Source organism: Zalophus californianus, chromosome 1 (genome assembly GCF_009762305.2).
Source record: "Zalophus californianus isolate mZalCal1 chromosome 1, mZalCal1.pri.v2, whole genome shotgun sequence".
Lineage (NCBI taxonomy): Eukaryota > Metazoa > Chordata > Mammalia > Carnivora > Otariidae > Zalophus > Zalophus californianus.
Window position 1 is genome coordinate 128349265 of NC_045595.1, and position 72089 is coordinate 128421353.

A 72089-nucleotide genomic window follows, 5' to 3' on the forward strand; every position below is an offset into this window, starting at 1 on the left:
GGGTTAGAAACAAACAAAAAGGATATATGGAGTCGTGAGCAGAAAAATGAGTCACTAGATCTGTACCTGGGAAGACAGGGACTAGTTAGGGAAGCCCAACGAGAAGTCAGTCATGTTAAGTCAGTCATCACAGAGACCAGGAAAATTGAGAAATGTCCATTTGTTTATTTGCAGTAGCTAAAGAAAGCAACAGGTATGGACCTGATTTAAGGTGCCAGATAGAGTGGAGAGGTCATCTACACCCTTACTTCTCAGATCATTCCCTATTTAGAGAAGCATCAGGACTAGAAGGTAGAAACTCGAGTAGAGTGGTCAAAACGGAGCATTAGGAGGAGGGCACTTGTGATGAGCACCACCTGTGGTATGGAAGCGTGCATCACTATATTGCACACCTGAAACTAATATTACGCTGTATGTTAACTAACTGCAATTTAAATAAAACCTTAAAAAAGGGGGCAGTGTTAGGGGAAAATTGATGAGATTTAATAAGATCTGTAGGTACGGGTGCCTGGGTGGCTCAGTTGGTTAAGCGGCTGCCTTCGGCTCAGGTCATGATCCTGGGGTCCCGGGATTGAGTCCCGCATCGGGCTCCCTGCTCGGCGGGGAGTCTGCTTCGCCCTCTGACCCTCCCCCCTCTCATGTGCTCTCTCTCTCTCATTCTCTCTCTCTCAAATAAATAAATAAAATCTTTAAAAAAAATAAGATCTGTAGGTAATACTATTTAACCAAGGTTAAGTTCCTGATTGTGATCACTATGCTTGATTATGTAAACTATTAACATTAAGGAAAGTTAAGGATCTACAAGAAGGTTTCATTTGCAACTTTTCTGTTAAGTCTAGAAATATTTCCCAAAAAAGTTTAAAATGAAATTTTTGTTTTCATACTTACTGTTCGGTAATGGATGAGCCTAATTAGAGGTTATTCATTCTACCTCTCTGGGTGCATCTTAACTGAGACAACTATGTGAGAAAGTGTGATTTGGGAGGAAAGTGCCCTCTGCTTGGGTTGTCCTGACTCTGGAGAGCCGTCTAGCTACCCAACACTACAATACAGGAGAAGCCAAATGTGATGTCAAGGTAGACACAAGGTTCCTGATAAGCATATATGTGAGGGCAGTGAAGCACCAGAGCGAGACGGACAGGTGGAGAAAGCTTCCCCAAAGAGCTTAAAGAGCTAGGGACCTAGAAAGCAGAGATGACTGTCCTGGGCTGTTCCAAGCACGACATCATGAATTCAAATCCTGCAGGTTCCAGGCCAGGAATCTAAATGTAGGCCTATGAAAGACAATAGGAAATGAGGGGATCTGAGAAGTAGGTAACACACACCCACCTAAAGGTATTCAAATATGGTATTTCTTAAATTCCACGAACGAGTGAAATGCCATGTGATTTCACTCGTATGTGGAATTTAAGAAGCAAAACAAGGGGGGAAAAGTGAAAAAAAAATTTAAAAAAAGGAAAGAGGGAAGCAAACCAAGAAATGGACCCTTAACTATAGAGAACAATCTGATGGTTACCAGAGGGGAGGGAGGTGGGGGATGGGGGAAATAGGTGGTGGGATTAAGGAGAGCACTCGTGATGAGCACTGGATGTTGTATGGAGGTGTTAAATCACTACTGTGTACACCTGAAACTAGTATTACATGTATGATAACTAAATGGAATTTGAATAAAAACTTTAAAAAGTAAAAAATAAAATAAATAAAGGTATTCAAATCTGCATATATATATATATATATATATATATATATACTATTTTTTAATAGTGAAAGCACCTAGAATTGGTCTATTGGCCATAAGTTTTCAATCCAGGTAAATTCTAGAGTTTAAGGGAAAAGACTCAATAGGATTTTGTGGTGCCTGTCTAGCCCAGCAACAGATAAAAAGTAGACCAGAATTCAAGACAGAAGACTAGTTCAGTACTGAAAGAGCTGATGGTTGATGTACTTTGGAAATAAGACCACAGACCTGAAATATTTTCAAAAATGACTTACCCATTTAATTAGAAGTTTGCATGCAGACAGAAATGAAGGCAGCAACCACCAGACTTCTGACAAATGTCTCACCTCAAACCATAACACATCACTGTGTTTTATTTTATGTATAAGCCCATCCCACAATTCCCTCCTTTCCACAGCTTTCCAGGAATTGTTTTTGGATCCACAGGGAAGGGAGCCTGTTACACTTGAAAGTAAATAAGTGTCAAAAAGCTAAAATATTTGAGAAGTGATTTGAGTACACAGTTTGAAAATATTAAGAGTAACAATAAATGAGGTCAAATATATATCTCTATATCTATCTATAGACATATCTATAGATAGATAGATTTCTTAAAGATTTTATTCATTTTTTTGAGAGAGAGAGCACGCACAAGCTGAGGAGAGGGGCAGAGGGAGAGGGAGAAGCAAACTCACAGGACCCTAAGATCATGACCTGGGCTGAAGTTAGATGCTTAACGAATGGAGCCACCCAGCCCCCCCCCAAGGTCAAATATATTTTTGACAAGAGATTTGAATATGTACATTGAAAATAAAGGCATTAGTGCAAACAAAATAAAATATATATCTGAAGAGAGTTAGATAAGCATTGTAATGAAGGACAGTCACAGTATTCTATCAGTAAGACAAATAAAATTTGATATTGAGTATCTACAAAAGATTCCAGGGTTGTTCCAGAGCATAAAGCATTAAAGATTCTTCTGTTATTTAGAGTTTTAACCTAATTTGTGATGTGGGGACTCCTTTCTCTTCAGTCAGTCACTGTAATTTCTCTCTCAGGAATCTGACTCCTATAGCAAGAGCCAAAAAGAGGAACCCCAAAGACTCATAATTTCTCATAATAAAAGTATTTTGCAGAGAGAAAATTTTCTTTTTATATTAAAATACCACAAAAGGTTTCATAAACTCAAACACCAAAGGGTATAAGAGCTTAGAAATGGACCCATTATGTCAACCTGATTTCAGCAGCTTACTTGAACTGTTAAGTCTAACAGCATTCCCCCCTAAAAAAGAAATAAAGGAAAGAGGTCAGTTTCTAAACAGTGTAAATACATTGAAAATAATGACCCATTCTTTTGCAGGTCTTCTGTTCTCCCCTACTCATAAGAATTTGTATATTGTACTTTCATCATCTCTAAAGTAAGGTAATGAAAACAAGAGTCCATATCTGTGAAAAACCATTTCCTGACCACCTCACTCTGCTCTAACTTTTCTTTGTTTACTGCCCATGAAATATCATTTGAGCAAAATTAAACATCTCTGCAGAGGAAAACGTCAGGTTGCACAACCTATTATAAGGGATGCTTGTGTGTTATAAGAACTGGCATAATGACATCCTGCTTCATAATGACTATTCCCAGGTATAGAAATTACAGACATCTTTTAAAACCAGGCAGAATTCTGACCATCTTGGCTGCATCTATTTTCCGTCTTTCAAGCTTGATAGTTATTCCTTTCATAAGGATAATGAGTGTCACGCTGGATTATACAACCCCGCTACATCTGTTCTCCCTTGTTTTCTAGATATTACATTCATTGTATTTCACAGCATGAGCCTCCAATCAAGATCCTGAATATTGCTGCATGATAAATGTCACAGATGAAAAAAATGGTCCAGTGCCAAAGTCATTATCACAGCTCGGGCCCATCTTGAACAAAGCTTCTCATTGCTCACATTTTTCCTTGGACAACGGTACCATAGTTTTGCCTTTTCAAAACTTAGAAACTTTCTGCCCAATATTTGTATAAATATGCCAGTTGTGAATTGGCTGGCACATCTCTCCTGTGTATTTCGCTACGTGGATTCATTCTGTTATACTTCTCCTTCATAGCGCTCACCTTCCACAGCACTTCATCCTTTAGGATAAGAGAGCACATGATGGAGGGCCCATCACATGGGATGGCACTGTACTGCCCACAGCTCTCTGATAAAGCAAGATCTGGGAGGTTCAACGCCAGCCAGAAAAGAGATTTTTGAGGTAACCCAAAACCCCAATCCACCAGAATGCCCAGGTGATGGTGTATTCTAGAATCAGACCTCAAAGAAGCGTCAGGGACCTCAGAGTACATCTAATTTAGCCCCTTATATCAGAATACTGAGGCTCAGACAGGTAAAATAAGTTAGATAGCCACATAGCTGCTTGACTACAGAGCAAAGACTTGGAACCAGAACACTTAGCTTTCGGCATGCTCTCCAGGTTCCACACGGGCCTCTCTTATTGTAAATGGAAGTTTCTATTAAATCAGAATTTTTTCCGGTTATCTTAGACATTTTTGAATCTTATTTCTAAAAACATTTCTCCAAACAAGAATGCAGTTTTCTATCCTTATACATTAAATACATTGGCAATGACTGAACTTTCTTTGATGATTGACCTGCTGAGAAGTTATTTTGCAGCTGAGTGATCATAGTAGAGTAAGGTAGATGAAAATGTAAAAGTTGTAGGTGAATAGATGAAATTTATACTGACTTGAATTGAATTGCCACTTCAAATGCATAGTGATTATTTTCTTAAGAGTCTTCTTCTCTCCCCTAAGGTTAAGGAAAAAAATAATTTGGGTTAGTTAATAGTTTCATACAATGGAGGCTTTTCTGCATTTATCTTGGGATTTAAATTACAGGACAGTCCTGATATAATATAAAAGTTAGCCCAACTTTCCAACTCTAAACAATTTTTCTCCATTTATATCGTCAGAACCCCTATTTGATTTAATGTTGTCAGTTCTTGTGGTATGTTTTGGGAGAAGGGGAAGAGAGAAATCAAAATAATACAAGGAACAGTTCTGTATTCTTTCCTTTTCCCTCTACTGATAAAGAAGCTCTAAGTTGTACTTCTGGTTTTTAATCATTGCCCTTCAGTTTTAAAATAATATCATCTTCCTACCAAAACCTTACCGTGCTTCTGTACTGACCCCTTTCTCCTTTTTTTTAAACATTAACCTCTTTCCTTTTAGGTTAATTTCTTCTTCTGTGTTTCTTTCAACAGTGGTCCATGGGTAGCAAATAGTCTTTATAGGTCTGCAAGTATCTGTCTTTCTTTCTTTTGCATGATAGTACAGTTAGATATTGAATCCCAGAATGCATATTCCATTCCCTCAGATGTGTGAAAATATTACTCCATGGGCTTCTGCCATCTACTGTTGTAGCTGATTAACCTTTTTTTTTTTTTTTTAGGTAAACTGTTTTTCCCACTAGCAGCTCTTAAGATTTTCAATTTACCTCTATCTCCTGCTGTTTCATTACGAGGCACCTAGATATAGCTTTATTTTTATGTATTCTGCTTTGTTCTCAAGATGCACTTTTAGCAGAGGATGTAGACTTTTTTATAATCCTGGTAAATTCTCAGCTCTTTTATATTTTTCCTGCCCTTCCTTCTGGTCTCTTTTTCTAGAAAGTCTATTAAACATGTAATGAGCCTCTCACATGTACTTCCTTCCATATCCCTTAACAGCTGTCTTTTTTTTTTTTAATTTTTCTGTATCACTGGGCTATGTTCTGGAAGCACTCCTCAATACCAACTTCTAACTAGCTGATGATCTTTTCAACTTCATCCAATCTTGAGTTTCTAGTAATTGTTAATTTTTTTATTTTGATTAATTTCTTTCATTTCCACAATTGCATAGTGGGTCTTCTCCATATCTACATGGTCTTCTTCCCTTTACGCCAAGATGTGTTTCTCTCTCTCACTGTCTTTTGATGTTATTCTGTCTTCTATCTCTTTGGAGCTCCTAAATAAAAATTTTTTTCCAACAATACCATTCTTTTTAAACAAGTGGTGTGAATTCATCTGCTAATTGCTGATTTTCTTGGCTATCTTAGTTCTAGTTTTCTTTGAGTGATTTAAACTTTTGGTTTGGAGACTCATCTTGAATTTGGGGTATTTTTCCTCACACTCTATGCAGGCTCACATATGCCTGACTAGATGTTTTGCTACTGCTTCTATCAGTTTTTCAAGGGACCCTTAATTAGATCCCATAGGACTCTTGACCTACGAAGATAAGAAAAATATCACTGACAGAGACAATGTACTAGTAGGTGGCTTATCTAAAATCCTGGTTACTAGGCTGGTTCAGAGGTATTTCACTTCTCTAAACATACAGATTTATAGCCTTTTATGGATGTTTTTACCCCAATAGAATTGAACACCTGACTAGTTCTTGACTCTGACTCTGGAGTCTGGAACTATTCTCTGTGCAACATTCTTCATTTCTGTTCTATTCTGGGGCCAAGGCAATATTGATTTCAATATGACTACTGTAATAATAATTAGTTCCATTTATCAAATATTTCTACTCTTCCTTCTAGACAGTAGGATTTTCTCTTCCTTGGACATGGCCTTGGGATTTGATTTGGTAAATGAAAGATAAGTGGATAAGGCACATGTATGCTCTAGACAGATACTATAAAAAGCTACTGTATGACTCATCATGCTCTTTTTCACTCTGCCATAGCAACTAGCAAAGTCCTAAACCCATCTACCTGGATGTCAAGGTGAGGACACCATGGACTAAAGCCCCAAGTCAACTCACAATGAAAATGTAACATGAACAGGGGCAGCTGCGATGGCTCAAACCATTGAGCATCCAACTCTTGATTTAGGCTCAGGTCATGATCTCAGGGTCGTGAGATCTGGCTCCGCACTGCACATGGAGCCTGCTTTAAGAGTCTCTCTTTTCCCTTCCCCCTTCTCCCCATGCCTGCATGCCTGCCCACGTGTGCATACACGCTCTCTCTCTCTCTCTCTAAATAAAATAAAATTTTAAAAAATATATACAACATGAACAAGAAGTAAACTTTTCTGTTTTAAGCCACTAAGATTTTGGTGTTGTTTTCTACTACAGCCAAACCTGGACCATCTTGACAGATGTTATGTTAGTTCTTTTTAATTTTCATTTTAATTTTTACATGTTATTGTGTTTGGAGCAGAGAGAAGCTTCAAAGCATAAGTTCATAATGAAATCTTCTTGAAAGTCCAATCTGTATCTCTAAGGAACTTTAAATACTGTGATATAAACAAAATAGACATGCATGAAATACCAAATGAACTATACATGTATGTGTTTTTGTGCCAAAGTATGTGGCTTCACTAATAAGTATTGTAAAGAGCTAAATTGATCATACTCAAGTTCTTCCTCAATTCTTTCAATTCTGAATATATTTGTTATACATGGAGAGAGACTTTCAATCCTTTTTTTTCTCTGTAAAATACATTTGTAGTAAATTCATTTCTTTGCTATTACTCAATTTCACTGTATGTTTTTCAAAAAGTCTCTGGCCAGGAACTTCAGTAGCTAAAGCTGGGAATCGACAAATTTCCCTATATTTCTTTCTTTGTTTCTTTGTTTCCTGTCTTTGTTCTTTATCTGTAAAGAACCTATCTTCTTCCTTCAAAATCTCTGCCCTATGGCTCCCCACTTAATCAATTCCCACCCACTTAAAAAACTTTCTCTCAGCTCAAAATCATATGTCAATCATGTGTGTTATATAAGAATTAGCAAATGTTGGTGAGGATGTAGAGAAAAGGGAACCCTTGTACATTATTGGTAGGAATGTAAACTGGTACAACTACTGTGGAAAATAGTACAGAGGTTCCTCAAAAAATTAAAAATAATGATACAATCCAGTAATTCCACTGTTGGGTATTTCCCCAAAGAAAATGAAGACACTAATTTGAAAAAATATGTGTACCCCTATAGTTATTTCCACATTATTTAAAATAGCCAAGGTATGGAATCAACCTAAATGTTCATTGATAGATGAGTGGATAAAAATAGTGTGTATACACACACACACACACACACACAATGGAATACTACTCAGCCACAAAAAAAGAGATTTTTGCCATTTGTGACAATATGGATGGACCTACAGGGTATTATGCTAAGTGAAATAAGTCAGAAAGAGAAAGATAAATACATATGATTTCCCTTACATGTGGAATCTAAAAAACAAACTAAACAAAACAGAAATAGAACTATAAATACAGAGAAAAAAACTGGTGGTTGCCAAAAGGAAGGAAATTGGGGGAATAGGTGAAATAGGAGGATTAAGAGGTACAAACTTACAGTTACAAAATAAATAAGGCACAGGGTTGAAAATTATGTTGTAGGGTATATAGTCAATACTGTATGGTGACAGATTGTAACTATATTTATCAAGGTGAGCATAGCATAATGTACAGAATTGTCAAATCACCATGCTGTATACCTGAAACTAATATAACATTGTATGTCAATAAAACTTCAATTTTTAAAAATTGTGTGTGTCATAGTCTAATTAAGTATAAGTCAACTATTCTATCTACAGGGGTTAACTGCATTTTTAATTATTTATTCATTCTTTCAACAAATATTTATTAAGCATCTACTATAATAAACATTACTACATTAGAAACAAAAGATGAAAACTATATTGTTTTCTGATCTTAAAGAGTTAAAAATCTAGAAAAGGCAAGAACAAGTAATGACGCAAGTAATATAAACAGTAAAAAGGAACATTCTCTGTAAGTACAGAAAAGAAGCTTATTCATCTTGATTTAATTGCAGAATGAAAAGTTTTGTCACCTGAGAACTATTGTATTCTAGGAACCAAGAAGAGATTTTCTGAACCAGAAAACCTTTCTAGTGATACAGAAACCATGGTGAATGGGTGACAACATATTCTATTTCTTTGTAACATGAGTCCTGCCTATGATCCTTCAACCCAAATTAATAATTGTATAAAAGTGTTGCTCCACCCCTGGAGGGGAAAACTGGGTAGAATGTCTCAGTATTCAACTATTAAATGTTTTCCTATCAATTATTCTGGAAGATAGTTTCATTTCCAAAATAAGCAGACCAAAGTTTGCTTTAATCTTACTGTTGATTTCTCAAGGATATCTTTTCTAATAAGTATATAAACCACATGCCTAGTGATAATCAGGTAAGAGATTTAGAAAGCTCTTTCCTTCCACCCTGACTCTGGATTTATGAAACTGACATGCACATAGTGTATTACAGTTGTCAGAGTTCTGCACATATTATCCAATTTTTTCTTCAGAGCAACCTTGTGAAGGGTTCAGATCAGACTTGAATCTAGGGTCTGTGCTGTTTCATCTATACTCTGGAATGTACCAATGAAGTCCATTCTACTTCAAGTCTTGTTGGGTAGCAGCAAATTCCTACCAGAATTTGTTTCACCTTTGTTGTTTTGATATTTAGGAACTTTGTAAGGCCTGAAACAATGTATCAAGATTGTTTAAAAATCAATTGATTATAATGGGGGGAAAAATCTGTGTCTCTTTTTTTTTTAGCATGGCATTTATCAAATAATTTCTATGTTCAAAGGGTTGGAATAGGAAAGAGTCATTGGCTTATAATTGAAGGCAGAAGAGAAGGAAAGAGAAAATTCCTCATTTGGCCCTGAAGACAACTTTCTTTTCTTTCCTTCAAGTTTCTTTATTTCCAGTGGTGAAAACTAATAGATTTTACTTGGTTTTCATTCTGTGTGTGTGTGTGTGCGTGTGTGTGCATGTGTGTGTGTGTCTCCATTTTATAAACACTATTAGAGTAATAGCGGAAAGCTCAGGACCTAATCGAAGTACTAACTGTAGTACAACTAAATTGACAAGGGGGAGAAATGACAAAGAAATTGTACCAAGGTCACCCAGCAATTTTGCATGAAGTTCTATTTTTCCACTTCCAATGAGAAATATGGTTTTCCTTTCTTTACCAACTCTCTTTACCTCTTCTTCTCATGCAAGATTTATCTATTTTTTTAAGAAAAAAAATTATTTTTGTAAAAAACAAAAAACAAAGCTAGCATGTTCAATAGCATGGGATTGTGAGAGAACTTGCTATGTGTAGAGAATAATCAGCATTTCAGTACAGTGGAAGTATCACTGGCACAGAACAAGAGAGAGGTCAAGATCAGAGCCTGAGTACATCTATAGACCACACTAATATGTCTGGATCATTTTGATCGCAGGATTTCACCTACTATTACATTATTTCATATACCAGGCCACTTCATTAAAATTCTTCACAAGTACTACTTTAATGACGATACATTCCATCAAATCAACATATTATGATTTGTTTAAGGATAACCTGAATGTTGTGTATTCATGTGTTCTTTTCCACCATTACAAATATCACAACAGTAAACATCTTTATAAATCTTTGCTTGTTATATTTCATCTCTATTTCCTAAAAGAGGCACTTCTGAGGCACCTAGAAGAGGTAAGACTAGAAACATACTCAGTTCAAAGAAGCCAGACATAATTATGGCCCTATTCCAGGTTTGCATCTTTTCTGAGATTAGAAAAATGTCAGCATACAAATCTTTTTTAGACTGTACATGGAAGTGTGTTCTATGTATATGCATAGCTACATGACCTGATACACAGAAGTAAGATCGACAGAGGCATAACCAATTTTAAAAGCATATCCTAAACAATAATCCACACTGTTTTAATTAGAGTCACATTAAGTTTCATGAATTTAATGTTCCCTGGGAGGGAAGGGGGGAGAAAATAAGCTTTTCCCACTTAATCTCTCACTTAGACATTCCCATGAGTCTCCATGTTTTCATTCATTTCCCTGGAGAACAAGAGAGCAAGTCACATTTCACCCTCTGACTACTAGGAGAATCCCATTTTTCAAAAGGAATGAATCAGAAGATGGCTTTCCTGAAATGTATACCAGAAACGCCTTCTCTTAAATAACTTAATCATGGACTTTTTAGAGCAGCAAAGACCCCCCCAAATCACACGGCCCAATGTGAAGTGTGATCCACATTCTGTTAGTGGTACCAATTGCAGACTGCTTAAATGATGGAATCTGTCATCATGGAAACATTGTTCCTGGTACGATTTTCCCTGGGGTCCAGAAGTGTATTTCCTTTAAGCTAGCATTTATTTATTTTTTAGGATTATGTTTATTGCAAGTGATAGTACTTTTGTGTTTGTTATTTACTTTAAGTTTCTTTTTCAAATATATATTTTTTACAAGTGAGGTGAGTCAATGAAATATGGTAGGTACAAAAGCAGACAGTTGGATTTGTCAATGTGTAAAAGCCTTGAAGGGGGGCACATAAATGACCAAAGTTTGTGAAACAACTGTCCTAGGCTGACCTTCTCATTTGATGTATAAGAACCAGGGAAGTAAAGTAATTTACCCCAAATCTTTTGATCTAAGAGCAGCACCAGACCTCCTGCTCGTGGTCCTGTTCTTTGTTTGTATCTACCCAACTGTTTCTGTAATGTTCTCTTGCAACAGGAATATTCATTCACTCCTATGCTCAGAGTAGGATGAAGTCAAATCTTGTGAATGAGAAGTGTGGCAAAATTAAGTGAGCATATTCCAAGTCTCTTCTTTTTAAGAAGTAGCTGTCATTTTCATCAGAGGTAGGAAAATTAAGTTGCTGTCCTTCACACTCCCAAAGACGATCATTATGCCATTTCTTGCCAGTGCACTGGGCCAGAACTGCAGAGATAATAGGTTATTATAGGAAAATTTTGCTTTGACGTTTATAAGATAAATTTGCAGTCAATTAAATGAAAAATACTCCATTAGATAAAGTGAGTATACCAATTACTGTGAAGATGGCCTACTGCTAATAATATAATTGAAATTTAGAGAGAGGAAGGCTCAGCCCTCCAGAAACTCACTGCATCAGGGACAGTAATACAACTGTGTAAACATTTGTGCTCTCAGCCATTTTCAGTTGTTCTCAGAATTTTCCTAATCGGATGTCATTTTCGTGAATATATTAAAATCCTGTCCTGTAATTAGCTCCAAGATATTTCAGCTCTTTGCCATAAAATGTAAAAAATAACAAAACAGCTACACGTCGATCCATTATAATACATGTAGACATGTAGCATTGGTAAGATGCTATTTTTGAGATGAAAATACCAAGCCTTATCACTAGGTAAGTAATGATTGCCTTTCAGTTCATCCTGGAAGGGGGCTATTTTAGCCCCACCAACAGGGGGAGAAAGCACAACTCATCCCGCGTGAGCAGCTCTCCGGCTCCGTGAAGTAGCTGTCAGTGGCCCGCTGCCAAGGTGCCTCAATCTCAATTGAACAAAACGGGAACAGATGTGTTCTGAGAAACAATCCTGCAAAAGGATGGCCTAGTATTGAATTCTTTTTCATCTTCAATGATTTGGGGGCCCATATGAATTTAAAATGTAAAATGAAATATTTATCAACAATCAAAAAACAGACATGTCGGACTGCATTTTCGGAATCCAATACCTCTTTCATCTCAGAATAGAAGGCTGCTTCAGAGGAGCTGGTTCACCCTGCTGCAGCAAAGCCTCCTTTCAGGGGAGACGCTATGAAATGTTAACGCTGGCGGTTCAGAGGAGCTTTTCCAGGGAACGATACTTCAAATTCAAGTAACAATTAAATACAAGGTGCCTACCATCTTTATTCCAGAATTTTCAATTATTTTCCATTAGTGAAATATAATAACGGTTACCACTTTAAGCCCTATTGTGGGCCATTTGCTTTTTACTTATTTTATCTTTACAAAAGACTTGCAGAGTAGATGTTAATATTTGCCACTTTGTGAGAAAAATAAGCTTTAAATATGATAAATATGTTATTGGCTACTAATGGGAAGAAACTGCATTTGGACCAAGATCTGTTTGTCTCTTAAATACTGATGTCTTCTCACTACTATGAAGCCTTTCTTCTACAAAATTTCTTCTTTTCCTAATTCCCTACCTCTATAACTAAAAGGCCTCTCCTCATCACTCTCTGCACTGTTGGCAGGGTTCCATTTGCATCCTACTGGTCTTACCATCTTTTAATGGTCATAAAGTATCTCAACGTCCCTTGTCTCCTGTCGGATTCCCTCCCTATGCTGTCCCTTGCCATTTCTAGATTCCAATGTTTTGTATAGTACTTTAATACCATCTGCTGCCTGGATCTCCCAGCCATATCTGGGTCATTTCTAGAATGCCCAGGAGGACTCTCACAGATACCTGATCCCCAGGTAAAGTATCTAGAGACATCCTATTGATCTTTCTCCTTAACACTGAGTTTAGACTTACATACTCAAATAATCTGGTTAGGTTTTTCTTTTGCTCGATTAAACTGACTAGTAATTTAAATCAAATTAATGAAGTCAATTCGACCTAAAATTTAAAAGTCAACTGAAAATTACAGCTCTCCTCAAAGCCACCTACCAATGTTTAGGTATTCTTCATGACTGTCAGAGTCTATCTTATTCCATTTCTTTCAAAAGCTTCCCTAAAATCTGGAGGAAAAGGCCAGAGACATAAGTAATAGAGAAACTTGTTGATTTCCTAACATTCTGAGGTTGGCAGGGTCTCCAAACTTTTTTAACTGTCGTCCCCCATTTTCCTCCAGTAGAATCTTGCTGGATAGAGATGCACAGCACACTCATACAGACAGACACACACACACACACACACACACACACAGAGTCTAGGGTGAGGACAGCCTGGGTAGGAAAACTTCAGGCTGCCATGGCTGCAGTTTTCAAAATTGTTTTCCTACAGGTAATGAAAATATCCATTTTCAATCCACCATTTCTTTCATAGGGCATGTGTGAATGGGTGCATGGGTCACACTTCTTATTTCCACTAAACAAAGAGTTTTATGTTAAGTCTATAATTGTTTTTAACAGCTTCACTCAGTATTCCTATAAGGACCCTATTTAACAGAACCACAATAAGTGTTAAAAAAAATGTCCCCTGTCTTTGCCAGAGATATATTCTTTGCTGGGCATATTTTCTGGTTTAATCATCATGACCCCATGGAAAAAGTTGTTTTGTCCCCATTGTAAAGTAAGAAAAACAGAACACAGAATATCACAATCCAAGGCTATCTCTAAAGCCCATACTCTATTTTATCTCAATCTCCTGCTTCCTAATCCATTTATTCCTTTTGTGACACTGCCCTTTGGCTGGTATACTGTTTTGCCTAGGTGGTGGCTGAGGGGATTTTTTTTTCCTTAGTCACATCATTAATGAGCTAGGATAACTTGCCTTACATGTGTCACAGGCAGCTGCCATATAGAATTTCAATTTTTCCAACCAGGCAGAGCTATGTGTTCTTAAAACCCAAAGCAAATGCCATAGTGTGCACTGCCAGTGGGATCCTCTTTGTTAGCAACATAAAAAGAAGTCCATTTCACTGCAGAAATAGCAGCCTCTTCCCCTTTTTTCAACACAGCACACAAGACAGTAAAGTCTCTGTCACACTATTTATGGAAATCATTTATGATTGCACTTAGACCTTCAGGCATTTCTGCTCAGGCTCCGTTCACCACCTCCAGGAATCCTGCCAATATGATGCACTCACATCAGATGCATTAAGACTTTGTTTTTTATTGTCCTACTGGTATCCTATCACTATTGCTGTAATAAAGAGTTTTATTTCAGAACCAAACAATTATTTGCTAGGATATGTTGAAGCTAGAAAATTGTTTGTACCTCAAGGAGCAGTGAGAATGTAGGAAAATCTGCTCTCTTGCTGCTGCATTGATTCCTGGAGGTAGACAGGAATGGATAAGAATTAAAATGCCCTCCATCCAGAGAACTGTTCAAAAAGATTTTGATTAAGCATGCAGTCTTTTCAGAGGGAGTGCCAAAATTGTGGGCCTAGCTTTAAGTCAAAGAGTGGGTCAGATAAATTGACACTTAAGACCAAATATTCAAATGCACAGACCTATATTTTTATCTGCTCTAAATTCAGAAGGAAAAGGAAAAATATCCCCCCTACTGCCACATTTTTAACAATGTGGATATTTTGCTAGATATTTCCACTTGAGTCCCATCATTCGCCATTCAATAAGTAATTTATTAATTGCCTTCTGTGAGCCATGTACTCTGCTTAGTACTAGACAGTTCCAGGTCCCTGAAGGAAAAAGATCAGTGGTAATTCTAATGTAAGGTGATGAGTTTTCCCGGGGAGGATTAATTGGGACTTCACTGGATCCCACAGGAGGCACCTCTAACCCTGGCTGGGAAGTAGAAGCATTAAAGATTATCTCACAGCTCTCAAACTAGGCCTTGAAAGACACACAAAAATGGGCCAGCCAAGAGGGGTGCAAAGGACACCGGGAAACGACACGGAGGAAAGAGAGGGTATGGTGTGTGTGAAACTACAGATATTTCCAGATATCCAACAAAGCTACATGAAACCAACCAGCTGTCCTGCCATCACATTGTTCACATATTTAAAATTAAATGTATTGTCCCTCCTGAACCCTATAGATTCTGTTCTTTTTGAATTTACATTTAGGCTCAATGCCTTTTAATTTTTCCTTTTGTCTCACCCTCACATTCAATCCCCAAATTCTCTTCTTCCACCTTCCATGCAGTTCTTTGGCTTAAATCTCCTCCTGTCTGATCCCATTGCCATTATATTAGTCCAAACCCTCAGTAACTTTTTCCTACACTATGGCAATACCTACCTTTTCTTTCTGTTCCCCAACACATTCCATAACTACCATTAGGTTGATTTTCTTGCACTTGATCAAGTTGCTCTCTTCTTAAAAAATGTGAACGCATTTACATTATAAAGCCCATCCTCTTGGCCAAACAGGCAAGTGATCCTTAATCTGGCCTCATGCTGCTTTTCCAATCATAGTTCCCATTATGTATCTATAAAACTCCTCCCTTCAATCATATGATTCTGCTCATTCATTGTATTTCCTACTCAAAGTCTTTGTTTTACCATAACCCATGCTTAAAATTCCCCCCAAATGAATCCTGCATAATTCTTAAGCAGCCTCACTCATGCCTTCCATGTAGCTACACAGGACTAAACCATGGTTATTTCTCTCTCCTAAGAATCAGCATGATTTGATATTTTAAGAACAATTTTAGTAAAGAAAGGAAAATAAATGTTTGTTGAGAACTACTAAATGCCAGGCTATTTAAAACTCTAGGAGTTAAGTGTTATCTTACAAATAAGAAAATAGTAGTTAAAAGAGGCCAAATAACAAATAATATATTTGAACTTAGGTCAATATAAGCCCAATGTTCTTGGTCTTTTACCTATGCCATATAGCCACTTCTAAATTAATCACCATTGTTGTCATCAGCATCATTGCTACCAACAACCTAGCACTTACCATGTACAAACTATGTACTAATATCTTGAGATGATCCAACAAATATCTGATAGGAGTTCCAGAAGAGAACATAGAGAATTGGGGAAGGGTAATATTTAAAGAGACAATAACTCAGAGTTTCCTAGAATTATTGAAATACATGAACCCTCAAATACAGGAAACACCACAAATCTAAGCAAACTGAATTAAAATGAATTCACCCCAAGATAAATTGTAGTGAAAACAAAAGACAAAAAGTTTAATTTCTCTTTATTGTACTTTTAGCTTCCAAGCATCCTCTTTTCAAATGCACATACCACTGAAAGGGATGGTATTCAGTCATTTATGGATAACCTGGTTTGTTTCTGCATAGGTCACTTGGATGAGAGTGCTCTGAGTTTTGCTGGAAGGGGGATCATTTTGGAACAGGAACATTCACTTAGAAAACCAGCCCTGGGTCAGTTTTGCAGTGTCTTTGGATATAAAAGAGGAGACAGCATGAGATCACTTGATACTAAGAAGAAGAGACATCAAAAAGGCAAAGAAAAACATGGCAAGGTGTATGATGACATATTATCCACCTCAAATTTGGCTTCAAGTCAAGTCTACCAAGTGGCAAACAGGAATTCTCAGAAAATTATCATATGCCACACTTACCTCTGAAGGCCCCAAGAACAAATTGGGCTAATCCTGTAACAGATCATACCTGGCAAAATTATACAACATCATCATTACATAATAGGGAAGGCATCAAATTGCTGAGTTTCGGCCCTAGTTCTAACATATTCTGACTGTGTGATCTCAAAACTGCTGCAGCATCAGCAACTATATGCAGGTATAATGCTACCTGCTTTACTTATCTCATTTATGAGAATGAAATGAGTTGATAAATGTAAACACTTGATTAGTCTGTAGTGTGTGAAAACATGTAAGGGATTGCAGTTATGTCAAATGAGTCACGGTATAGCAATGAACATCCACTTACATTCTGAAGACTGTAACTAAAGACTATCATGAGCTTCCTAAGAAAGGCCTTAAGTGGTGACCCTTCCGAAGTATTTAAACAGATATTTACCATCCCCTAGAAGTGAATCATTCTCAGGCTTATAAGATGGAACTCAAAGTAGATTCAAAGGTCATCCAGTCACCCATAAGTTGTGTGATAGTAACAACATTTTCAGTTCATTCTGAATGATCAGAGTCAAGTTGTGTTGTTATCTACAGGTGGCCCACACTTGTGTTTTCCTTTTCTCTGCATCCTTTCTTTCAAAAGGCATTGGAGCATATAATTACTTGATTTTCTCACAAATGGCCAATTGTCTCATATAACAGGGAGATGAGGCAAGTTTAATTCTGAGAGCACAATTTCTATGCTTGTCATTGGAAATGTATCCATTTGACCTAATTTTGTTTGATTCAAATAAACACATTTTAAAAAGTTAAAATGGTCTGATTTGCTTATTTAAGAAATTCTCTTTACTGGAAAGCCTATATTTGCATCATGTCTTAGATTTGTCCTGAGATACTGTGTTAGAACAGAATCAGGCTAGATACAATGAGAATGAGTAAATTAAAAGGATTGCCTTGCAAATGTTTCTTTAGGATTGAAACATGCCATTGCTAATTTATAAGGACCAAATAAAGTAGACAAGAGCAATATTTAGGAAATACTTTCATTGCAATCATGTTGAAAGTTTCTATGCTATGGATGTTTAACAAATCTTCTGAGCTGACACGGGCATAAGGTAAGATGCTGAAAGATGAATCAGCTTCTCTATAGTTTAGACCCTCTAGCTACAGAAATATTCTAATGCCAAAACTTAAGCTATTAGAAATAGTGAAATAAATCTTTACTCTAAAAGGAATCTTGGTGACACTATACATAATTTGTTGATGCTAAATGGCATTAGGCCTTCCCTAGGCATTTCTTTTTCATTATCCTGTGTCTCATATTACCCTGGAAGAAAATATTAACAACTCAAAAACCTCACTGGTCCTTCACCTTGAAAAACTGTAGTTATATGATTTTATCTTAAAGTTAGAGATTAAAAGCATTGAATTTGGAGATAGGCATTCCTGGGTTCAAATCTGCTTCTTTTATTAGCTTACAACATGGTACCACTTCCTTGACTTCACTAACTCTGACAGCTGATGTATAAAATGGGGATAATTATACCTGCTTCATAGGAGGTATAATAAGGCCAGTGTACCTGGATTTAAATCCTGGTTCTTTCTTACTAGCTGTGTGACCTTGGACACTGTAACACAGCCCTTCATGCCTCAATACTGCCATTTCAAAATGGGACTCTTAGGATTTGTTGCATTATTAAGATAACTGCTATGGAGTGAATGTTTATGCTCCCCTCATTTATATGTTGAAAACCTAACCCCCAATGTGATGGTATTAGAAAGTGGGGCTTTGGGGAAATGATCAGGTCATGAGCTCATTAATGGAAAAGAGATCCCAGAGACCGCAGAGAGCTCTTCATCCCTTCCCTCATACCAGGACACAGCAAGAACCAGGAAGCAGGCTTTCACCAGACAATGCATATGCTGGTACTTTGATCTTGAACTTCCCAGCCTCTAAAACTATGAGAAATAAATTTCTATTATTTATAAGCCATCCAGTCAGTAGTATTTTGTTATAGCAGCACAAACAGACTAAGACTATAATGCATATAACTAGGGTTGCCAGATTTAGAAAGTAAAATTACAAGATGTTCAATTAAATTTGAATTCCAGGGAAAAAAATAATGTTTAGTCTTATACAAAAAACTAGTTTTTCATCTGAATTTCACATTTAACAGGACATCCTGTATTTTATGTCTACCTTACATATAATGCACTTAGAAAAATGTTAGTACCTACTGAGTAATCAACATAAAATATGAGACAGCATTTGAATTCAAGAATACAGGGCTTAGCACACACTAACTGCTCAATAAATGAGAGACATTGATAAAATTTCACCACCACTGTCCCTCTCTTACAGTTTTGGCTGCCAAAAGGCCCAAAACTTAGGCTAAATAGAAATTTCAAGTAAAATTTGCATCAATAACACTGCCCCTTCATTCACATTAGAATAATCAGGGCTCTTCTTCCAATTAATTATTAAATAAACACTAAACATTCATCAGATTGTTATAGGTTCAGAAAGCATGGAAAAGCTAAGAGAGAAAGGTAGGGAGTGTTCCCATGAGAAGCAAATTACCATAATCCTTTCCCACACCTCCAAAATTCATTGTTAGGATTAAATAAATTACTTTGCACTCTGCCAGGTACATGTTCAGAAATGGAACTGTCATTATTATTATTTACATTATTTTGTTAATCTTAGCAGATGAAAGTAAACCAGCCTATATATTTGCATATATCTATTCTCTATTTGCCTGTTTTTTTTTGTTTTGGGTTTTTTTTTTAAGATTTTATTTATTTGATAGAGAGAGAGCACAAGTAGGCAGAAAGGCAGGCAGAGGGAAAGGGAGAAGCAGGCTCCCCGCTGAGCAGGGAGCCCAATGCGGGGCTCGATCCCAGGACCCCAGGATGACCTGAGCCAAAGGCAGCCACTTAACTGACTGAGCCACCCAGGTGCCCCCTCTATTTGCCCGTTTTATTTAAGAAAACCAACTCTCTCATCCAACGTTACATCTTACTGGACAAGGAATATCTTCTAATTTTACACCAGATGTTAGTTAAATGCAAATTAATAATGTATATTATGCAGTAATGTGCATTCTAGTGAGGTAGTCCAATATACTTTTCAGACAATAATCAAAATTCTTTTTACAATAGCCAAATATGTGGTCTAAATATGCATTCACAATTATGATATCTCTCACAGCATTTCATTGATAGATGCCATCAGAATACCTTTAACTTCATTGGGAAGCCAGAAATTAATCACCTCCATCAGCTTCTGATGCATCTCACGAATTCTGCAAGTTTCCTTGATAATAAAATCACTTAAGACAGCAGAACACAAGAACCCTATTGCACATAACCCATGGTCTTCACCTGTGTAGAAATTGCCAAATGAATGGGATAAATGAAGTACTGTATAAAAATGTAGTCATAAAGTGTAGAGAATTAGAAAAGTCTTGAGGAAACCTAACATCTAAAGACCTGTTCATAGTCACATAGCTATCACAGTGCGGTCACACAAGGAGCATTCTGAGAGCTAGTCATAGTCACATAGCTAATAAATGGCAGAGTCTTGCTTCAGAACTAGAAGAGTTAGGGCCTTTGAGTTCCATAGCTTTAGAGTCTATGACAGTGGAATGTGATCAAAATACGGATTGCCTCTTGGTTATTGTTCTAAGTCCTGGTGACCATCACCACACAACCACAATCGTGGAGAATAGAGAACTATTAAAACTGTAGTTTGAATAAACTAGCTTTTAAAATATAACCATTCCTTCCATCTCAAGGAAATAGTATCTGGATCTCAACAATGTTGGAGCTGGAAATGTCAGAGTGAGAGAAAAGAAATTTTTTGCATTCATATATATTGTTCTAAAAAGCATGACAACACTGATGAGCCTTTGCAGTCAATCAACAGAAGGCAACAGTCTACCTATAGTTTCAGGGAGTGCTTAAACTAGTGAATTTATCCCAAATGTGAGCAATTCATCATGAGATATTAAATATTCTACTTAATAAAGAAACTATTTGGCATTGCTATGGGCAAAGTACATTGCTCAAAAGATATTATAATTGAGTTTTGTTCTGTCCGGGTGGGCTAGAGAGGAGAAACCTCATATCAGGGACATGGAAACATGGAAAGTGAAGAGACAGGATGGTGTTGAGTTCCTGTCCAAGAAGTCTGAATCCCAACAGGGGGACCTCCTGCAAAGAACAGTTAAATGGATAAGAAAAGTGATACCTAATATTATGGTACTGTAATCCTCGTCTTCAGTAAAGCATTATTAAACATGGGGTGAAGTGTGGCCCTCCTGGCATACAAAATGGAAGGAGAGAACCAGAGCAACAGAGAGTAGGCCAGAGTGGTCAGTGAAGAAGCCTAGAACAGGCACCTGGAGAGAGAGAGACAACATCCAAGGTAGGTAGAACGCGCCAGTGCTCCGTAATGATTTTCAGTAATTTTCAAGGCAACACCAGACCCTCCTGTGATCATGCAGAGTAACGATTCTATGATATTAGTTGATACTTAAGGGAAATACAACCTGATCCTTCACCTCCTCCACCCCTACCTCACAAAGGCAGGCAGTGTTGGGAATGTTTGGGCTATCTCTGATGTACCTCCCAAAATCATTTCCGCAAGAAAACATTGACACTGAAATAAGCTCTGTGTACTCGCCTTATGAATTCCACTTTCTCTTTATTCTACTCACAAACTCAATCATTCCCGCTGTTTCCAAATTACCGCTTTTTTTCAGTTACATGTTTATAGATGACTTCACTCTGCTATTCCTTCATTTATTCTGATCTGATTGTTGGAATTGTTTCCAATCAATGTGCTCCATGTTTTGTTTGGGCCTTTTCTTCCCTCCCAATGGGGAGGGCAGTGGGAAAAGCAGGAAGGAGCAGGTGCTTGGGGAAAAGTCCCAAATGTATTCGAACTGAAGTTACAGTGTAGGAAAATGTGCACTCCCAGCTTTTTGCATTTTTAATACTTCCATTCAAAAGAAGAGCAATGTTTTCGTTATGCAATTTGCTTAGGCTCCTTTCACTATTTGTCTTGCACGGCAAGTTATCTGACTTCCTTCTTCTCTCACGGAAGTGGTGCGGCCTCCATTTAGTGGTCCTCCAGGACCCTGTACAATGCGCTGTGTTGCCTTCCAGTCAGCCTCTGTGTAATCATCGCTAGATGAATTGCCCAGGCTACAGATGTTTCACTAATTATCTTTTCACCATAAGGATATGCAATCGCACTTGTATCCCTCCACACCCTCACTCATTACAATAATAATGTCCTGTTCCCTTTCTACAGCCTCTCTATTCTTCAGGACTCCAGAGTGCTCCAGAAAAACAGGAACTGTTTTTCTCCTCCCTGAAATTAGTTAAATGTTCCTGATGCTAAGTAATCATTTGCAAAGTTAAACAACTGAAGAGCCAGAAGTGAGAATTTCTTTGACTAAATCCTCAGGACCCAGACAGTAAGAGCAGCTCCCCCCAGAATGGACTTCACCAAACCCAAGCATGATTTTTTTCAAGGACTTCACAGGCCCAGTTTTCTTCATGTAAAACCTGTCCTATAAGACATAACTTCTAAGTAAACTCCAAAACTTAGAGATGGATTGTACTTGATTAATTCTGTACAGTGATGTTTAAATGAATATGGCTGGCCTCTTTATAGAGAGAAGGATACACTAGGCATCATGGGGGTCATTGTGCTATTCAGTAGAAAACTTCCTATTTCATTCATTCTTAATTTCTCCCATTTATAAAAGAGTTACATCATTTGTTTGTTTTTTTTCCCACATCACAGGAGCGTCATGATGTTTTTGAAGTAGAGTTCAGCCTTCACTAAATTTCTTGCCATCTTTCAAGTACTTCACACTCTCTTTTCTTCCCACCCTTTCACATCCCAGCCCACTTGTGCTTCCTGCACCTTTATGCCCGCTCATCCTTCAAGAGCCATTGTAAATATCACCAATCTCTTACCTAGCATCTGTCGTGAAGGGTTCTAGAAATAGAAGCCTTCAAGGAATTTATAATAGAGTTAGGAGGGAAAGACATGTGTAAACAAGTAAGCATTATAAAATGTGTAACCTGAATATAATTGGAGCACCACAGTGTTCATTCTCCATGTCCTGTTGATTCCAAAAAAGTACAGTCTAACAGAAACTAGACAATTGAAAGTAATTCCAAAATAGGTGAGGGGAGGGGGAGATAGAGTCTCCTGGTTATGAAATGAATGAGTCAAGGAATAAAAACTACAGCATAGGAAATATTTTAAAAAGAAAGAAAGAAATCCCAACTATTATGTGGTGCCATGAGAAATTATGTAATCCCAAAGAAGTATGGAATGAGTAACTCCTTGAGGAATACTTTCCAACATAGTTCATCTACTTATTTATTATATCCATTCTTCACTGTCTCCTCCTCACAAGCATGTGAGTTCTATGGAAGCAGATATTTTGGTAACTCAAGAATGGAATGATACCTAGCTCACAATAGTCATACAGTAACTATTTCTTCATTTCTGATCCTTAAGATATTTTGTTCAGGGCGCCTGGGTGGCTCAATCAGTTAAGCGACCAACTTGTGAATTCATCTCAAGTCATGATCTCAGGGTTGTGGGATCGAGCCCTGCATTGGGCTCTGTGTTCAGTGCAGAGTCTGCTTGTCCTTCTCCCTCTGCCCCTCCCCACTTCCTGTCTCTCAAATAAATTTTTTAAAAAAAATATTTTGTAACACCCAGTGCATATCTTTGTTTGGAAAAACAGTAGGTGGTCAAGAAGTACATGTTGTAAAACTTTAGGGAATAAATATGCTATATGCATTTGGGACCAAATGTTCAAGACCCGGAGCCTCTTACCTTCTTAGGGTGGACTCTGGGCCTAAACATGGGGTGGTCTTTGAACAATTTTGAAGATGAGTGTGATACTTTAAAACTGGGTATTGTTACATTCTTTCTAGCATTACTGGGCTTGATTTCCTTGCATGTCATTTTTCTGGATGGAGACAAAGAGAAAGCTGATGATACTACTGCTAAAAAAATATTTTCTTTCTCAATCTAATTTTTAAAATCTAGAAAAACTCAGTCTACTCACAACTCAACACATAGAACTCCTGTTATTTACCTGTATTGTATAATAAGATGTGTGTCTGAATGTATGTATGTATGTTCATATATGTATATATGTATGTATGTATGTATATACATTTTTTAAATGCTGTGTCAAATGCAAATGAATAAAAGATATAGTATCTGGGGTCTCAAGGACTCATTGGTTTTATAAGCAAAACAAAATGTTATTTGCTATGAAGAGCTGTGTTCAATAACATCAGAATTCTTCCTCACTCTCTTGGGCCACAAATCAAACAAGAAAATAAAAGAGAAACTCTACTCAGCCTGATTGGCTGTTGCATGGGTTCAGTGCTTTCCTTAAGCAAACAGAAAGGAGTGGACAGGCAGTTTTAGTTTTTAAAAAAAAATGATATAATTTCTAAAACAGAAGGAAATGCAGGGCAGGTAGCAATTGAATGGCAACCAATGGGGACTTATCTAAGCAACACAAAACAAATGAGGCTGTAGATGACCAAAGGCAAGTTTTTTAAAACACATCTACTAGTTACCAAATATCACCTGATTACCATAATTTGAATTTGAAACAGGAAACCAGGATTTAGCAATATAATGTAGATATCAGTAGGGAACATCATACAGAGCCAATGCAAAAAATGGATACGAATTTTGATTAAAGCCCTTTTTAAAAGGCTTTGCTTTAGGGGATTCTGGGTGGCTCAGTTGTTAAGCATCTGCCTTTGGCTCAGGTCATGATCCCAGGGTCCTAGGATCGAGTCCCACATGGGGCTCCTGGATCGGCAGGGAGCCTGCTTTTCCTTCTCCCTCTGCCTCTCCCCCTGCTCATGCTTTCTCTCTCTCTCTGTATCTCAAATGAATAAATAAAATCTTTAAAAAAAATAAAAATTAAAAGGCTTTGCTTTGGACTTAATCTGATTAATTCCTCTCGATAGATTGCACTGTTCTGTTTGGTTTGGTTTTTTTCAAAAATTTCACTCTTCTTTCTATCATCTCCTTTCACGAGATGACTTTGCAATTTCTCCACTAGAGACAGTATATTTTCCTGGTCCACTGATGTTGGGTTTGGCCAAATGATGCTTTGTTCAGTGGAATGTGGGCAGAAGTGCCAGTGTGCCTATTCTGAAACTGGGCTTAACAGCCACCCCATGTTTCTATTTGCCTCTCCCGCACTTCTGCCAATAACATTAGAAGAACCTGCCCTGTCCTGCCTGTTGGACCAAGGAAAATGAAACACACATAGAGCTGACCTGGCCCATACCAGCAGTTTGGAGCCATGCTCTGCTGGTCCCAGCCTATCTGCAGATGTGGGAAGAGGAATAAAATGATGTCAACCATGAATTTTATCCAAGATCTTGACCCCAAAAATCTTCAGGAAACTTCTCAAAATTGCATTTTGTTTTATGAAGCTGGATTCCTCGTCAAAGGTGGGAAAAGCACCGGGGCTGCGAACAGGCTAGGGTAGGGCTGAAAGAGATGCAGCCCCCACAAATGAAAGCAATAGCCGAAAACAGGTGACAAATGAAAACATAAATCTACTTATGATTTTTAATAAATATACTGTAAGGTAAAAAGTATCATTTGGTGGCTCAGTTTAGTGTCTCCATGAATTCTGGCTGTAATTTATGATCTGACATTGCTGAATGACTACTGAGAATTCTCATTTCTTTCTGAAAAATACATTCATTGATTTTCATCATTGTACTGCTGGGGAAAATATTAGACAATGAAACTTGGTGACAATAGGGCAGAAGTACTACATAGTAATTTAGCATGCTCCCTCTCTACGTCTGTAGAATGAGCACCAAATGTAAGACTTCAGTATTTCAAGGGCTAGGGCCTCTTGCAGTGTTGTAGGGTGAATATGAGTGGAGGCAGAGGGAGGACAGAAATGAGTGAGAAAGGCAGCTGAGACAAATATCTACCAGCTCTGACATGTGTCCCTACTTGTCACTGCTGACCAACATTGTGGGATAAGGGGAGAAGAGCTAAAGGAGGGAAGAAGAGGATGGCGGTGAGAATGAGAGAGAAGTTGTGAAGGCGCGAGGGGCGCTGTGGGCAACTGAAACGAGGCGGGCGGGTCACGGGAACAAGTCTCTGCTGTTACTGTTTGAAACAGATCAAAATAAAGAGAAACTGAACCACCCAAAAGAGGGGAGTGGGAACTCTCACTCTTAGTCTCCCTAATATTCAGTGAGTACCCACCAATGTATCCTCCGTGGACTCACTGAAGAGAAGAAAGACATGCATAGAGCCCCAGAAGCTCCTATCCTCCACAGCCACTGCCTTGCTCCCTCTCACTTGGCTTTGAGATCTTAGCAAGTAACTGGCTCTGCAGGGTAGTTGAATGAAAGAACAGATTGACTCCGGAAACTGAGCTCCAGAGACCCCTCTTTCTACCAAAGGAATTTTCTCCAGCAGGAAACTCCATTGTTACATAGCCACAGGGTTGTTCCCTGCCCTCTTTCTCTGTAAATATTTGAAGCATTATAGGGGAGGAGTCCCTCTTTACCAGAGCCCTCTCTAGGAAGCTTTTAATCTATCTAGCCAGGCTTCACATTCTCTTCTCTGGGATCTTGGAGGCTTTCTGTCTTTAGAAAGAAAGCAAACAAGCTAAACAGTAGATACAAACACCTTGAGTTACGAGATCTGAAAATAGGAATCTGGGTATTAGATATGCTCTGGCACATTTCTGCTTGGAAGTTTTTTTTCCCCTTAAACTGTAAAGTGCATTTATTAATAGTATTCGATTCTGCTACAGAAAATAGGATGCAGAAAGAATGAAGTTCATAAGATATGCTGATCACAGATAAAAAATATGAGGCATATTCAACTGTCATAGGTAGAACAGTGTTCACTGAAGTTGGCCAAGAATCAGCTTATAACCACGATACACTAAATAGATGGATGGCATCCCAGGAACTAGATAATCCCGAGGTTCTAAATCCACCTCCCATTAATCATCTCCATCCTGGTCCCACATTTCCTCTGCCCAGAAATTCAAATAAGATCCATAGTTGCTCGTGAGGCTAACTGGCAACCTACAGCTATCAGCCCAGCTAACTTGCCTCTACATCTTTCCTGGATGACAAACATGTATATTGGCCAAATATACCTCCTATCTGATTGAGTCCCCTTGATTAACATCAGCTTGCCTCAATAACCACACCATCAATAGAAGAAAGCTGTTGAGGTAGAGAAAGATGGACAGAAAGAGACAGAGAAAAACACATGAATATTGCATACTCTAGAATACAGGTAGGATGGTCCTCCCACCCCATTTTCACCTTATCCTACATGCATTAGCTTTTCCTATATTTCCCCTTGCCTTTCACTGTTTAATTTTATTCAATAAACCAATATACCATGATTCAAGCATCTTAATTTTGTCTTTGAGCTTCTCTGTTGTTCTGTGACCTCTGGGATACCTTGCCTCATAATATAGTTGGAGGCTATCTTTGCTTCCAGCACTTGAGGTAATTTCCCATACAACAAAATAACGTTTTACACCATTTTATACAGACACTACTTATATATATACTATATGCACAAGAGGAGTCCACATATGTGTGTTTGTGCATACCTCCTTTGTGTGACCAACAAGAGTTTGGTTCAACATACTAAGCTGAAACTCCTTAGTATGGCTAAAAAGAGCCTCTCACTTTAAACACTCATTACTATTCCAACCTTCCATACCACTATCCCCACCTGCTCCATACAGGTTATATACCAAAAAGACTAAGTACATGAAACGGTCTCAGTCATGATGTACACTCTCACTCCTTAAGATCTTTGAATGTGAAGTTCCTCTGCATAAAATGTCCCTCTGTGCCTTTTGAAATGTTGTTATGAGTGGCCCAATGATAGCCTCTGTATAGTGGCCTCTATTTGTATAGTGGCTGTTTATTCACAGCAGACTGAGACTGAGACCCATTCACTCAAAAACTTGCTTTGTCGACCTCACATTTACACATCCAATAGTTCTTTTTAAGATTTCATTTATTTATTTGACAGACAGAGAGTGAGAGAGAGAGAGAGCGCATGGGGGTGGGCAGAAGAAGAGGGAGAAGCAGACTTCCCACTGAGCAGGCAGCCTGTCATGGGCTCAATCCCAGGACCCAAGATCATGCGTGACCTGAGCCCAAGGCAGACGCTTAACCGACCGAGACACTGAAGCACCCCTACACATCCAATTGTTTTAAATACATCCCTACAAAGCAGATTTTCAGCCAGTTAGAGCCTGCTGCTTTGCACACCCTACAAAACTGTGCCCAACATCTGTTAAGCATGGATAAAATAGACCCTGCATTTATAAAGACCCCAAGCCACCACTGTCCTCTGCAGCTCTCAGATCCGAAGACTCCCTGCTATGCAGCTGAGCAACAGTACCTAGACCTGCAAGTCCCCTCTCCAGTCCCCCTCTCCTCCAGTAGTCCCCTTGCCCTCCCCTTCTGGATGGTTTCCACCACCCCACTCCACCCTAGAGCCACCCACCCCAGCCCCCTCTGACTCAACTCCCACCTCAACTACCACACCAATCCCTGTGCCTTGTAGCTTCTCAACGGACTCCTCCTGTGAGTGACTTCGACTGCTTGCAAACCTGTCAGAGCATTGCCTAAATAAAGTTTGTCTGTGCTACTGCTACCTTGTGGTCATATCTCTTTCCTTCATCAGCCCTGAAATCCTTCACCCTATAAATAGCATTTATATATTTTAAGACTCTGGGACAAATCACCTTCTCTGCGAAAACTTTTTTTTTTTCTGCGAAAACTTTAATAACATCTTCAAATAGTCCCTTCCTCCCTTTTGCTTCCATAGTATAATCTCTCTATTATAGTACTTTCTCCATTATAATGTAACATCTCTCCAGACTATGAGTTCTAGAGGGCATAAACAATACCTATTTTATTTTTACCTTCCTTGTTCCTAGAATTGGATTTAGCAATGGTAGATTCTCAATAAATATTTTTCCGAATATTTTTTTCCAAATAGTTAAATGCTAATTTACTATATGAACTCAATCAATAAGTATGGTGAGAGGACAATCAATATGTAACGCATAATACGTGTGTGTAATCAGTATGGATAGGGACAGAGTTGTCTCTGCAAGCAGCTTATGCTTACCCTCTACAAATAGATCTGGACATCTATAGCCCTCTGAGAAGGGAGTCCATCCCCTACTCACTCCTACCTTCATCAGCCAAACATACTATTGAGTGAAAATGCCGAACTGGGTAGATGTGGTGAATTGGTTTAGGATAGAAAAGAGTTCAACATAGATTTTAAAAATACACTCCAGTATGATATATGGGAGTAGAAAGGCTCAAAAAGAACACCTATCACCTACATGGTATGACAGGAGTATAGTAAAAAGGGCAACACAGTCTGATGGATCTGAAACTCCTAAAGGACCTCAAGTCATACAGAGTTTCCTCAAAACACCATGGTTCAGCATAGAAGATCTAAAACTCCTGGAAGACCCCAAACTCCACAGAATTCCTCATAGCACCATGCATGGTACAGAATAAGAGATCTGAAGCTCCAAAATACACCAAGTTCTATTTAATTTCTCACGGCCCCACAGCACAGCACCCAAGAGTACAGATAGCTAGATGGGAGTTCTGTGACAGGTGAGGCTGTAATGGCTTCCCAGGGAACCTCAAGCATCCCCAAAAGGAACTAAGATGTTCCCCATATTGCAAGAGTCAAGTGGATATGCTTTTAAACACGGGAGTTCCATAAAGGTTTCATTGTCTCTGTAAGGCACAAGGAAAGTTGATGTGATGTGGACCATGTGAGCTTAACACCAGCTGGGTCCCCAGGTCTTCAGGGACCACCAGTCAGGACTAACACAAACACAGCCAAGTGCTATATATCAGCAGCAGATGCCAGCAAGGACAGCTAATGATAAATGAAGACCAGACGCCACCATTTCTCAACCACAGGGTAGCACTATATAAGTTGTTCCCTCAAGTCTCCATCTTTTCAGGATGAGGATGAGTGGAGGAAGTGGAGTTGACTGAGAAAGCCCAGAAGTGACTGACATTAATCTGAGCTATGTAAGATTGAATTTCTACCACTAGGCCAAATAGCCATTCACATAGAAATTAACTTCATTATATGAAAATTTTAAAAGAAAGTATTTTGATACACCATACCCTTTATACATATTTCAAGTACCTACTATGTGCAAAGCACTGTGCTGGGTGCTTGAAGGATACAATGCTGGGTCAGACATCATCCTTAAATGAGTCTAGTTTGGGCAAAAATGTGATCACACAAAGTGATTCTGTCAACCTGAGATGTTTTACAAAGAGAATCCAAGAGCTCTAAGGAGGTTCACGAAGGTCAGAAATAATATTGATGTCATTTATTCGGGGAAGTTTCATGAAGAGGAGTGCCTTTGGAGGAACAACAATGAAATTCCAATATTTTGAGTGTCCTTTAAGACTGTAATAAAGCATTTACATTTACAGGGATCAGATTTGTACAAGCAGATGGCAGACAAATTATCTATTGATTTAATGTTGCCTTTTCTAAAGCACTATCACCCACGTGTTGACTTGAAGCCATTGCAAAATCACCATTTTTGATGTCTCCATAACGAAGCAGGAGGGTCAGAAATAGCATTTAGCGTCAGAGGACTTGAAACTGAACATTGTAGCACCAACAATCAAGAGAACATCTAAAGATAAACTTTAATGCTTTCACCTCAGCTTTCACTATTTGCTTCCTCTCAACTGCACCAGAAGTAACTAAGAGATGGTCACATTCCTGTAACCATGGAAGTTCTCAGCCACTTGAATGACACTTGAAACAGGCCCAGCAAACAAAGAGGGTTACTCTTCAAAGGCCACAGTACCGGTCAGAGGCCAAGGTAGGAAAAAACTAGGAAAATGCCAGCACAGAGACTCACGTGATCCTCGGTGGTATCAGTCATAAGATCAGAAATAAGGAAGAGAATGTACACCAGGCAAGGTAGTTGACAATGTTCTTTGAAAGTTGATTCAATGTTTAATTGACTCTCTGAACCACTTGGCTACCAAAATGAACAAGTAAGAGATAAAAATAGAAACTGGGGAGGAAAGATGAAACCTCTCAGCTGGACTCTAAGACAAGCTAAATGCAAGATCATGAGCAAGTGTTTCTGCTTTTCTGGGTCTGTTTCCTTGCTGATCTGAAGAAAATTAACTGAATGGTTTCCATGTTCCCTTCCAGCTACGGAAGTTTAATAGAATCCCCGTACAAATAAAAGGAGTGAAAAAAATAACTTAAAAAATTGTCTAGGAGAGGAAGGGGACAAAAAAAGGGGGAGAGGGGGAGAATGAAATAGGGGAGAGTGAAATAATTTTTTTCTATTGCCTGTATAAATATTTCAGTTGTAACATGCAGTTTGCTATACATTCTTACCCATGATGTATTCTTGTTTCCACTAAGACCTAAATCCAATGCCTTATAACCCAACTCACATTGACAAAATGTGGTTGGTAGAATAGAGAAGAACCTAGGCATTTCTTGTCAAAGTGGATGTTTTATCTCAAAGACTAGAGTCACAAAGTTGAGCCATGCTACATAATATTCCTGAGAAATGTGTGCAATAATTTTTATCAAACCTACATTGTTTCATTTTGGTTTTGCTTTATGTGGATCATTAATCCCAACTATACTTGGTCTTAAGCACATAAAAGCTGACCTCTGTTACCTGCAGTTCTCATTCTATTCACCAAAATGGCATATCACTACATACTGATGTCTTTTCCTTTAGAAAATCCTCAGTTGTTCAGAAAAGACAATAATATATATCTTTGTTTAAAACTTCTAAAATGTTTATGCTATTTGTGAGCACCATTACTGAGCCATGTACAGACCACACAGGCATTCTCTTATTCCTCCAATTCTTTTACTCTCCAAAAACACTAATATAGATATAAAAGAGCCCTAGAATCTAACATTATTATATTAGCTTCAGGTTGGGATGCCAACTTACCATGAAGTCTCACTAAATTCACAGGTATGAAACACACCTATCACAGTCCCCTAACACGGGAGCTCATATTCAGTGATAAATTTCTCATGCAAATGAAAAAATCTCCAAATGTGTATGTTCAATTTACCATGCACAATTTAAAATACATAATACATATACATATTATTGATATACGTTTATATAAATAAATATTATATATAAATGTTCTACAAATAAATGTGCTCTGATTATTAAGCCAGAATCTATAAAGGATACTAAGTTAAATAAGGCACAATTCCCAAACTCAGAAAACTTACAAACTGGTTAAAGAGATAAGACTGGAGGATTACTTTTCTATATGAAGTATTAATAAAAATAACAATTAACATTTACTGACTATTCACTATGTAGAAGCCACTTTTGCATGACACTTAAATGTATTGAGTTATTTAATTGACACAATAACTTCCTATGGTAGGTGCCATTGTTAAATTTATTCTATAAATAAGAAAAATAAAGTTTAAAATACACTGTTTGTATTTATAAGATGTTTTATGTAAGCCTCACGTTAACCACAAAGCAAAAATCTACAGTAGATTCACAAGAAATAAGAAGGGATCAAAACATACCACTGCTATGGACAATTGTCAATTCACAAAAAAGACAGCAAAAAAAGAAAATCCCTGAGATTTCGTACACTGAAATTATAAGACATTGATGAACGAAATTGAGGAAGACAAAAATAATGGAAAGATATTCTGTGCTCATGAATTGGAAAAATTATAGTTAAAATGTCCATACTGCCCAATGCCACCTACAGATTCAAAACAATCCCAATCAAAGCTCCAATGGCATCTTACACAGAAAGGGAAAAACAATCTTAAAATTCATATAAAACCACAAAAGATCCCACATAGATAAAGCAACCCTGAGAAAGAACAACAATGCTGGAGACATAGGCTTCCTGATTTTAAACTTTATTATAAAACTATTGTAACCAAAACAGTATGATACTGGCATAAAAACAGACATATAGACCAATGGAACGTAATCAAGAATTCAGAAATAGGATCGGCTTGAAGCGGCCCGGTTGCGGCCTGCTGGACCATGCTGAGCGGAGCGCGCGGCTGGCTCGCCTCAGCACTGCGGGGTCCACGCGTGCCACCGTTCGCGGTCGCCCGTAGGTGCCTTCACACGTCGGGGTCCCAGCGTCCGCGGACAAGAGCAAGAGGCCCGGAGACCCACCCCGCGCCTTCGACCCAGCGCTGCTCGAGTTCCTGGTGTGCCCCCTCTCCAAGAAGCCGCTCAGATATGAAGCATCGACAAATGAATTGATTAATGAAGAGTTGGGAATAGCCTATCCAATTATTGATGGGATCCCTAATATGATACCGCAGGCAGCTAGGATGACACATCAAAATAAGAAGCAAGAAGAAATGGAGCAGCACTAGATCATAATTAAAAACAGCAACACACATAACTAAACTTTCTTGATACCACTTACCTTTTTAAAAGTCAGAGTGGCAGGTAATAAGTGGGGGAGAAGAATGTTTCTGTCTCTTCCTTCGTTGACTGTCCTTATTCCGTTGGTCTCTTTAGCAGGACTGTCCTACTCAGCCTCCGTGGAAGAAAACTTCCCACAGGGCTGCACTAACACAACCAGCCTGTGCTTTTATAGTCTGCTCCTGCCCATTACCATACCAGTTTATGTGTTCTTCCACCTTTGGACTTGGATGGGTATTAAACTCTTCAGGCATAATTAATACAACCAGAGCCAAGAGGACATATATGTCATGTCTATCTCTGAAAGCTCAACTACATGGAAATACTGGAAACCCACTTAAATTGCAGGAAAGGTGCTTTGCCTTGCTTCTCTCAGAGGTTTAGGACTATGGGAGGCCTAAGCTGCAAAAGTTTCTTTTGCATTTTTTGTTCTGCCCTTGTTTTTTGAAAATTCTAATTTATAACTACTGTATCAGAAGAAACACTTAAGCAGTTTCTTGTTGGAAATTAACAGTCCCAACCACTACCTAATGACTTTCTTACCCTATTCATCTAAAAATTAATTAAAATTTTTATATGTTTATTTTAAAGTATTTGGCAGAGTTACATGTTAAGGATGACTAAAATAATTCATTCCAAAGGAGTTATGTTGGAGTAGTTGTAGAGAAATGTATTTGAGCTAGTGTGCTATAAAACTACAATAAAAGGGAAATTTCATGCACTTGCAAACATTCTGAGTTTGTAAAATTATCTTCGTTTGTCATCAAATGCTTACATTAGTAATAATAAAACAAGATGACACTTTTCCATTAAAAAAAAGAATTCAGAAATAAACATCATAAACAGTCAACTAGTATTTGACAAGGAAGCAAAAAATACTCAATGAAACTTCAGCTGAAACTCAATGAACTCTCCCACAAATGGTGCTGGGAAAACTGTATAATCGCGCAAAAGAATAAACCCGGACCCTTATTTTGGAGACAAAATTTAACTCAAAATAGATTAAGACTTAAACGTAAGATCTAAAACTGTAAAACTACTAGAAAAAAAGGGGAGGAAAGCTCCTTGATATTGGTCTTAACAATGATTTTTCGCATATGATACCAAAAGCACAAGCAACGAAAGCAAAAATAAACAAGTGGGACTACATCAAACTAAAAAACTACTGCACAGAAAAAGAGACAACTAGAAAAATTACAAGACAACGTATGGAATGGGAGAAAGTATTTGCAAACCATCTATCAAACAAGGGGTTAATATCCAAAATATATAAAGAACTCATCCAACTCAATAGAAAAATAAGCCAAACAATCCAACTAAAAAATTGGCAGAGGACTTGAATAGATATTTTTCCAAAGAATACATACAAATGGCCAGTAGGTACATGAAAAGAGGCTCAACATAACCATTGATCAAGAAAATGCAAATCAAAACCATAATGAGATATTACCTCACATCTGTTAAAATGATGATTATCAAAAAGACAAAAGATGACAAGTATTGGCAAGGATGGTGAGAAAAGGGAACTTTTATGCACTGTTGATGAGAATGTAAATTGGTGCAGCCACCTTGGAAAACACTATGGAGTTTCCTCAAAAAATTAAAAACAGGGGCACCTGGGTGGCACAGTCAGTTGAACGTCCAACTCTTGGTTTCAGCTCAGGTTGTGATCTCAGGATTGTGGGATCAAGCCCTGCATCAGGCTCCTGCTCAGCACAGAGTCTGTTGAGATTCTCTCTCCTCTCCCCCTACCTCTCCCCCCAGTCCACGCTCTCTCTAGAATAACTAAATAAATCTTTTTTAAAAAGTTAAAGACATAACTACCCTACGATGCAGCAATCCCACTTCTGGGTACGTATCCAAAGGAAATGAAATCAGAATATTGAAGAGAGAGCTGCTCTCCCATGTTCATTGCATCGCAGCATTATTCACAATAGCCAAGACACAGAACCCAACTGTTGTCCATTGACCAAAAAAACCCTGAGTGTCCATGATGAATGGACAAAGAAAATGTGGTGTGTGTGTTTCTGTGTGTGTGTGTGTGTGTGTGTATTATATATGTGTGTATATAATGTGTATATATGTATATAATCACACACACATCCAATGGAATGTGATTCATCCATAAAAAAAGAAGAAAACCTTGCCTTTTGCAATTGCATGGATGCACCTTGAGAGCATTATGCTAAGTGAAATAAGTCACACAGAGAAATACAAGTACTGTATGTTCTCACTTATATGTGGAATCTGAGAAAGCCAAACTCAGAGAAATAAAAAGTAGAATGGTGTTTGCCAAGGCTGGGGACCTGGGGGAAAGTGGTGAAGGCGGTCAACAGGACAAACTTCCAGCTAAAAGATGAGTAAGTTCTGGGGATCTAATATACAGAATGGTAACTACAGTTAACAATTCTATATTAAATACTTAAAAATTGTTGAGAGTAAATCTTAAGTGTTATCACCACACCAAAAATAAATAAATAAATACATAAATAAGGTAAGTATGTGAGAGGGATGGAAATGTTAACTAACTTTATTCTAGTTATCATTCCACAATATATATGCATACCAAATCATCACATCATATACCTTAAACTTACTTATATGTCGATAATATCTCAATAAAGCTGAAAAAATAAATAAGAAAAACGGATATAGAAAGGGTATGTAAATCTCACACACATAAAAGTCAAAGTCAGAATTCTAAGCAGGCATTTGTTAACCATTGTGCTATATTGCATTAATACACCAGACACAGTATAAACAAGGGCACAAGGCAGCCAATTATCAATTAGCAAATGAGTGTTAAAAAATGTGTAGTTAAGGATAATATGACATTTGATGAATCCTTGCTACATTTAGGTTTTGTGCAATCCAGAGCCAAGACAGTGAATATTTATACTTCATGCTGTGGGTTTTAACACCAATGGTTTAATGTTTGATTACCACCTACTTTATGCAGAGCCTCAATGACTTACTTCATAAAATAAATTCCATGTGTGTCAACTGCCAGGAACCCAAAATGTATATCATTGCTCATTAATACATTGAAGATTTTACCAAAAGTATTCTCTTAAAGTCTTCTGCATCTCAAGAGGGAAAAAAGAACCCATTAAAAGCACAGTTCTTCTGCTTAGTTCCACCTTGAACTATGTAACAGTTCAGCCTAAAGCAGCAATCACCTAAGAATTTATGCTACATGTACCCATCAAGATCTACAATTAAAACAGCAAACCTTCTGTTATTTTCTTCTGTCATTTTCTATGCAAATCTACCATTTAGTCAAAGCCAAATATCTGTCTTGACTAAGGTCTTACTAAATTGAATCTTTACACTGCTTTTAGAAGCAAAGCAAAGAATGGAAACACACAATGAGCTTTAGTCCTAAAGTACTCCACAATACTGAAATTGCAATCATTTAAATAGTCTCATTTCTCCAAAATGAAACAGAATGTATAGGGAAATGGAAATTTTAATTCACTATGAAGAGCCTAATTAGCTTTGCAGATAAGAACTAAAGGTTTGTGTGGGTTTCTCCAGCCTGCCCTAACCTCCCAGGCTACTCAGACAGATCATTAAATAAATTCATCTGCAGTTGGTGCTGTTGGCCCCACAAAAGTGACCAGTGGCTCTGCTCTGGCCAAACCAATAAATAATAAAATTGAGACTGACATAATTCCTAGGAACCACTATCTCATCACAACATTTCTAGCAACCTCTGTTACCTAAGAGAGCTCTGCATACTCTTCCCTAGTGTCTAAGCCCACCCTCTCCTTTAGGGAGCAATTCAAGCCCCACCTCATACATGAAGGGGGTCCATAAATGCCCCCATTTCAGGGGACTCACTCTACTGTGGACCTCTGGGACATGTGTCTTCTGCATCTCTCAGCTTTTGTTGTTCTATATTAAGAGCAGAATATACCCTACCTGAGCACAAGATGTTTCTGCTCTAAGTTCCTTTGTATCCTTAAGTTCACCTAGGACAGTGATTTGCACATTGTAGTGGCTCACAGCTTCAGAGCATTCTTCTTTAAGCAGAATTTGTTAAGAGCCTAGTTTTTTAGACTCTAAGAAGTATAAAGAACTTCATTAAAATAGGATACCACGCCTCACAAGGAGGTGTAATTGTGAGGCCCCAGTGTGCTTGAGAGGCTCTGGGGGAATTTTCTGGGCTAAACTGGCAAACACCACATTCTCTAGTCTATAATATTCAGGCAGGTTCATCCTCAACACCTTTTAAAACTTCACAGATCTCACATTCCCCCTCTAAAGATGTGTTTTACTTCCCTTACATTCCTGTTTTATTTATTTCCTATGATGCTTCTCTAGGACAAAGAAATTTTTAAAAATTAGACCAAAATATAACCTAGAAAGGTCCTATATGAGAATTTTTTTCCAAGGAAAAGGGCAGGTAGAAAGAGTACCTTGGGCCTGGGCAGAAATTTAAAATCACAGGATAAGAGTAAGAATGACTTTGATTTCAAGTGACAGGAAACCAATTTGAACCAAATAAAGGGAGAAGAGTGGGAACTTTTATAGGAATTCTTAGTATTCTCATGAGATGCAAGTTCTGTAGAGCAGCTCACATCAGTTCTTTAAATGCCAGTATTTCTCTCTCCATTTCTCATAGCTCATCGTGGCTGCCCTCCACATGTCTGTTTCATGTCTCTCTACCCCACCGTTCCTTCACTTACCCTGGCTCTCACATTCTCTCTCACTCTCTGCTTCTCTTGTCCATATGGCAGTAAACTTGGCCACCAGCAGCTCTGAAACGGCACATCTCATAACTTCAGTTATCAGACAAGTCATTGAAGATGTTTCTCAATTTTAGTCCAAAGTCTTAGAAGAAGATGCTAATTGGCCTAGTTTTAATCAAATGCCCAAATCTGGAACTAAGGACTATAGCCAAGAGATAAAGTCACGTTGTCCAAAATGGCTGCCCCACGATAACCACAGAAGTGGGGATAAATCAGAAAAAGGAAAGAGGGGATCTAAGAAGAAACAAAGTATTCCATGTGGTAGATTTGACCGTTGGCAGGTCCCCTACCTCCAAGAGGAGGCCCTTTTGGTAATTCCTTGTCTGTTATATTTTGCAATGAAACAGAATGTCAAAATGTCTTCACCAGCAAGTAAGGGAGTTTCAGTCATCCTAACTGGACACAGCGGTCATATGCTCCTACAGATCGATAGATATATTCAGCTTATATTTAAGTCACAGTGAAGAAGTCCTGACTCCATAGAAGAACACAGATTAAATAACTGATTAAAGCCTGGTGATAGTTACATAAATTTATGGTATGTCAAGAAAAGAGTCTTCAGCCACTAAGATCATGCTTCTAAAGAAGTTGGAATTATACACAACAATGCTCACAACAAAAATTGCAGTAAAAGAACAAGGTGTAGAACTTCCATAACCTAATTCCAAATGCACAGTATGTTGAAAATATTCCAATACAGCAATAGTTATATATGGATGTCAGGGTTACAATGAGTTTTATTTTCTTCTCTATATCCTTCCAGTATTTTCTGGATTTTTCCTACCAAAAGCTCTATTATTTTATGATCAGAAAGATAAAGGGTTAAAAAGCTTAGTAAAGGGATCATTAAAATGTTTGATATGTGTCCCTAAAGGGTGAGTTGCTCCATATGTACCCAGGGAGCTATGGTTCAGGAATTTTGCTGTTCTCCTGGTTATCAGCGATACTGCCCCCATTTCAGGGGACTCACTCTACTATAGACCTCAGGGACATGTGTTTTCGCATCTCTCAGCTTGTGTTGTTCTACATTAACAATAATATAGAACTAATAATTTTGTTGTTCTATATCACCAACAGTTCTTCTGTTGGTGAACCCAGAGAAGATTTGCCAGAAAATGTACTAAGTTGTTGGGGATGAAGAGAGGATCGAAGGAAAGAGGAAAGTCTGAAAACGGGCCAAGTGCTCCCTCCACGTCCCATAAACAGGCATCCCCACTTCACAGACAAGCTGTGAACCCAGGCCTGCCACACTGACATCATTATCCTTGCATCTCCTCTGTGGGTCAATCCCATAGCCATAACCTTTCTCTACTCCCTGTTGCCCTATTGAAACAAAGAATGTTCAGCTGCTTTCCTTTCCTATAGTCCTGCCCTGCCCAAGCCCCTAATCACAGAACCAGATCAAGGGAACCACCTTTAGTCCAGCAGCAGTGAAGACAAAGTCTTGGGCCAGGTTCCAGACAAGTCTACTGGACATTTATAACTGGCCTTACAATTCCCTAACCTTAACTATCCTGAGGATCAAACACTCTCTGTAGGTCTGTGATCTTGCTCTTGGATTAGCAGTATCAGCTTAACTTTTAACAAGAAAAGAAAAAAATCAGTTATAAGCTTACAAATTCTGTGAGTCTGTAAAGTTCAAGGGAATTCTCCAAATTTATAATCCAAGGCAGTTCTGATAATCATAGAGTCCTACACCCTGACAGAGGAGTGAACATTTAAGTGATGAAGACTCTTTCTTTGTGTTTACCAAGATGGACATTCAGGCAACCTTTGTCCTCCCCAGTCTTTCAATCTGGAGAGCATTTGAGAACCAGGTCAATTACACTCTTCCCTGGGTGGCTGAAGCAGCTTTAAAAAAGGTTGTTGTCACTGTGTCAGATCAAGTGGAGAGAAACAGAAATATGACTTGGGAGTCTCAAAAGGTATTAGGCAGCATGTTAGGTAGAAATTAAATTCCATTTGCTGGGATTCCATATAATGCCCCAAGAGAGCAAAAATGTTCAATTCTCTTTATTAGTGCTGGATTTACGGTTCAAAATGAAGATTAAATTAAGAAAAAAATATCAAACGTGATGTTCTAAATAGCTCTTTAAATTCAAGATCCTCAGCCATGTGCTTCAGCATCTGATCTGGCCTCCCTGATCCCAGAGTCTCTCCGGAACTAATCTGTTGAGTCATTGCTACTGAACCAGTTTTTATAAGGCTATTTTCATCATGCTAGCCCTTTGCTCAGAAAACCATATAGCTTTTGAATATCCATGAAACAAATCTGGAGCCCCCAGCCCAGCTCTTGAGGACTTCTCAAATCCAGCCTAACCACGCCCAGCCCACCAGTGGCTCCAACACATCTTCTTCCCCTGACCTGGGATGGCACTTCTTTGTCCCACAGACATGTTCCACCTTACCCCAGCCTCTGGCCTATCTCTGTGCTGGTCACCTCCACTCCAAGCATCAGAATCTATCCTCAATGCCCAGGGAAGCCCTCTCTCATTGTTAATCCTTCCATGGCCTTTCCAGGCCACATGAGTCTCACCCTTCTCTGAATTCCTGTAACCCTGACTGGCCTGACAGTTAACATTCACTGACAATCCACTACAGGCTGGGCTCTCTACATGTTCTTTTGCAATATTATTCCATCTCATTTTCAGAAGAACCCTGTAAGACAATCACTATTACCTTATTTCATTGTCAGTGAGGGAAGTGGGATGTTAACATAATTTAGTTCCTCTGAGAGCATGAGCTCTACAGAAGCCGTACTATGTCATTTCCTGCACACATCCCCTCCTTACTGTCTAGTGACTGGTGCCCTTAAAATATTGTGTTTTACTCACAAAACATTACAGAATTTAAGTGGAAAAGCTAAAGTCCAAATCCGAATCTGTCTCCAGACACTGTGGCTTTATGTGCACATACAGACACAGCAATGGGCAAGAACTCACTATAGATAGGCTGGTCGTGTGCTATCGCTCAGGGTAAGCACTCCCAAACCCTACCCGCGCTGATCAGTGCCAGAGCCAGCTGAGTGCCACAGGAGCTTTAGCACACACTCCCTACCCACAGTCTCCACACACACGCACAATATAAGGAAGAGCCCCGTGCAGGCTGCGCAGTGGCTACGTCCAGGAATCTCCCAGGCACCATCACCACCCCACCTCCCGCCACACTGCCACTCTGAGCCCCTCCGACATGGACAGAGAAGTGCTGTTTGTTGCTGCTGTGAAAAGAGTAGAGCCAAGGTAGCCAAAGATCACAGGTATATACACATATACCTGCCCTCCAACACTCCCAAATGGACTCATGCAATGAATATAATCTGCTCGGCTTTAAAATCTCCATGATATTCACGTCAAATTCAGATGTGACTGAATTTGCCTCTAGTACACAAAAATTACAGAGGATTCATATTAAGTGAGACCTACTTGTTTCCATGGGTAATGACCAGTAGTGTCAACCTATGCATCGCTATAGCCCTTTGCTATTTGAGGGTCTGAATCTCTGGGGGTCCTGATAAAAAGCATGGATACTCACTCATATGGCTTCTGAATTATGACATCTTAACAGTCTCCAAGTGAAAATAAATTTAGAAAAAGTAATGTCCTATATAACAGTCCTAATCAAAGGGTAAATCAAAATCATATGCCTTATTTTTTTTTTTCAATTCAACACAAGGAAGTATTGACTAAGCCTGGAGCCCTATGTTTTAATTTAACATGTCCATGATACCTGCTGGATCCAAGAACATTTCATCTGGCTCCTTGGCTCATGGTACTCACTGTAATAAATAAAGATTTTCTTATTAAAAATAATGTTCTTATCCAAGAAATTTTAATAGATCAATATTCACAGATCTGCTTATTATACATCCTCGTTTCAACCGTACAGAAGCATTGAATTAAATGCAATGAAAAATGAAACAATGTGTCAATGCTTAGTTGTTTCTCAGCATTTGGGATTTATGGGGCTGCAACCATAATTAGTTGATGGGAATGTAAAAGAATCAAAGACTATGAGATGGTGTTCAAGTGAGGTAGGAGAGAACACACTCCTGCCCAGCTAATACATGGGGACAGTTACATACTGTTCCTCTAAGTTTGCATATTGACTTCAATCAATTCAAATACCGAAAGGCTCCCCTCATTCTAATATTTGTTCTCCTTTCTCTGGAGTTCTACATACCTCCCTCTCCCCTACTAGACTATGCACTAACTGAACGCTGAGGTGAGCTTTTATTCACCTTTGTATCTTCCCATTCCCAGCACTGTGCTTGCAGCAGGCCATGTGCCTCTTAGGTAAACAGTGGGGGAACTGAATTTCTGGAAATAAAAAACATGAGAAGAATTTCACTTGGTTAAATAATTAGGGCCTTTACTGGGGCCTACTCGGTGCTGAGTGCTGGACCAGATATCTTACAGGTACCAGCCTTCATCTCCACAACAGCTCCAAAAGTTGGGGTTTTTCACAGAGGAGGAAGTAGGCTTGAACAGGGTGAAAAGCCTGGTCCCACAGCTGTCAGGGGTAAAACAGCCCCCAGAACCAGGGGTGTCTTTCCATCTCGAGCAGGCTGCTTCTTGGAAAATATAAACCAAGGCCCAGTAGCCCTTCGGAGAGGTCTGCACGGGCCCCTTCTTCCCACCTCCCCCACGGGAGCCCGTGATCTCCTGTGCCACTTGCAGCCCCTTCTTCCCCCAGAGCCTCCGTCACTGCCTGCTGTGTGTGGGCGCCCGCGTGCCCCCAAGGCAGCAGTTAGAAGTCAGCCACCCACAACTTCAGCTGCCAACGTTTTTAAGAAGGCAATGAAATTAGAGTGGAGGTTTGGGAATTCCCATGCCATGACGTGGTCTCTGTGGGGTTCCGTCTATCAAGACTCAGGAAGAGTAGGCTGTGCAGACTTCAGAAACTGTCATTCATTTGATGGCTTTGAATTATTTCTTCTGGGAAACCCATTGCTGGGCTCAAGGCATTATCGATTTCATCTTCTCCTTCCCAGCAAAAAGCCTTACTGCCAAACTTCCTGCAGAAGCATAATTAAAAAATCCATTCCGAGACCATCTTTATTTACAAACCTACACACCATACTTGCAAAATGGAAAAGTTTTTTTTTTTTTTAATTTGAGTTATACCATCTTATAATAGTCCCAAAGAAGTGTTGAGGCCTAAAAAGCAAACTGCTTTTTGCAGAGACTTCAATGGGGACTTTAAGTCCGGGTCGACCTCATACTAATAATCACATAGTTCCATTCTCTTGGCCCCAGCAGAGATCTCATGAGCTTTTCCAACTTAATAATAAAAGCCACCAAAATCTCTCTTAGAAATCCATAGGCCTCCAGTGGAACAATTTAGTTGTTACCAAGGCTACAAGGCTATCCACTCTAAGTTAAAATAAGGAAAACTAATAGGCGAGACAGGTTACTTCAAACCATTTTTCTCAACCTTTGCAGGGTCCTAATGATTGTCTGGGTCTATGTTTTATCCAAATAAAGAATGGTTCAGTGCACATGTCTTAGAATTACACTCAGTATCTTAATTACTTTTTCTCCCCTTTCAATGAATACAGACATAAAAGAACTCATGGAGTACAGTCTCTCTGTAATTCTCTATAATATGAAATGAAAGGCATTGCAAGTGTCTCAGTATAATTACATAGTCTAGATTCATTGTTTGATGTTGTGACCATATTTACTAATTGGATCTAACTTTCCCAGGTTTTTTTTCTTTTTCTTTTCTCAGATGCACAAACTTCAAAGCACAGATTTTATAATGTAACAGACCTGGGTTTGAGTTGATAGATCCCCACCTTTTCCCAGCTTCACCCAACTCTATGAAGTTATTAAACCTCCTGCAATATCAGTTTCTCCACCCATATAATGAGAACAATTAGCCTTACCTGCAAGTGATGCTCTGCAGATAAAATGAGAAATTATAAGTAAAATACCTTGCATGGTATCTGCTACATTTTTAAGAATTTTCCCTTAAAAAATTATTTTCCCTTATATTTTAAGAATTTCCACTTTGACTTCCTAAAACTATAGTGTAGTGGTTCATCCTTGCATTTCTGCTTCATTTGAACATGGTAGTTTTTCAAGTAACACAAAGCAAAAGCATATTGGTTCTCTATTTCTGTTTTCTTTGAAATCTTCACTTTACGAAAAAAGATCCTGTGATGCATGCCTGTCATGTTTCCTTTCATGTAATAACTTAGATGAGTGATTTTCTCAGCAGTAATCATGTCAAAATATGAATGGATAATTGCTATGATTCTGTTTGTTGACAGATTTAAATAAAATGTCACATGAATATAAAATCACTTTTCATATATTCTTGTGAATGATGCCGCAGTGAGGATAAGCTTTCAAATAATACAACAGGGAAATAAACACAAAATTACTTACTTTTAATTCCTTCATTCTTTTAACAAGAGAAAGGCATTAATCAAAGTATTAAACCTAAGAAAAAGGAACTCTATGAGTCAGTTCTTGAGTATCTACAGTTGCATAACTGCCCAGTTAAACACTGAAGAGAATCTTGTATTCAAATTTATTAATAAAAAGGGATAACATGGTGAAATGGAAAGATATTGGGATTTGGTCCTGCTTCTGCCATTAAGTCACTTTATTACTCTGGGGAAATCATTCATCTCATTGAGCCTCAAGATAGAGTTTGTGTCAAACTAGAGCAAGTGTCATCCTACTACAGCCTACGTGTCAAACACTACCCGCTACCTACTTTTGTAAATAAAGTTTTATTGGAATACAACCATGCCCATTCATTACATATCATCTATGGCTTCTATTGCATTACAGAGGCAGAGTTGAGTGGCTGCAAACACAGACCAGGTGGCTCACAAAGCCTAAAATATTTACTATCTGGTCCTTACAGAAATTTTAAGTTTTGACGAATTTGAATTTGACAATTTTTTATGCTTTATGACTTTGGATTCTATTTAAGAAACAAACTACTCCAAGGTCAGAAAGATTTCTCTTAGAAGTTTTAAAGTTTGAGATTTACAGTTATTTGTATAATTCATCTCAACTTAATTTTATATATAATGCAAGTTAAGAATCCATTTTAATTTTTGGAATAGTGATATCCCATTGTTCCAGCAATATTTATTGAAAATACTTTCCCTTCTGGGGCATCTGGGTGGCTCAGTCGGTTAAGGATCTACTTTCCTCTCAGGTCATGATCCTGGGACCCTGGGATGGAGTGCCACCTTGGGCTCCTTGCTCAGTGGGGAGCCTGCTTCTCCCTCTCCCTCTGCCTGCCACTCCCCCTGCTCCCTGTGCTTGTGCTTTCTCTCTCTCTCTGCCAAATAAATAAATAAAATCTTTAAAAAAAAAAGAAAGAAAATACTTTCCTTTCTCATTGGATTGCTTTAAAAAGCTTTGCTGAAAATTAATTGGCCATATATTTGTAGTCTATTTCTCAAAGCTCTATTCTGTTCTACTAATCTGTGTGTTTTGCCATATGGCAATACTACATGGCAATAATTATTGTAGATTTATAGAAATCCTTGAAATCAGGTAGATTACATTCTACAACTTTGCTTTTTTTTTTGGAATTGTTTTGGCTATTATGAATCCCTTGAATTGTCAAATTAATCTTAGAATCAGCCTGTCCAATTATAAAAATAAACTTGCTAGGATACTAGTGAGAATTGCACTGAACCTATAGATCAACTTAGGGAGAATCGACATCTTAATACTGAGTCATGAACATGATATAAATCTCCATTTATTTATATCTTCTTTAAATTATTGTAACAATATTGTGTGGTTTTCAGTGGGGTCTTTTACATATTTGTTAAATTCTTCCCTAGTAATTTTATGTTTTTGGATGCTATTACAAATGGGTTTTTGTTTGTTTTGATTTTCAAATAGATCATGATCAGTATATAGGAATACAGTTTTCTTAGTATATTGATTTTTTTATCCTGTGACCTTGCTTTTATTTTTGTAAATATTTAGGACTTTCTACATATATAATATGTCATCCTTCAATAAAGGCAAATTTACTTCTTTTCCAATCTGAATGCATTTTGTTTCTTTGTCTTACTTTATTGCACTGAGTAGGACCTCTAGTACAATGCTGAATAGAAATGGTAAGACCAAACATTCTTGCTTTATTCCTAATCATAGGAGGAAAGCACTTGGCCTTTCACAATTAAGTATAATATCAGTCTTTACAGAGTTGAGAAAATTCTCTTCAGCTCTGCATTTGCTGTGAGTGTTTATCAGAAACTGTTTCTAATTTTGTCAGATGTCTTTTTTATGCATCTGTTGAGTTAATTATACTGATTTTCTCCTTAATCTGTTAATACGGTGAATTACAATGATTGGTTGTTTAATGTATAATCAGTCACTTTCCTGGGATAACACCACTCTAACCACTGCTTTAAATGCATTACACAAATTTTACTATATTTTCATTTTTATTCAGTTCAAAATATTTCCACATTTTTCCTATTATTCCTTACTTTGACCATGGGTTACTTAGACATGTACTATTTAATTTCCAAATGTGGGGATTTTACATATGTATTATTTTCATTCCTTTCTAACTTAATTCCACTGAAAGCAGAACATACTTTGTATGATTCAAATCCTTTAAAATTAACTGAGACTTGTTTTAATAACCCAGCATATCATCTATTTTACTGAATGTCCATGTACACTTTTGGAAAAGATATATTTTTCTGTCATGGGATGGAGTATTCTATAAGTGTCAGACAGGTCATGCTCACTGATATAATAAAAAGACATATAAAGTTCGGACAATTCTATCAAGTGCTAGGAGAGAGGTGCTGAAATTGCCAACTATAATTGTGAATGCCAATTAAACTCTCTTTTCTTTGAGATCTGTAAGTTTTTATTGTATATATTTTGAACCCCTGTCATTAAATGAATACACATTTAAGATTTCTACATCTTATTCATGAATTGAACTTTTTATTATAATGAACTTTTTATAAACGTTTTCTCTTTATCACTCCCTGATAACATTCCTTGTTTAGAAATTTACTTTGATTTTAATATTACTACTTTCTTATAATTAGGATTTATATATTTTTTCTAGTCCTTTACTTTTAATCCCTCTGCATAATTATTTTCTAGATTGGGTTTTTGAAAAACCCATATAGTTGAATTTTACTTTTTTATCAAGTCAGACAATTAAAGCTTTTTTAACTGGAGTGTTTCAACCATTTATATTTAATGTAATTACTAATATCATAAAGTTTAAACTTACTCTCTTATTACTTGTTCTCTATTTGTCCAATCTTTTTTCATGAATTCTTTTGGATTGAGTACTTTTAGGATGTTATTTTATCCCCCAGCAGTGGCCTATGAGTTATTTAAATTTTTTAGTGATTAGTCTTGGATTTGTAGTACTTCATCATCTGCTATCAACCACACTTCCAGTTTTCTCTCCCACAATTATTGCTACACTGCAATTAAACAAGCCTCTGTCTGTTGCCAAATACACTCTTCACTACCATACCAATAATGCCATAAACTCTAATACACATTTATGCTTTAGCCACACCAAACTCCTGTATGTTTTCCAACTTTCCAGTTATTTCCAGCAGGAGGGAAAGTCTCATAGCAGCTTCTCCTTCACAGGTGAAAAAGGAAACTGGTCACTGTTGGCAATAGTCTTTGACCCACCTGACTTGATTGCAGTGTAAGCAGTGTATTTCTACACCCCAGTTGAGAACTCAGCTGTGTGGTCTCTGAGGTTTCTTTCATCTCTAAAATTCTGCAATTTTATGGTTCTATAATATCTTGTGTGTGACCAAAACCTTTCAAATTTCAAAGAGCATCCACACCAGCCATTCCATTGAGCCTCACACCAATCTGAAGAAAACAGATCGGTACTATGATATCTATTTTATAGATAAGGAAATTAATGTCTAAAGACTTAAGTGAACTTTTCTAAAATCATGCAAAAAATTAGAGTCCAAATAAGCATTAGATGCCAAATATTCCAATTTTTATTCTACTGCCTTTTCTACAACCTCAACAATTATATTACTTTCTACTTAACTATTTGTTTTCTTTTTAATATTTTATTTATTTATTTGACAGAGAGAGAGAGAGATACAGTGAGGGAGGGAACACAAGCAGGGGGAGTGGGAAAGGGAGAAGCAGGTTTCCCGAGGAGCGGGGAGCCCGATGCGGGGCTCGATCCCAGGGCCCTGGGATCATGACCTGAGCTGAAGGCAGACGCTTAACGACTGAGCCACCCAGGCACCCCAACTATTTGTTTTCTTAACAATGTTCTAATTAAATAGATTTTACAGAAGCATTGTCTATTTTTCTAAAGTTAACCAAAGTACAAAAAGGAACCAATGGTTACACACACACACACACACACACACACACACACAGAGAAAAGGAGATAAAGCAATCAGTGTGAAAGTGAGCAGTACATATAAACATTTAATAATTCCTTGCTAAAAAATTTTCTTATATACAGTGGCACATACCACGTTCTCCACAGGTTTGTAAAAATCATCTAAAGTGAATTCAGCAGCAAGCAAAGCTGAAATCTGTCCTCAAACTCTAGCTTTCCCCACCCTAGAAGATCAATATCAATGATTTCCTGTAGGAATAATTTGATACCCAATACAATCTACAAGAGTTTCAAACACAAAAGACTAGCAATGTTCAAGGAAGACAGAATTTCTGGATAGACTGTCTGGCAACTCACAGATAATAATTTAGTGTTTGGGAATCAACCATTCAAAACATTATACTCCTTTAGTATGCACACTAACCTTGTAGGTGATAAGTCCTTAACCGAGCATACCAAACCCTACAGCTTAGCCCCCATTTCATTATCATGCCAGAAAAACAAAGTTCTCACAACAGAAGTATTGGCATAAACTTTACTCCTTGGGCTTTAGTTGACAAAGAATTAATGTTATAAAACTCACTATTTCTCATACCTCATGTTTCTATAATACATGGATCACTAATTATGTGGGGTTTGAAAACTGATTAGTTATTTACATTCCATTAGCTTTTTTTCTTTTCCTGCTTTGACAAGGTTACCTTGGATCAAGCATTCTATCTTAACCTTAAGGTTGCTAGTTATTCAGGATTACATCAACCCTGAATTCATTAGTATCTAAGAGAAAAAAGGAATGCTAAAGACAGAAAATCTAGGACAATCCATTCAGCAGACAAGGAAACTGAAGCTCAGGGAGAATTCTGTTACTTGCTCAAGGTCACACAGCCAGATAGTAGCAGAGCCAGAAGTACAATTTAGATCTCCAAATTCTGAGGCCAGGACTCTTTTCTGAAAATATTTTGAGTCTTCTAGATTCAGTTTAACTACCTGTCACTTTAAAGCCAAAATTTTATTCTACTTATAAATGTGCCTAATACTTTGAAATATCTTGAGATTTTACAAAATAAGCTTAAAAGTACATGTAGTTCCAAACAAACAAAAAGGCTCTAAGAATCCTATGAAGTTTCATTTAGTTTAAGTTTGGAAATATAGTTTAAATATGGAAATATAATTAGTTTATCCTATTTTCATAAATAACTCTAGACACCTTTTAGGATGTATTTATTCTTGGCTCAGGAGCCTCTTATCTATTAAAATTCAAGCCTCTATTAATCTAGGCTAGCTTTTTTTGCTGTTATTATTGTTGTTTCCTTTCCTTTTTTAAAAAATTTTCCTTTGGTCTGATGGTCTGATAGCAGATGGTGTAGGATCCTATTAAGTATACCTAGGTGATTAGATTATGTCTTTGATTTTCCTGGTCACTAATAGATAGCATGGAAATCTGCCATTGGATTCTTATGTATACCAGAAAGATATACATAAAGAAACCGTAACTGAAATTCAAAAGACAGAATTCTCCTCCGTCACAAGCAAGATATTAGGTATTGTCTTGCCCTGGGTCCTCTAAAAATCCTGGGTCCTGTGAGGCAAGAATTAATGTTAACATTTTATTTGGAAGGCATAAACCCAAACTGGTGAGAGCAAAGAAAAAAGAGAAGGAAGACAAGGGGAGATACTAAGGGATGCAATGGTTATCATGCTGGTGCTACATTTCATAGCAAAATGAGAAGAGAGACACATAGATAAACCCTCAGCACATGGGACTTCTCTAAAAGGGTACAAGGAAGACCTGAACAGAAATAAGTTCCACTTATTGAACACTTACTAATAAAAGAAGTTAATATCTATACCGTCTCAAAGGAAATATAGTTCAGGGCGCCTGGGTGGCTCAGTTGGTTAAGCAACTGCCTTCGGCTCAGGTCATGATCCTGGAGTCCCAGGATCGAGTCCCACATCTGGCTCCCTGCTCAGCAGGGAGTCTGTTTCTCCCTCTGACCCTCTTCCCTCTCGTGCTCTCTCTCATTCTCTCTCTCTCAAATAAATAAATAAAATTTAAAAAAAAAAAGGAAATATAGTTCAGGAACTTCTGAAGCTCACTATTCTTTCCAATATATTTCTCAATAGATTATAATATTCAGTGAGTTAATGGTGATGACATAATGGAAAACAAACAAACCAACAAAAATATCAAAAAAAATTCTTTTTGTAAGAGGAAGATTATATGATTGATATTCAAAGAAGATACCAAGGAAATTAGCATTTTCTAAACTTTAACCCAGAAAACGTCAGCCATAAAATATATAAGAAAAAGTAACAGCAAGGAATTTCAAATTAAAGCTTTTCTTTTTTGTCTAAAAAATTCTAGACCAGTAGCAATAAATATTTATGAGCACTGAAAACCCTAATATTTATTGGGTTAATTTTTTTTAACAAATGGACACCTTTGGTAGAGTTTCCTTTGTCCAGGCTTCCTTCTCTTGAACTACCCACCACACACATCTTCAAAGAAATAGGCCTTTCAAGCACATTTCTAGTACGTTCTCTCTCCATCTACTCTTCACAGCTGATTAGATAAAGAAACAGCTAACACATAAGGAACTAGTCTGGAGACAGGTCTGTGTCAATGTCATTTTCTTCCCTAGGAAATTAGAAATGGTATGGTGAGAAAATGGGTCAGTTAGACTCAGATAGTAGGCTTTCCAGATTTGTGTGTATTTGGAGCCAGGCAGTCTTGTCAGGAAGGTCTAGCAAATTAAGTAAAGTTTATTCTGCCAAGAGAGAAGAATGAAGCAGAGATACAGAGAGGGGTAACTGCCAGCCTACAAAATGAGATGGGAACAGTACTACATCAGATCAAGTAACTTTCTAAGTTCTGGGACTACTCCTTTGTAAGTAGAGCAACCACACAATTTGTCTTCCAAGCCAGGTGTGTTGGTTTCTTAGGGCTGCCAAATTACCACATAGTTGGTGGTTTAAAACAACAGAAATTTCTTTTCTCACAGTTCTGGAGGTCAGAAGTCTGAAATCAGTATCACTGGGCCAAAATCATGGTAGCAGCAGGGCCACATTCCCTCTGGAGGCTCTAGGGGAGAATCTGTTCCTTGCTTCTTCCAGTTTCTGGTGGCTGCCAGCATTCCTTGGCTTATGGCCACACGACTCCAATCTCTGTGTTCCAAGACTCCCTCTGCCCCTCTTTTATAAGGAGACTTGTGATTGCATTTAGGGCCCAAAATAATCCAAGATAGCTTCTCTATATTGAGATCTATAATAATCCCAACAGCAAAGATCCCTTTTCCTTATAAGGTAACATCTACAGATTTCAAGTTAGGACCTACCTGATATATATATTTTTTAATTTACTTATTTAAGTACTCTCTACACCCAATGTGGGGCTTAAACTCATGACCATGAGACCAAGAGTCGCATGCTCTTCTGACTGAGCCAGCCAGGCACCCCAGACCTACCTCATATTTTGGGGGGACCTACCATACCAGGACATCTTTGGGAAGGGAGGGACCAATATGTAATTCTTAAAGGATAAAAGACAAAATCTAGGTCTGTCTCAGGCAAACTGGATGTATGTTCTTCTTTGAGTCCAGACATGGGTTAGAGATGAACTTCTGGCCCCAAGGCCACAAGAAATCTCATTATCTTGTCTCTGCGCTGATTACAAATGTTCTCCTTGAAACTGCCACAGCAAGTCAATACCAAATTCACTTCCCAGTCCTGAGTTCTATAAGAGATTCCCATATTTTTCTAATATATTCTCATTTATAAAACTAGTTAGAGAAATGTCTGTGTTTTGCAATCCAATGATTCCTGATTAAGACAGAGGACAAAATTCTGTAACGTCAAGTTTCACTGCCTCTCCCACTTTTAAATATATGGTGCCCTCTTTAAATGAACCTATATTTTAAGACTTTCCTACATAAATGTTAAATGACAGACTTGAATCTGTTTAGTAAACAAATAAATAATAAATCCTTGCAGGTGTCAGCAAACAAGTGAGAGAAAAATTTGCAGTGACAAAAAGGCTTTCTGATGTTCCATGAAGTGATAGCACCTAGATGCCTGCCCTCTTGCCACACAAGCTAAGGCCACCTTTGCTGAGTTGCATGCAAAGTCAGTAACTTTCCCTTCTCTGACTATAACATGGTGAAAAGGAAGAAACCACATTCCTATTTTTGCAATAATTCAATTATCAGGTACCAGAGACCATCACCAATAAGCATGTTCCAGCATCTTTTGAGGTACAAATGAACAAATACCACTCTCTGGAAAAACTTCAAATACATTTGCCCCAAAAAAGATAAAAGAAACCTCAGAATATACAGAAATCAAAAGAAGGCTTTTGTCTACATTACCACAATTTTCAAAACTAAGGCTACTGCTTATTTTCATTGCCAGTACAATTGTATACACTACTGAATGTATTACTTAAGTAGTCATTAAAATGATTGCCTGTGATTCAAAGAGCCATTCCAATAAAGCCTTCTATTATGATTACTCCTACTAGTCTGTTTAATTTTTAGGGTTATTGCATGGCAAGGAGATACTACTTCCCTTGTCCTACTATCAGACATTGTGTTTGACATAAAGCATCATTCATGGCTCGTAATTTTTATGCTTTCTCCTATCCTTTCCTCTGCAATGACAAAGGTTAGGACACGGGTAATTAAAAATAGCTTTGGGAGTGCTGGGCTGGCTCAGTCAGTAGAGCATGAAGCTCTTGACCTTAGGGTCCTGAGTTCGAGCCTCACATTGAGTGTAGAGATTATCATAAAAAACAAACTTTAAAAATAGCTTTAGGGTACTAAATCAGTGTGACACTTTCAGCTGAATTACCTAAAAGGTTTCATTCATAGAAGCCACATTAATCTCAAAGTTAAGAAATCTTCAAGGAAAAATAGAGTAGGTGCTGGGTAAAATTAATTAACCTGCTTCTTTTCTTGAAAATAAAATTTGACACATAATTCTTGAGCCTACTCAACACTAGACACTATTCTAGAATAAAATCTCTCCCCATGAGGCATTTTCAAAAACTTAGAGAAAACAGGATAATCTCAGAAAAAAAAATGTTTTGGGTTGTCAAATCTCCAAAACAGGAGACAATGTGTTTCTTGAGTAGCAATGATTCCTCAGTCCTTAAAATATATAAGGACTAATAAATAATTGCCAAATTAATGAAAGTTAGGTAATATACCATGAACAATGACACATGACAATTGTCTTTAGAATGACTTAGAAATGTCTATGAGAGTTCAGATGAGGGAAAAATTACTTTGGGTTGGGGAGGTTCAAGCAGGTGATACTAGGAAGGAAGGGGTTAAAATTGGATATTAAAGGGTGGGTGGAATTTAAATGGTGATATAATAGAACCCAGGAGAAACATGGAAGTTGCATTTAACAAAAAAAGGAAAGCCTAGTTGTGGCAGAGACAGAGATGGAGTATAAAATTAATAGATGCTAAAACTGGAAACACCTGTTGGGGACAGATTATGTAGTCTTTCCAAGTACACATAGGAGTTAGGACTTTCTTCTGTTATATAAGTAAAACTATCATCCAGGCTAGGAGTAAGGAAACCTGGGTTCGAGTCCCTGTGCATTCTAATCACTAACTAGATGTAGAACTTAAACCAACTCACTCAGTCATACTTTCCTTATCTTCATTAAGAAAAAGCTGGACTAGACGGGGCGGAGCAAGATGACGGAGGAGTAGGAGACCTGGATTTCGTCTGGTCTCAGAAATTCAGCTGAATAGGGATCAAACCATTCTGAACACCTATGAATTCAACAGGAGATCGAAGAAGAGAGTAGCAACAACTCTCTGAACAGAGAAGCAACCACTTACTGGAAGGTAGGACGTGCGGAGAAGTGAATCTGAGGCGATATTTGGGAGGATAGACGGTGGGGGAGGGGGCCTCCGTCAGCCACTTCTGGCAAGTGATAGAGCCGGGGAGCACAAAATCGGAACTTTTAGAAGTTGGCTCCGCTGAGGGACGTCGCTCCAGTGGCTAAGCTGGGGGTGGAACCCTCGCGGGACAGTGTGGTCTCAGGACCCTCGGGGTCACAGAAAGACTGGGGGTGCCTGAGTACAGCAGAGCTCCCAGGTATCGGAGTGGGGAAGCCAGCTGCAGAGACGGAGCCGAGGCTGGGCTCTCAGCTGGGGGTTGCCATAAACTGATCCGCGGCCCAGTCGGGCCACTGCTCCTCCAGCAGGGACCCAACAAGCGGCAGAGCCGGGGAGACTGCCGTTCCTCCCCCGGGAGGAGCGGCGCGGGAGCGCACAGCAGGGATCTGCCGGGTTTGGAGACTCCACACGGGGTCGGGTGCCAGAGATAGAAACGCTCGGTCACAGGCCGGGTGAGCACGGAGTGCGGCCGGAGACCGGGGAGATGGAAGTGACTGCTTTTCTCTGGGGGCGCACTGAGGAGCGGGGCCCCGAGTTCTCAGCTCCTCCAGGTGGCTAGTGGGAGGCCACCATTTTCACTCTGTTCCTCCAAAGCTGTACCAGAGCTTGCAGGGAACAAAAGCTCCTGGGAGCAAACCCGAGCAGCTTGCTTAGCCCAGACCAACAAGAGCGAGGCAATTCAGCCTCCGGCAAAGACATTTGGGAACCACGGCAACAGGCCCCTCCCCCAGAAGATCAGCACGAACAACCAGCAAGCCAAGACCAAGTTTACCGATCAAGGAGAACAGGAGAACTCCAGCGCTAGGGGAATATACTGCACATAGAATTCATGGCTTTTTTTTACCATGATTTATTAGTTTTTCAAAGTTAATTTTTTTAACTGTTTTTTTTTAATTTTTCTTTTTCCCTTTTTCAACCATCTTATCAATCTTTTTTTAAAAAAACATTTTTTATTTTTCATTTTTAGAGTCATATTTTATCCCTTCATAGTAGTTACCATTATTTTTGGCATATATATATAAGTTGTTCTCTCTTTAAAATTTTGAGATACAGTTTCTTCTAACAGATCAAAATATACCCTAAATCACTAGTGTATGGCTTTGTTCTAGTCTTCTGCCTGATCACATTCTCTCCCTTTTTTTTTTAAATATTCTTTCTTTTTTCAAACAACTTCTTACTTATCAATTCCTTTTATAAAATCTTTTATAATTTTCATCTTTACAGTCATTTTCCATCCCTTCATTGTATCAACCCTTATTTTGTACATATATAAGTCTTTCTTCCACTAAAATTTTAGGAGGCACTTTTTTCTAACAGACCAAAATACGCCCAAAATCTAGTGTGTGGCCCTGATCTATGCACTAGCCTGATCATATTTGATCATATTCTGGTTTTTTTTTGTATTGTTCTGTTTTGTTTTTATCTTTTTCTTTTTTTTCCCTCTCTTTCTTTTTTCTTTCTTTCCCTTTCTTTTCCCCTGGTCTCAGGTCTTTTCTGATTTGTATAGAGTATATTTGCTGGGGACGTTGTTAACCTGTTAGCATTTTGTTCTCTCATTCATCTATTCTCCTCTGGACAAAATGACAAGACGAAAAAAAATCACCTCAGCAAAAAGAACAAGAGGTAGTACCGTCAGCCAGGGACCTACTCAATACGGACATTAGTACGATGTCGGACCTAGAGTTCAGAATCATGACTTTAAAGATACCAGCTGGGCTTGAAAAAAGTGTGGAAGTTATTAGAGAAACCCTTTCTGGAGAAATAAAAGAACTAAAATCTAACCAAGTCGAAATCAAAAAGGCTATTACTGAGGTGCAATCAAAAATGGGGGAACTGACTTCTACGATAAATGAGGCAGAAGAGAGAATCAGCGTTATAGAAGACCAAATGATGGAAAATAAAGAGGCTGAGAAAAAGAGAGAGAAACAACTACAGGATCATGAATGCAGAATTCGAGAGATAAGCGATACGATAAGATGAAACAACATTAGAATAATTGGGATCCCAGAAGAAAAAGAAAGAGAGAGAGGGGCAGAAGGTATACTGGAGCAAATAATAGCAGAGAACTTCCCTAATGTGAGGAAGGAAACAGGCATCAAAATCCAGGAGGCACAGAGAACCCCTCTCAAAATCAATAAAAGTAGGTCAACACCCCAACATCTAATAGTAAAACTTACGAGTCTCGGAGACAAAGAGAAAATCCTGAAAGCAGCTCAGGAGAAGAGATATGTAACTTACAATGGTAGAAGTATTAGACTGGCAACAGACCTATCCACAGAGACCTGGCAGGCCAGAAAGGACTGGCATGATATCTTCAGAGCACTAAAGGAGAAATATATGCAGCCAAGAATATTATATCCAGCTCGGCTGTCATTGAAAATTGAGGGAGAGATAAAAAGCTTCCAGGACAAACAAAAACTAAAGGAATTTGCAAACACAAATACAACCCTACAAGAAATATCGAAAGGGGTCCTCTAAGCAAAGAGAGAGCCTAAAAGCAGCATAGATCAGAAAGGAACACAGACAACATACAGTAACAATGTCACCTTACAGGCAATACAGTGGCACTAAATTCATACGTTTCAATAGTTACCCTGAATGTAAATGGGCTAAATGCCCCAATCAAAAGACACAGGCTATCAGATTGGATTAAAAAACAAGACCCATCAATATGCTGTCTGCAAGAGACTCATTTTAGACCCAAAGACACCCCCAGATTGAACGTGAGGGGGTGGAAAACCATTTACCATGCTAATGGACACCGAAAGAAAGCTGGGGTGGCAATCCTTATATCAGACAAATTCGATTTTAAAACAAGGACTGTAATAAGAGATGAAGAAGGACACTATATCCTACTTAAAGGGTCTAGCCAACAAGAAGATCTAACAATTGTAAATATCTATGCCCCGAACATGGGAGCAGCCAATTATATAAGGCAATTAATAACAAAAGCAAAGAAACACATTGACAACAATACAATAATAGTGAGGGACTTTAACACCCCCCTGACTGAAATGGACAGATCATCTAAGCAAAAGATCAACAAGGAAATAAAGACTCTAAATGACACACTGGACCAAATGGACTTCACAGACATATTCAGAACATTCCATCCCAAAGCAACGGAATACACATTCTTCTCTAGTGCCCAAGGAACATTCTCCAGAATTGATCACATCCTAGGTCACAAATCAGGTCTCAACCGGTACCAAAAGATTGGAATAATTCCCTGCATATTTTCAGACCACAATGCTTTGAAACTAGAATTCAATCACAAGAGGAAAGTAGGAAAGAACTCAAATACATGGAGGCTAAAGAGCATCCTACTAAAGAATGAATGGGTCAACCAGGAAATTAAAGAACAATTTAAAAAATTCATGGAAACCAATGAAAATGAAAACACAACTGTTCAAAATCTTTGGAATACAGCAAAGGCAGTCCTGAGAGGAAAGTTTATAGCAATACAAGCCTTTCTCAAGAAACAAGAAAGGTCTCAAATACACAACCTAACCCTACACCTAAAGGAGCTGGAGAAAGAACAGCAAATAAAGCCCAAACCCAGCAGGAAAAGAGAAATAATAAAGATCAGAACAGCAATCAATGAAATAGAAACCAAAAGAACAGTAGAACAGATCAACGAAACTAGGAGCTGGTTCTTTGAAAGAATTAACAAGATTGATAAACCCCTGGCCAGACTTACCAAAAAGAAAAGAGAAATGACCCAAATCAAAAAAATCACGAATGAAAGAGAGATCACAACCCACACCAAAGAAATACAAACAATTATGAGAACATATTATGAGCCACTCTATGCCAGCAAATTAGATAACCTGGAAGAAATGGGTGCATTCCTAGAGATGTATCAACTACCAAAATTGATCCAGGAAGAAATAGAAAACCTGAACAGACCTATAGCCACTAAGGAAATCGAAGCAGTCATCAAAAATCTCCTAACAAACAAAAGCCCAGAGCCAGATGGCTTCCCAGGGGAATTCCATCAGACATTTCAAGAAGAATTAATACCTATTCTCCTGAAACGGTTCCAAAAAATAGAAGTGGAAGGAAAACTTCCAAACTCATTTTATGAGGCCAGCATTACCTTGATCCCAAAACCAGACAAAGACCCCATCAAAAAGGAGAATTATAGACCAATATCCTTGATGAACATGGATGCAAAAATTCTCACCAAAATACTAGCCAATAGGATCCAACAGTACATTAAAAGGATTATTCACCATGACCAAGTGGGTTTTATCCCTGGGCTGCAAGGTTGGTTCAACATCCGCAAATCCATCAACGTGATAAAATACATTAACAAAAGAAAGAACAAGAATCATATGATCCTCTCAATAGATGCAGAAAAAGCATTTGACAAAGTACAGCATCCTTTCTTGATCAAAACTCTTCAGAGTGTAGGGATAGAGGGTACATACCTCAATATCATAAAAGCCATCTATGAAAAACCTACAGCAAATATCATTCTCAATGGGGCAAAGCTCTCAGCTTTTCCCCTAAGGTCAGGAACGCGGCAGGGATGTCCACTATCACCACTGCTATTCAACATAGTATTAAAAGTCCTAGCCACAGCAATCAGACAACAAAAAGAAATCAAAGGCATCCAAATCAGCAAAGAGGAAGTCAAACTCTCACTCTTTACAGATCATATGATACTGTATGTGAAAACCCAAAAGACTCCACCCCAAAACTGTTAGAACTCATACAGGAATTCAGTAAAGTAGCAGGATATAAAATCAATGCACAGAAATCAGTGGCATTCCTATACACCAACAAGACAGAAGAGAGACAAATCAAGGAGTCGATCCCATTTACAATTGCACCCAAAACCGTAAGATACCTAGGAATAAATTTAACCAAAGAGGCAAAGGACCTGTACTCAGAAACTTATAAAATACTCATGAAAGAAATTGAAGAAGACACAAAGAAATGGAAAAACGTTCCATGCTCATGGATTGGAAGAACAAACAGTGTGAAGATGTCAATGCTACCTAGAGCCATCTACACATTCAATGCAATCCCCATCAAAATACCATCCACTTTTTTCAAAGAAATGGAACAAATAATCCTAAAATGTGTATGGAACCAGAAGAGACCCCAAATAGCCAGAGGAATATTGAAAAAAGAAAAGCAAAGCTGGAGGCATCACAATTCCGGACTTCCAGCTCTATTATAAAGCTGTCATCATCGAGACAGTATGGTACTGGCACAAAAACAGACACATAGATCAGTGGAACAGAATAGAGAGCCCAGAAATGGACCCTCAACTCTATGGTCAACTCATCTTTGACAAAGCAGGAAAGAATGTCCAATGGAAAAAAGACAGTCTCTTCAACAAATGGTGTTGGGAAAATTGGACAGCCACATGCAGAAGAATGAAACTGGACCATTTCCTTACACCACACACAAAAATAGACTCCAAATGGTTGAAAGACCTAAACGTGAGACAGGAGTCCATCAAAAGCCTAAAGGAGAACACAGGTAGCAACCTCTTCGACCTCAGCCACAGCAAGTTTTTCCTAGAAACATCGCCAAAGGCAAGGGAAGCAAGGGCAAAAATGAACTATTGGGAGTTCATCAAGATAAAAAGCTTTTGCACAGCAAAAGAAACAGTCCACAAAGCCAAAAGACAACCGACAGAATGGGAGAAAATATTTGCAAATGACATATCAGATAAAGGGCTAGTATCCAAAATCTATAAAGAACTTATCAAACTCAACACCCAAAGAACAAATAATCCAATCAGGAAATGGGCAGAAGACATGAACAGACATTTTTCCAAAGAAGACATCCAAATGGCCAACAGACACATGAAAAAGTGCTCAACATCGCTCGGCATCAGGGAAATCCAAATCAAAACCTCAATGAGATACCACTTCACACCAGTCAGAATGGCTAAAATTAACAAGTCAGAAAACGACAGATGTTGGCGGGGATGCGGAGAAAGGGGAACCCTCCTACACTGTTGGTGGGAATGCAAGCTGGTGCAACCACTCTGGAAAACAGTATGGAGGTTCCTCAAACAGTTGAAAATAAAGCTACCATACGATCCAGCAATTGCACTACAAAGAAACAAATGTAGGGATCCGAAGGGGTACGTGCACCCCAATGTTTATAGCAGCAATGTCCACAATAGCCAACCTGTGGAAAGAGCCAAGATGTCCATCGACAGATGAATGGATAAAGAAGAAGTGGTATATATACACAATGGAATATTATGCAGCCATCAAAAGGAATGAGATCTTGCCATTTGCAATGACGTGGATGGAACTGGAGGGTGTGTTATGCTGAGTGAAATAAGTCAATCAGAGAAAGACATGTATCATATGACCTCACTGATATGAGGAATTCTTAATCTCAGGAAACAAACTGAGGGTTGCTGGAGTGGTGGGGGGTGGGAGGGATGGGGTGGCTGGGTGATAGACATTGGGGAGGGTATGTGCTATGATGAGCGCTGTGAATTGTGCAAGACTGTTGAATTACAGATCTGTACTTCTGAAACAAATAATGCAACATATGTTAGGAAAAAGAAGAAGATAGCAGGAGGGGAAGAATGAAGGGGAGTAAGTCGGAGGGGGAGACGAACCATGAGAGACGATGGACTCTGAAAAACAAACTGAGGGTTCTAGAGGGGAGGAGGGTGAGGGGATGGGTTAGCCTGGTGATGGGTATTAAAGAGGGCACATTCTGCGTGGAGCACTGGGTGTTATGCACAAACAATGAATCATGGAACACTACATCAAAAACTAATGATTTAATGTATGGTGATTAACATAACAATAAAAAAATTTAAAAATGAATAAATAGAAAGGCCTTTAAAAAGAAAAAGAAAAAGAAAAAGCTGGACTAGAAATTGGTCTAGGGCATTGTTCCCCAGTCTTGTTGAATCCAAAAATCACTTTTCAGAGTAAAAAATAAAATTAAATTATTTGAATGCTTATAATTGTACTTTTTAAGAAACACTGATTGGGAAATATGTAATAAAAAAGCTATTATCAATTTAACAATGTTTTTAATATATTTCTACTCTGTTGTCCAAAATAGCCACATATTCAGGGGTTTTGTTTTGTTTTGTTTTAAGATTTTATTTATTTATTTATTTGAAAGAGAGAGAGAGAGCATGGGAGGGGGCCCTGGGAGAAGGAGAGAATCTGGAGCAAACTCCATGCTGAGCACAGAGCCCAACATGGGGCTGTATCCCATGAACCGGAGATCATGACCTGAGTCAAAATCAAGAGTCAGATGCTTAACCGAGTGAGCAACCCAGGCACCCCAGCAACCACATATTCGTTTCTAAAAACTCTGATAGATATAAGGCTTATCACATTATATTTTTAATTTACATTTCCCTGATTGAGATTGTGCATTCTTTTGTGCATTATAGGTCTTTTTGAGCCTTCTTTTATGAAATGCCTGTTCATCTCTTTTGCCCATTTCTCTATTGTGCTGTTTCCTTATGATTGACTCGAAGGATATTTTGTATATATCAAAATGTATATTTTGTGTATACAAAATCCTTTTCAATTTTTGCTTTGCAAATGTTTTCTCCCTGTTGCTGGATTCTTACCTTCTTTATAATATTCTTTAAAAAAAAAAAGATTTTATTTGTCAGAGAGAGAGAGCGCATGCACAAAGAGGGTAGGGGCAGGCAGAGCAGGCAGGGGGAGAAGCAGGCTCCCCGCCGAGCAGGGAGACTGATGCAGGACTCAATCCCATCACCCTGGGATCCTGACCTGAGCCGAAGGCAGACACTTAACCGACTGAGCCACCCAGGCATCCCTCTTTATAATGTTCTTAAAATGAAGAGAAATTCTTCATTTTAACAGAGTTAAATTTATCATTCATTTCCTTTATAGTTTGTACTTTTTTTTTCTTATGCAATCCTTTCCTATCCCAAAGTCATAAAAGCATTCTATATTTTCTATTAAATATTTTATTATTCATATTTCCGTCCACCTGATACATGTTTGTTGTAGTACAAGATGGGTATGGAAGTTGACTTTTCCACATCAATAATTATCCTACATAATTTTTTAATATTCCATCTTCTCTCCACCCTGGTTAGCAAAACCATACATGTCTGCTTTATAGAATTCCCCACTGGCATGTGTTTCAGCAGCCTTTTTTCTCTTCTATTTGTGTAGTTATTTAAATGTCTGCCACACTGTTTTAATCACCAAAGCTTTATAATAAACCTTGATTTCAGCTAGGGCAAATCCTTCAACATTATCAAGTTCCATTAAATGCTATTCAAAATGCACAAATGTTCAGATAACATTCACTTCACCAATAAGTATAATATATCACCTTCTCTCTCAAACATTTTGTTGAAGATGGAGCAGGGGAGGATGAACCAACTTACTTAAACATATAATCAGTTATGAATAACTGGAAATTGATTTTAGTTCATCTCTGGGTTCATATTCTGAGAATGCTTTTGCCGCCCACATAATCAAAAGAGAAAAGCAAATGCCAGATTGCCTGGGTACATCTCAGCCACCTACATGAGAGACATTCCAAATAAAAACTCCAAACCAGGATGAAATATACCACCTTTGGAGACAAGAAAAATCTTTACTTAACCTTTTCAAAAAGGTGATGAGTTCAATAGATGGTGAGAAAATGTTTAAGTAACTGACATGTCAAAAATAATTCTATTAAAAAAAAAAAAACTGCCCAAAGACACCACACAGACTGAGTTGCTAAAGATGCAAACATGTCTGAGTTTATTTTGATCATGTCATTTACATGGAAATGTATGAAGGATGTTATTTGAAAACAAAACCTTGAATAAGGTTCTGGCTTATTCTAATATACATGTCATACTCTTTCAGTCCTTCTGATATGAAATTTTTTTCGAATAATTTTCCCCTCCATTCATTTATGTGCCACATTTTTTTCTAAAGATCACACAATGAAAGGAATTATAGTTGAACACATAATTCTACTTGAATAATCAAGCTCATTTGGGAAGTCAGTTCTAATGTCTGCAGCTGGGCTGTGAAGGCATTAGTGGGCTCACAGCTATAAGAGCGTAAATGTCAGCAGGAGAACACTTGGAAACGGCTAACATCTTCTCTTCACAGCAGCCTCTTGGTTAAATGGAATGTTGTGCTCTAAACTAAATTACTTCAAGTCTATTTGTGAAACTCAGTTGGATACATGTTTCTTATATAAACAATGGCTGGAGATAAATCCGCCAAAACTGGTGTGGTGATTTGTATTTTTAGTCATGTAAAACTTTTAAACCCAGAAGTGGAATCTAAGAAAAATATGTTATTTTAGCCCCAAGAATTTCCTGGATATTTTATTGAATACATTATAACATTTAATACATATATTTACTATTGGTAGTACACAAATTATACTCATTTCTCTGAACTGTCCCCCAATGACCAACTTACTTCCAGGACATTTCAGATGCTACTGAGAAGGAATTGGTAACAAGGGAATTTAAAAGTTGCCAAAACTCTTCAATATTAAAGACAACAAATAAGACACAGTAAGGCCTTTTCTCAAGGGATCAAGACTTAAACAGAGGAAATTCCATTCTAATGTTTTCACATATTTGAGAAAGGGCGTCATTCAAGAGTTAGCAAGCTATAAATTAGGCAGAACACCACCATGGCTTGACCCATGGGGAAGTAAAGATATTAGGATAAAAATTTGAAAAATATTCAAATAATATTTATCTCCATTTAAAGGATGAAGTAAGAATACAAAATTATGGCAGAGACAATCGAGATCTTAAGAATCCCAAAGGCCTGTGGTTGGGATAAATCATTCCATTCTCCTCAGATAATTTTTTAAAAACCTCACCCCATAGCCTCCGGTGTATTTATCTCAGCATCTCCACCATCTATGCCCCCACCCTCCAGCTCTAAAACAACTTCATCAGTGATGATCCTACAAGAGCCCCAACTACTGTTCAGAGAAAACAGAAAATCCCATACCAGTATACGTGAAATTGCATACACTTTAGGAAACTACTCTCTGTTCAGGCCCTAACTGACAGAAGAAAAGGAAAGCATTTGATATTAGGCATAAAAGTGCTCTGCTGGGTATAGGTAATCCTTTCAACATGGCATCCAATTTGATAGATGGGAAAACTGAGAGAAATAAGTGCATTGGCCACTCATCACATCTGTCCTTCTTATGATAGATGGTGGGTTTGTTGGTCCAGCACCTGTTCCAACCCCCTTCTAGCATGCCAAAGCAGGTAAGTTAGAAAATTATATTTCCCAAACCCCCTTAGCTAGCATTCTATGTGTTATTCAACTGCCACCAATTGGGTATCCTTGTATAAGACCTTAATTCAAAACTAAGTCACTTAGAGAGCAAAGCACCCACTTCAGACTTTCATGACTTGGGATGGATTTACAAGAAGCAAGCAAAGCAAGATTCAGTACACTTAGCTTCCTAGCACTGAAGCTGACAGTGGGTGAGTTCTTGGTGTAACTACGGCAGTAGCTGCCGGGGGAGCAGCTCCAATCCCCCTGGCAGAGGCAGCTCCTTGGTAGCCTGTCCTACACTGTGGTTCTGGCAGGAGTTCAGCCAGAGCATGTTTCTTCAGGCTTCTCAATGAACCTCTGAGCTCTTTATTTCTTCCCCTAAATAAATACTCACCTAATTAAACAAGGCACAGTGGATTCTGTTACGTGTATATAAGAACTCTGACTACTAATGTATCTGATATATCTATGAAATACTCTAGCATTAAACAGAAAACAATCACTGAATGAAATAGTTCAATAGCACTCTGAAACTTAACAGTGGATTAAGAATTAAGCCTTATTTTTTAACAAGTGTTTTATATGGCTATATAAAAATACCTATAAATCAGACCAAAAAAGAGACTTTGCCTCAGATGCCAAGAAAATACAAGCAATCTTAAAATTGCAAGCAAATTGTATTCCTAAATTAATCTTCAGTGGAGTGGTTGTGACCTTGACTGAATCTCTATAGAACATCAGTGTTCTAAGTGCTGACTGATTTCCTAAGTCATGTCAAAAACATTACATAAGCTTTACTGCAGCGGAAAGATCACAAAATTGCCATAAAAAATAAAAAACTGTCACATTATGAAAGTAGTGATTATACAAAACAGAAACAAATTAAGTAAGAAAAATTTAATTTAGTGTGAATGCTGGTTCTTGAGGGGACAAATGAGTTTCATTAGATTAGATGAGGAAAACTTAGAAATTATTATTCAGCTTCTCAAAAGAACACTGGAAGTCATGATACAGATTCATTTTTAAGTCTAATTTTTTTTCAAAAATTATGACATCCCTTTTCTAAGAAATACATGTACCACTGATGTTATACACAGTTTCTCAGCTATAATTAGTGACACTTTGAAGACTCATAAGTACAACAGAGAAGGGAGGGCCAAAGATGTAAGACAGGAAATTTTTCTTAAAAAACTGTTAAAAGAAGAATGAATATACTTGTGGAAGTGTGCAGTAAAGGGTTAACTCAGTGGGCTTGTGTACTCAAACCCTGCACATTCCACAAAAAGGACTGGCCCTTAACTGGTTCCCCAGAGATAATCTCTAAGTCTTTGGAATATCCTGCCTGATAAGATTGTCTTTGTATACCTGAGACCTTCGACCACACTAGACAGTTGATGGTAAGAATGAGATTTAGGGTGAATGCCTGTTTTTGTTTTTCTGGTCCCCTAGGCCATGCTATATTAAGTTTGACTTCTGGAGGTGTGGGATGGAAAGATAGGTAGAAACCGTGCTCCAAGGCTGGATGAGGACACCCAGTCAACCTAAACACCAAGGCTCAAGTGAGCTTCCCTGGTGGGCAATGCATCATGTTGTCACACTTGTTTGCTGGGAGAAGTAAGAACTGTTCATGTGACTCCACTGGAAGCTTGCTCTTGACTTCTCCTGGACTCTGCCTTACAAACTTTTTCCATTTGCTGATTTTAATCTGTGTTCTTTCCCTGTAATAAACCATAACCATGGGTATAACAGCTTTTCTAAGTTCTGTAAGACCTTGTGAAGCATCAAAACTGAGAGTGGTTTGGGGACCCCCAACATAGTAAATTTGAAAAGGATACTACCTGTGGTAGAGTTAATAGAAGACAGATCAGGGAGGAAAATAGCATGGGCTCATTTTTTTCCACAGATGGATAAGAAAGTTATTTAGATATTCACACAGCCTCAAAGTATCACCCATAGATTACTTATTTAAGGGGTAATGTGCATCAATAGTGGAAAATTCTGTTGTCACTACCTTAACCAAGTGATCCAGCCCAGCATAATCAATATCAAGAAGGCCTGATGGTGACACAGCAAGGAACTGATGTGTAGAATTGGGACACATGTACACACACAAAACATACACACACTCACACACACCTGTCATTTATATGTATATAACTGAACATGAAGATTGGATTTAGTGTAGAAACAAATGTGGGAATTTGGGAAGGGTGAGTGCATCTATAGTATTCTTGCATATAAATATAATTGAGTTTATGAAATGACATGTATGTATATTTGAATGACATGTGAATGACAGTATGTATACTATTATAAATTTCTTTTCCATTGTAGAGACCCATAGAGTTATAAAGTCTTGGAGCTAAATGAAAGTTTAGATATTAGTATCACTCAGGAATTAACATCCAAAGGCTCTCTCTCTCTAAGTAGAATATCATGCTGGTAACTATTGTAGGGACAGGGAGGAGATAAATTCAAAGAAACAGAACAGCCTAACCCATACTCTTGAGAAACTTGGATTTTTCTTGGAAAGGTAGGAGACATTGCTTTTGTAAAAGCTGTAATTTTCATTTCCACAAACATCCTTAAAACTCTCCTATTGGAAGATTATTAGAATCCTGGAATAAACCAAACAAAAATGGTTATGTGAGATCTCTGAAAGACTAAATTATTGACTTTTCAGTTCCAGTGCCCAAGTGTTTGATGAAACGTTGCAGAGGAACCCCATGAGAGGTTGAAATGCTGTTAACTTTGGAGGGTCTCCACACTGGAAATGTGACAACTGGGAGAGAAGAAAGAAGTATAGGCTAGGAGTCTTTAGATGTTGGCCAGATCTCAGTTCTGCAGTGTGCTGGGTATATTACATGGGAAATACTATCTGGCATCTCTGAGCTTCAGCTTTCATTATACAATAATGTCCACAATGATACCACAGAGGGATCCTGTAAAAATAAAATGGCTGAAATACATGAAAGTCTTTGTCATCAATTCAGCACTCTGCAAATATTAGGCAGGAGGAGTTGAAGGAAGTTTTGTGGGCTGATTTCTGGCAGCCCACTCCTGCCACCTATACCTTTCCCTTTTCTTCTTAGTTTCTATGTTTTTTCTCTCAAAATAGAAGGTTTGAAGTCCTTGGGCTAATATTCAAGAAAGCAGCACTTCTAGAGGTTACAACAGGAGAGGCAGAACTGACTCTACCACATCAAACATGACTTTGGTAAGAACAAAATACAAACCTCTACTAAATTCAACAGCTTAACCAAGAAACTACTTTATCCTAGCAGGTTGCAAAGACCATCTTGCATCAAGCACTTTCAAAAAAGTCAAGAAATTATTTGTTATGAAGTATTTCTCAAACTGAAGGGACATATTCTTATAAATTTTCCGGAAAAATAAATACACCTTCCCAAGGTGACTTATTTTATAAGGGTGTTGAATATTAAGGATATAACTTTCTGTGTAGATAAATACTCTTCAATCCAAGAATGTTAACTGAATAAAAGCTATCAAAAAACTTGCCAAGCAGCAAAAAATTAAAGCCACTAGCCCAAGACAAGAAAATTTTAGAAGCATACTTTCATTCTTCCGGGAAATCAGGGCTGTGGTGAAGGAAAGAGTATGGGACAAGGACTCAGTTCACTCAGGCTCAACCAAAGCTTGGCCACCGACTCACCTGACTTTAGACAAATCACTTAACTTTTCAGAGTCCCAGTTTTCTCTGGGTAAATTAGATGCATGTAAAGTCTTTTCCAACCATAACATTCTATGCATATCATTATTTTAAATTCCTACTCTAACCTAAATTTCATTTACAACCTTTCCTTTTCTAAAACTAGAAAATTGTGAGTTGGTCCTACAATATAATTATTTCCAATCTACTTGACTGAAATGGATTTTAACTTCAGAATGAAATGCTTTTATGCCTAACCCTTGACATGGAGTGCAGTAAAGTTTCTAATCAGACTACCAATGAGCCAAGCAGAGGCCGAGTTTACCCCCCAAAAAATGTATTTATCATTGAACACTAATTTCACCATTCAGCAGAAAATACCATGAATTGAAATTATAAGCAAATGTGTTTTTTCCAACTGCAGGATAACCTCTAAGATGACTCCTTTACTGACTTTCCTGTGGATTAATTTGTCTTCCCTAAAATCAGGGGGTCTCTCAATGCACCTGTTTTCATCGCCATGGCACCTGTCCTCTGCCTCAGCCTAACACAGGATTCATAGGTCAGCCCCCTCTCTCCTACCTCTGGACAACCTGACAGGAAAACAAAAAAAGGGGGCCTGATTTCTTGATATCTAACCATTCTGAGGCTCTATGTATTCTTCTCTAAAAGGGGGATTATTAATGCCTGCAGTATACATTAAGTCAAATACATGTCAACTATGTTTTCACCTTTTAATATTTTAGCAAATGAATCACTCAATGCTGACTTTAAAAATACCATTGTTTGTTTCTTGATATTTACCCTTTTTAATCAACAATTTGTGCCCATTTTTTTAAAGATTTTATTTATTTATTTGAGAGAGAGTGAATGAGAAAGAGAGAAAGCACATGAGAGGGAGGGAGGGTCAGAGGGAGAAGCAGACTCCCTGCCGAGCAGGGAGCCCGATGCAGGATTCGATCCAGGGACTCCAGGATCATGACCTGAGCCAAAGGTAGTTGCTTAACCAACTGAGCCACCCAGGCACCCTGTGCCCATTTTCTAAATAGAAGAATGTTCATCCAATGCACAGTAGTACCATTTGCTACGTTCAATTTGACAAAAAGAGCTTCAAATTCCTACCATGCAGTCTAGATAAAAACATTGTATTAAGCTCTGGAGATGTAAAGACCATGCTAAGATGCTTTCCCCATTTTCACAATGTTTCTATTTAGTGAGGGGAGTATTCCCATAAGTCAAAATAACAAACTATCACTATACACATATGTATATTATTATAAGTAGCACAAAGGCATGTACTAAATACTGTGGCAATACCAAGGAAGGGACAGTTACTAATTCTTACTAGGGAGTTCCAGGGAAAGTTCACAAGGAAGAGGACATTTGAAGATTGAAGAAGTTACCCAGAGAGAGAAGGAACTGAAGGTAGAGGAAGCAACATTAGCAAAACCACAGAGCAAAGCAAGTATATAGAGAGAGAATGGGAAAACCAACATGATCAGAATGAACGATTCATAGGGAAAGTAACAAGAGATGACCTGGACATTAAACATCATGTCAGGATCTTAAAAACCATCCTGTAGAATATGCACAATGAACAAAGATTTTTAGCCGAAGTTGTTGAATGATCAAATTTGTATTTGTTTTGGAATACTAACTCTGATGACAATATTGTGGATAAACTGAACTATAGATGGGTAAACTGGACATAAGATTTAGTTGAAAGAGACTAGGGAGATATCCTCTTGGGGAAAGGCAAGAATAGAGAAGCCAGATTCTAGAGACATTTAAGAGGTGGGCCTCACAGCATTTGGTGATCAGATGAGTGTAGAGGTGAGGGTGGAAAGAATTAGAAAGAGGGAAGAGTCAGAATCAGTTCCAAGATATCAAGCTTGGGGAACAGAGGAGAAGGAGCAGTGTTAAGAGGTAAAGACATACAGAGATTTACATTAAACATAGACTATAAGGTGCCTTCAACATCTCAAAGTGAAATATTCCATTGTTTCTTAAGAAAAATGCAACGGAGCTTAAGGAAATACGGATGCTAGAGAGAAGTAACATAAGGTCTGAGATTCCCTGGGGTCTAAGTAGCAGCAGAGGTCATGAGAATGGATGTAATAACCTAAGGGAAGTTTAGATGGGGAGAAAAGAACAGGAATAAGGACAGAAGCCTGAAGAATAGCTACATGGAAGGGACAGGGAAGGAGGAAGAGTCTACAAAGAATACTGAGAGGTGGTTGAAGATGCTGGAATGGACCTAACAGTCACCACTTGAAATGGGAGAGAACAGAGCCTACCAAAACACAAAAGAGCAGTGAAGACCTGTTCCAGGAAGCAGTGAAGAAAACTTTTGTGGCTGATTGTTCTACCAAGAAATTCCAGATACACATACCAAAAGGAGAAATGGAGTTCTGGACTCATCTGACACGACATAAGGCCTGTACTAACGTCTTGGGAAGCAGGGCTGTCATTCTTGGTAAGTACAAAGTAAGTACAACAGAGGGAATCCAACCTGGTCAGAGAGAAGAGCTAGGAAAGACATCCCTGGGGAGGCGATGATGGAGATCGCCTGATGGAGGTCTGATGGAGAAATGAACATTAGCTGGGTGAGAAGGAAACGAAATAATATTATAAAAGGAGGGATTATCAGGTGCAAATTCTCTACGGTGGGAGGGACAAGGGCCTGAACAAAAGTCAGTGAGGTCTGAACTCTGGGACTGCGGGAAAGAATAAGCAGATGATGTTGGAGATGTGGTGAGAACAGACCATGAAGGACCCAGAAATCATGGGAATGAGAGGCTATTCAGTGGTTTCAAGCAGGGAGGGGGACATGATCAGATTTTGCATTTTTAAATGATCCAGTGGAGTGGAAGAGCCTCTACAAATATAAGGAATATGATATTCAAAAATGACTAATCACTAAGAGTGATTCATCATAAGATGAATGTTTGAAGATGTAGGTTTGAAGCTAAATGTGCTCAGGATTCACACCTGTTAATGAAAAACAGCAGGAAGGATTTTTATCTACCCTTCTATTCGTTGCAGGAGATACATCCTTGTTTGGCAAAGAGCAATACCTGTTTGAGATGGGAAGTAAATCACTACTATTAGGAACTACAAATTTTCTGAAGGACCAGGAAATCATTCCCTTCCCTCTGTCAAAATAAATATAAAATCTTTAGCAAAGTAAATTGAAACTGGAAAAGGTCCTTCAAAATCTGGCTCTGCCTACTTCAACCTCACCTGTTCCTATCTGCACCGTCTTTACCTTACACTCATTTTTGGGTCTTTGTCCCTGCTTTCTTTCTCTACTTGGGTAATGCTTACACATCCATCCTTCAGGTCACAGTTTAGAAAAAGCTTTTTCAGGAGGGCACGTGTTGGGATGAGCACTGGGTGTTATACGCAACTAATGAATCGAACACTACAAGAACTTATGATGTACTATATGCTGGCTAACTGAACATAATGAAAAATAAAAAGAATAAATACAAAGAAAAAAAGAAAGAAAAAGCTTCTTAAAGGAAGTCCTCCACAATGAAATCAAATGGATACCCTAAATGTATCTCCGTGTGCACAGTATGCATAGCTTGTTTCCAGCCTGTAGGCATGTCAAGTCCACCTTCCAGAAGTTGTTCAGCTGGCAGCTATGGTGAAGGCAGAGGAAATCTGACATGCTATGGGCAAGTAGAGGCCCATATAGGGAAGAGAAATGGTCAGAAATCAAGGCGATCAGAAACAAGTTCGAGAGTAAAATCTGCCTATTATTCTGCCGCTCACAAAAATTATAAGGGATTATTTTGTGAACGTTAACGCTCATCTATTTTTAAAAAACACTTAGAGATAAGAATAACACAGGGGAGACTATCACCAAGCTTCTTCCA

The 72089-nt window shown here is 38.2% G+C and overlaps 2 protein-coding genes across 2 annotated transcripts; both read left to right on the forward strand.

Annotated features, from left to right (window-relative positions):
- Positions 1-32860: 32860 nt before the first annotated feature.
- On the forward strand, positions 32861-34075 carry LOC113917973 (phosphatidylinositol N-acetylglucosaminyltransferase subunit Y). The gene has a single exon (XM_027586085.2). It carries the CDS (start codon positions 33315-33317, stop codon positions 33528-33530), a length of 216 nt encoding a protein of 71 aa, XP_027441886.1. The 5' UTR covers positions 32861-33314; the 3' UTR covers positions 33531-34075.
- LOC113917972 (protein preY, mitochondrial-like) lies at positions 32875-33250 on the forward strand. The gene is given in 2 exon segments (XM_027586084.2): positions 32875-32974; positions 32977-33250. Coding segments are annotated over 2 exon segments (342 nt in total). The 3' UTR covers positions 33219-33250.
- Positions 34076-72089: the final 38014 nt, after the last annotated feature.

Coding starts and splice junctions, on each gene's coding strand:
- LOC113917973 (XM_027586085.2), top strand. CDS start 33,315: ATGTTTCTGTCTCTTCCTTCGTTGACTGTCCTTATTCCGTTGGTCTCT.